Source organism: Elephas maximus, chromosome 10 (assembly GCF_024166365.1).
Source record: "Elephas maximus indicus isolate mEleMax1 chromosome 10, mEleMax1 primary haplotype, whole genome shotgun sequence".
Classification (NCBI taxonomy): domain Eukaryota; kingdom Metazoa; phylum Chordata; class Mammalia; order Proboscidea; family Elephantidae; genus Elephas; species Elephas maximus.
This window is the reverse complement of record NC_064828.1, coordinates 106,368,191-106,440,279: the sequence shown is the minus strand read 5'-3', so window position 1 is coordinate 106,440,279 and position 72,089 is coordinate 106,368,191. Positions and strand designations below refer to the sequence as shown.

At 41.6% G+C, this 72,089-nt stretch overlaps 1 protein-coding gene across 2 annotated transcripts; it reads right to left on the bottom strand.

Moving 5' to 3' along the window:
* Window positions 1–26,683: 26,683 nt before the first annotated feature.
* Window positions 26,684–64,789, bottom strand: GOLGA5 (golgin A5). 2 transcript variants are annotated; one of them, XM_049898137.1, is made up of 13 exons: window positions 64,571–64,789; window positions 61,294–61,870; window positions 53,839–54,066; window positions 52,257–52,476; window positions 51,227–51,350; window positions 49,255–49,458; window positions 43,872–44,042; window positions 42,850–42,978; window positions 38,299–38,397; window positions 35,015–35,237; window positions 30,759–30,864; window positions 28,848–28,911; window positions 26,684–27,198 (listed from the first exon to the last, which is right to left on the bottom strand). In XM_049898137.1, exons 2-13 carry the CDS (start codon window positions 61,838–61,840, stop codon window positions 27,118–27,120), a joined length of 2,196 nt encoding a protein of 731 aa, XP_049754094.1. In that variant the 5' UTR covers window positions 61,841–61,870; window positions 64,571–64,789; the 3' UTR covers window positions 26,684–27,117. The 2 variants fall into 2 exon arrangements, with proteins under 2 accessions (XP_049754094.1, XP_049754095.1); XM_049898138.1 differs by lacking the exon at window positions 64,571–64,789 and adding an exon at window positions 62,857–63,911.
* Between the last annotated feature and the right edge of the window lie 7,300 nt (window positions 64,790–72,089).

Below are 72,089 nucleotides of genomic sequence, written 5' to 3'. Positions count from 1 at the left end.
TTTTCTCCCCTTTAAGCCCTGGTAGCTTCATTCTGCACAGATGAGGAAAGCGGGGCGGAAAGCGGGGTTCAGCGCTGTCAAGGGTCGGGTCCGGGACCTCAGAGCTGGCCAGTGCAGAGCAGAGCCCAGGTCTGTGTGATCAGACTTTCCCGGCCTGTGCCACCTCAGCGTGGGCCTCAGTGGGCCTCAGGGGCAGGCAGCGTGCCTGGGGGAACAGGGCCAGCAGGAGAAGGAGGCACAGCAGCAGAGACCCCCAGCTGTTTCTCAGGAATGGAAGGTGGTCTCAAGTGAGCTGAGGTGGGTGTATAGTGTTAAAAATAATCAAAAGTCACCGAAATTTGAGCAGTTATTCTATATGCATATAGGGAGGCCATTTTGATTCCAGAAAAAGCAGATGGCTCCAAGAAGCTAGGTACAATGAGGCTAATAAAGAGGAGAGGAGAGAGAAATACAGGAGATCAACCATTGACCAATCTTAATGTGAATGATTGAGCCCTGCTCTCCCCTTTTACTGAGATCCACTGTTATCAGGTAACTTCTGGTCTGGCTGCTAACAATTCATCCCTCCTCCCACCTGCAGCCATGAGACTTTGAAAATTAGGAGGTAGTGGTTTGGCATCTATCCTTTCAGGCAGGATAAGACAAACTTACATTGCTGTGGGGCAGTTTCTGGCAGGCTTTTGCAGTTTGGGTCAGGCTTTTTACGGTTAATATTTGGTTTTGTGGATAAGAAAAGCCTTAAAATCACAGTAAGATAAAAAAAGAAAAAGCAGTGCTGTCAAGTAAGTAAGTAAGATGTCTGCTATTAATTTCCCTCATCAACAGTAGTGAGGTAGTGGGAGGAGCGCCTGCAGATGAGCCGGAGCACAGAAGGCCTTTAATCCCAGGGTGAGGCAATGGGGAGCCACTGACGGCTCTGGGCAGGGAGGGACATGGCTAGGGTGCTCTTTGGGAAAGAGGGGCAGGTGGCGGATGCAGGGTGTAGGCTTTGTGTGAGGGGAGTCAGAAAGGGGTCTGAAGCTCATACCCAGCCCCCAGGCTGCAGAACACCGTGACCCCTCAGGACCGGAGCGAGTGTCTCCAGTTCCCTTCAGGGACTTTCAGCCCTCGTTGGGTTCCCTGACCCCAGCCTTTGAAGAACTCTGGCCTTGGTGTGTTTTTTAAGCAAAATGCCTCCCACATGTTGTCTCTAGTTTCCCTAGGAAACAAGCAAAGGGAGAAGGACCATGTAGTTGCTTTGTGTTTGACAGCTGTTACCCATAAGGCTTCAAGCAAGTTTCCCCATCCCCTCTCAAATTAAAAACCCTCCCCTTAGGTGTCCTTTTGAAACTTGAGGGAGCTGGTTCCCTACAGTCACCTTCAGGTCAAACAATAGCTTAGTAAGCAGCTTAGTGGAGAGCATTTTGCCTTAGGTATTGTGTTCTTTTGGAAAGTTATCTATGTGCTGCCAGCTTCGAGAAGCAGGAACTCCAGGGTCTGACTAGAGGCTGTTTTAGGATGTCCTTGGTGACTATTTCTGTAACCTGCCCTGTGCTTTGATGCCACTGTTAGAGATACTAATGTACAAGGACCTGTGTAATCCGCTTTCACTGTCCGGTCTTCGGAGCGCCTTTCTGACATGTTCCGGTGATGATGCCCCATTCGTATCGCATCTACTCACAGTAAATATATTCTGTTACACTAATTTTTGGTGTTTCTTGCTTGCTGAAAGAGAAGAGGACTTAAGGCACTTACTGATGAAGATCAAAGACTGCAGCCTTCAGTATGGATTACAGCTCAACATAGAGAAAACAAAAATCCTCACAATTGGACAAATAAGCAACATCATGATAAACGGAGAAATTATTGAAATCAAGGATTTCATTTTACTTGGATCCACAATCAACACCCATGGAAGCAGCAGTCAAGAAATCAAATGATGTATTGCATTAGGGTAAATCTGCTGCAAAAGGCCTCTTTAAGGTGTTGAAACGCGAAGATGTCATCTTGAGGACTAAGTGAGCCTGGTCCAAGCCATATTTTCAGTCACCGCGTATGCATACGAAAGCTGGACAATGAATAAGGAAGACCAAAGAAGAATCGATGCCTTTGAATTATGGTGTTGGCGAAGAATATTGAATATACCATGGACTGCCAGAAGAATGAACAAATCTGTCTTGGAAGATGTATAGCCAGAGTACACCTTGGAAGCAAGGACAGTGAGACTTCATCTCATGTACTTTGGACACGTTATCCAGAAGGACCAGTGCCTAGAGAAGGACATCATACCTGGTAAGTTAAGTGTAATGGATTGAATTCTGTCCTCCCCATAATATGTGTCGACTTGGTTAGGCCATGATTCCCAATACTGTGTCCTTGTCCTCCGTTTTGTGATTGCAATTTTATGTTAAAGAACATTAGGGTGGGATTGTAACACCCTTACTAAGGTCACATCCATGATCCAATGTAAAGGGAATTTCCTTGGGGTGTGGCCTGCACCACCTTTTATCTTACAATGGATAAAAGGAAAGGGAAGCAAGCAGAGAGAGGGGGACCTCATACCACCAAGAAAGAAACACCGGGAGCAGAGTGCGCCCTTAGGGCCTGGGGTTCCTGCGGAAATTAGCTTCTAGTCCAGGGGAAGATTGATGACAAGGACCTTCCTCCAGAGCCGTCAGAGAGAGAGAGTCTTCCCCTGGAGCTGACGCCCTGAATTTGGACTTCTAGCCTACTAGACTGTGAGAAAATAAATGTCTCTTTGTTAAAGTCATCCATTTGTGGTATTTCTGTTATAGCAGCATTAGATGACTAAGTAAGAAAAAGAAGAAGACCCTTAATGAGATGGATTGACACAGTGGCTGTAACAGTGGGCTCAAACATAGCAATGATTGTGAGGATGGTGCAGGACCGGACGGTGTTTCATCCTGTTATACACAGGGTCGCTATGAGTCGGAACCGTCTCGACAGCACCCAAAAACAACGGCTAAGCAGTTTAGGTTTTTCAGAGCTTGTAAGCCAGATTTAGCTGCAGAAGCCCAGGTTCTTCACTTGTTTCAGCTGAAAAACATGCTCCCCAAATGCCAGAGCTGCATGTGGAGACCCTGGTTGGCATCCAGTCTGGCCCATGTCCGGGAGCCAGGAGCCCCAGACCAGGAGTGGCAGACATGGGCCCTGAGCTGAGAGGCGTGACACCCCAGCCAGACTCACATCTCATGGTGTCGAGGAGTGGGCAGGTTCTGAGTCCTGTCCACCAGCACCCAGCCAGCTGCAGGATGCCACGCAGGGGCTTCAGATCTACGAAACTCCATTTCTTCATCTGTAAGACAAGGAATTTGTGCAAGACCAAGGATTGCTGGGCACCCTTCCTGCTCTGAAATTCCACCACCTGTGGAGTTCTAATAGGTGCCTATGTGGGGCGGTGAGTCCTCTTTGAAACGCTCATCAGCTGCAGCAAGGTCCTAGAAGAGGCAGTCTTTACCTAAAAAGGCCCCGGGTTCCGCCCTCCTGGGGAAGATCAAGCCCAGATGTCCATCAGAGCAGGCTTCTGAGCCCAGAAGGTGACCTCTGTCGGGCCACGGGACCTCCGGCCTCTACAGGAACTGCATCACAGGGGCGAAAGGTGGATGTCACTAGAATTTTTCTTTATGTCCCAGAATTCAGAAAGATGCTCCCCGAGTCCTATCTTCTCTTATGGCACACAGCAGGGCAGAGGGAGGAAGGAGGCTGTTGTATTGGGTGCCTACTATGTCCTGGGCTTCTTATGACCTTCATTTGACCTTCCCAGCAACCTCTTGCTGTCTGAGGCACTTGGTGTTGAGGTGACTTGTCCCCCGGCACATGGCGGGTAAGGGGTGGACAGCGTTTATCCATCACCATCCCTGCCAGCCTGCGTTACAATACAGTTCATTTGACAAAGGGACAACCATAAGCCAGGACCCCAGCAAGGTGCTGAGGACACAAAGATCACATCCAGCCGATTACTGCCCTCAAAGAGTGTCCAGTGGAGCAGGAACTACAGACAGGAGCCACTCCAGTGGGTGCTGAATGGGCAGGTGGGGACATCTACCTGGGTTACCTGAACCCACTACAGCTTCTCATGCAGCCCTTACTTTTCCCTCACAGCAAATATTCATGGTATTTGTAATATTTGAAATTATATATGATTATCGTTTATACCTGTTGCTGTCAAGTCTATTCCGACTCATGGCGACTCTATAAGACAGAGTAGAGCTGCCCCATAGGGTCTCCAAGGCTGTGATCTTTACAGAAGCAGACTGCCACATCTTTCTTCCACAGAGCAGCTGGTGGGTTTGAACCCCTGACATTTTGGTTAGCAGCCGAGGGCTTTAACCACTGCACCTTCATTATTAAAAAAAAAAAAAAAAAAATCATTATAGTTTATACTAATTTATATACACTGTATGGAAACCCTGGTGGCATAGTGGTTAAGTGCTATGGCTGCTAACCAAGAGGTCGGCAGTTCGAATCCACCAGGCGCTCCTTGGAAGTTCTATGGGGCAGTTCTACTCTGTCCTATAGGGCCGCTATGAGTCGGAATCGACTCGACGGCAGTGGGTTTGGTTTTGGTTTTATAGTTACGGAGCCCTGGTGGCACAGTGGTTAAAGAGCTCGAGCTCAGCTGCTAAACAAAAGTTTGGCAGTTTAAATCCATCCAACTGCTAACCAAAAATGTTAGTAGTTTCCACTCCTTGGAAACACTAAGGGACAGTTCCTCTCTGTCCTATGGGGCCACTATGAGTAGAAATTGACTCGATGGCAACAGGTTTGGTTTTTGGTTTGGTTTGGTATGTAATTATATAGTTATAGATTATCTGTACTATTACTTAAGGCCCCTTAGCTCTAAGTCCCAGGGGCAGAGACAGAGTCTGTTTTGTTCATAGATATGCCTGGAACATGGTAGGCACCGAGGACATTTTTGGATAATGAATGAATGAATGAACAAACGAATGATCAAATGGACAAACGGAAGGGTGACACCTAAGTCAGCCTGGTGAAGGGTGGGCTGGGTGTGGAATGGGCCTTTGTGTCATCAGGAATGGCTTGGAGGTGGTGACAGTGAAGACTGGACTAGGACCCAGGACAAAGAAAAGTGAGGAGGAGGCTCAGTGGGTGCTACTTGTGGGGCGGTTGACAGGAGAACACTGGGGTGTTACTTTCTCTTCACAGAATGCTCTCTTTGCATCTCAATCTGTTGAAATCTTTCCCTCTTTCAATGCCCAGGTCAGGTGCAGCTTCCTCCAGACAGCCACCGACAATCTCCACATGAAACAATTGAGGTGGGGTGGGGTAGGGGTGCTGCCGCCTGTGGATTCCGAGGTCCCACTCTCATTTGTGGCTGTCTTCCCCCACCTGGGACTACACTGTTGACTTGCAGCCCCTGAGCCCTGAGGAGACAGACCACAGCAGGTGCTGACTGGAGGTTTGTGAGCCTCCTTGGCTGTGGAGACCCCTGAAGCGTCTGTCTGCTGCAGAAGGGACCCACGGCTGGGAGTGGTGACATGGTCTTGGTTTGGACCTCCACTCCTCAGTCAGACTACATGCTGTAGGATCAAATTTATATTAAAAATAGACCCTTCACTTTCATTTCAAGAGACCTTTTTTATCCATGAACTTAAAATTCCTGACCCCAAATTCCACCAGCAGCTTTGTGCTCTCTCACCTAAAGTGGCTGAGACTTTTCTTTCTTGTTCCAAAGAGCAGACCATAGCGAAACCATTAATCTTTGATTAAGTTATCCAAATATGAAAGAGATCCATAAAGAAAGACATAAAGAGGGAGTGTGTAGCAAGGAGTATATGGGTTTTTGTGTGAGAGACCGACTTGATTTGTAAACTTTCACTTAAAGCACGATAAAAATTATTAAAAAAAAAAAAAAAAAGACATAAAACAAAAATCCTCACAACCGGGCCGATAAGCAACATCATGATAAACAGAGAAATGTCATCAAGGATTTCCTTTTCTTGGATCCACAATCAACAAGCATAGAAGCAGCAGTCAAGAAATCAAATGACATATTGCATTGGGCAAATCTGCTGCGAAAGACTTCTTTAAAGTGCTAAAAATCAAAGATGTCACTTTGAAGATTAGAGGTGCGCCTGACCCAAGCCATAGTATCTTCAATCCCCGCATATGTGCTCGAATGCTGGACAGCGAATGAGGAAGACTGAAGAGGAATTGATGCTTTTGAATTGTGGTGTCGACGAAGAATATGGACTATATCGTGGTCTGCCAGAACAACAGATCCGTCTGTGAGTGTGACCCCAATACCCCCACCATGTTTTCTCCTTTTTCAAAACGGGCAACTGAGAGCTCAACGTAACTAAGGCCATGATAAACCTGTAAGTTGTGCTTCCTCTGCCTGCCTCCTTCACAGACCTCTGTTAATGACTTTGTTTTGACCAAATGTTAATGACTTTATTCTTTGTTTTAAAACTGATGCAAATAACCTTTTGTTCTGTCCGGACTACCTGTGGCATACGACCCCCACAGGAAAGTTGGAGTCCAGGTATCAGATATGTATATCTTTAGCCTAATAAAGAAATGTCTGGCAGGGGACAACAAAGACACTTGTAACCCTTGTAAGAGTCTACATAAGCTCTAATGTAAAATTGCTCTTTGGGACTCCATAGAGACAGGCTGTGTTGCTGCTGGGTCCCCGGTGATGTACACATCTCCTTAATAAACTTTCTCACTCTTTCTGACTTGGAGTATGTTTCATTGGCTCGACTGCTCCAGGGCACAGACCCTAATCAGGTAACAGTGAGGAATTACGACCAGGGTGCTCTTTGGAAGTGAGACTTCGTCTCACATACTTTGGGCATGTTATCAGGAGGGACCAGTCCCTGGAGAAGGACATCATGCTTGGTAAAGTACAGGGTCAGCAAAAAAGAGGAAGACCCTCAATGAGGTGGATTGACACAGTGGCTGCAACAGTGGGCTCAAACACAGCAACAATTGTGAGGATGACGGAGAGCTGGGCAGTATTTCATTCTGTTGCACACAGTCGAAAGGGACTAGATGTCACCTAACAATGACAACAATGAGAAAGACTCCGACTACTTTAAATTTCTAAAGGGCTCAGTACTGCAGGTGGATGGAGAGGCGATTACTCTGTGAAGTTTCCTTTTTAATGTCAAACTCAGTAGCCATTAAGTACTTCACCACCTGTATTCTTTAAGCAAAAGTTATTTAAGTCTCCGTGAATTCTTCACTCTCTGGAAGAAGTTTCTTCTTGCATGAGGTCATATTGCCCCAACTTTCAAATTATTTATTAAATCATAGAGCAATCAAATATTGTGCTATTCTTTTGAATTAATACATGATATTTTTAACAATGCATTATCTATAAATTAGAACATTCAAAAAGTATTCATTTAGTTCCTCATTGCTGGGTTTTCCTTTTACAATGACCCAATTTTATAAAAACATATTCAAATAATAAACATGAAAAATTCTCTACTTGACTATATTCAACCTGACCAGTAATCAAAGAAATGAATATTAAGCCATTGAGATGCCACGCTTTCTACTGAATTTATAAATATATATATATATTTTTAAATGATGCCAGGGAGAGTGTGCAAAGACTCTGATTCTTTCCTGTTTGAGGTTAATTGGCACCATCTTTCTGGATAGCAAATAGGTGATTTGCAACAAGAGTCTCAAAAAATGTCTCTACCCTTTAATCCTTGATTCTGAGATAGGGAAGAAACAGGGACTGAGCCCCTGGGCAAGGAGTCCTGCAACACCTGGAACTTCAATACTTGGCTAATAACAAAAAACCCCTATCCTGGAATGTGTGATAAGGAAAGAAAAAACAACGTATTCCCTTGTAAGCTGTTTTTCAGAAGGACCGATGGGTGACTTCCGCCTAAAGCAAGTAGCCGCGACGGGAATTGACCTTGCACTGCAGGGGGACTGCATAGGCACAACACCCGGTAATAAGTCCTGCCACCCAGTCCCAGGAGCCTTTGCTACAGGTTCCATCTTGGATCCCAGATGTGCATGCAGCCTAATTTAGTATGCACTGCCATTCTGAGAAGCACCTGCCCCTTGAAAGAAACCAACTAAATATTCATTACTTTATTACCCTGGCCAAACCCATATAAGCCCCAGAAAAGCCTTTGTTTGGGGGAACAAAGACTGGCATTGCTTGGTCCCTCTCTGTTCCCCCCTCGTGGGCCTTTACTCTCTTTCTGTCACTAATGAACCTTTGTGTAGAACCTCTAAGCCTCTCATGGACATTCTTGGTCAGTGGAGGGCAAGGACCTAGGCAGGGCTTAGTCCCAAGCTGGAAAGCCCTGCCCTGCAACAATTCCACTTTAGGATGTATCCTTAGAAATGTATTCTCAATTTGAAAACAAGAGTTTTGAGCACAGTTTTTCAGTACAGTGTTTATTTTGAATGGTGAAAGATTCTTTCTCTCTAAAATATCCAATATTAATGGAATAGTTAAGTTGTAATCCAACCACTTAATTGAAATATTATGGAGCAATTTAAAATTGATGTTAGCAACTTTAAAAATGGTGTGAAAGGTCCTAATGTTGAGCTCTTGGTTTCTAAATAACACTCTCCTCTAAAGGAACTGATTCCAGGTCTAGGTCAGGGGAAGAACAAAGCGAGCTTGGAACATCTTAGTATGCCAGAAAGCAAAGACGTGCTCCAAGACTGCTGGGGACAGGTCAACGGGACACAGGAGCTGGCTTGAAGGAGTTCTCACTGGCCAAATCTGGGACAATTCAAATATCAACAATGGATTTTAACACAGTGAATTAAAAAAAAGACTCCATGAGCACATAGTCTAAAAAAAAGGAGGGGAGAAAAAAGAAAAAGGCCTGTTAACAACTGTAAAAGAAATGATGACAGAAAATCACCATTTTGCCACTACCAGAATAATAATTCAGGCAAGGATCACCAAAGAATTTCAAAACCATTGAGTTTGTTGGAGAATAGAATACTTGCAAGGTTTTAAGGTAGCACCCCATGTTTATTACTAACAAAAGAGAAAAGGCACCTTTATAGTGGAGAGATCTGGCTGATTCCACTTTAACTAGTGATCAAACTTAGCATCATTGACTTGTGTCTCCTGGACTGATGCAGCAATACAACACCACATACATAGTATTCTTCCCCAAAATGCTGAACCCGCATCTAATCTCTAGTCATGAGTACTAAAATCCTGTATGTATTTACCCCCTTTCTGTCAAAGAAGAAAATCTTGTACTTTGTTAGGAGTAAAAGAAAGGAGTTTTATTGAGGAATAATACAGCTCAAAACTGGGCAACGCTAAGTAAAAATACAAAGCACTCCACCATTCAAGCAAAGAGAGGGGTCTATATACATAGAGAACAAAGGAAAGGTAGGGGGATTATACATAAGATCAGCTTCAACTTGAAGTCCTTTAAAATGCAAAGGTCAGCCACTTGGCTAGGAAGGAGTGAGTTACTACCTAGGTTACGCCAGCCGGTTCAGTTATACATGATTGCAGTCAGGAACAAATTGTTTACATCTTGACACATTATTCCCATGAGCAGATGGTTTACATCCTGACCTTTTACTTCCTGGGAATGCACATTGGCCCCATCATTCTTACATCTGACACTAGAGTCTCCAGTTTGAAACTTTTCTGTTTATATTTCCCCCTTTTGATTAAGCCTCCACTAGGGGATGCTGATCACCCACAATGGAGTAGGTTTTCTTCTGCAAGGACTTTGTCAGTTTTCTTGAGGAAAATTAATTTCTTCACCTTACCAAGCTAAAAGACCTCATCTTCAGGGTGAGTAGGTTTTATGGGGAACATCTTAACGGACAAGGTCAGATTCTAGGACCATTTTTAAGTCAGAACAGGATAATAGAGCTCAAGATGAAACATACCCAGGGAGACAAAAGGAAGGTGATTAAACAACATGATCATCGGTGAAAGCCTGTGAAACAAGCATGATTTTATGTGAAGGGCCAAATGGTTTTGAAGTACAGCATTTCATGGATAAAATGTGTTGAACCAAAGCAAAACAGCATTTTATAATTACAATAATAGAAATGATGAAGAATAGAAAGATTCCAAAATAAAGTAGCAATTCTTCCACCATCTACCCCAAGAGGAAAATGAATTATTTATAATATCAGTTAAGGAAGGAAAAGGATTGTTAAGGTGAGATACTACGTGTTGCATATGATTAACATAGAATGTAATATTAGCACTATTGTCAGAAACATAGACACGGCAATCAGATTTTATTATCAGGTACCTCCTTAGGCTGCAGTGAGAATGTCAAAGGCCATTGTATTTTGAAATACTACTTTTCTCATCATTGCTATTTCAGTATTGATCTCTTGAAGCCTGTGGGCTCTGTCATTTAGGGCAATTTGTAAATATTTGGTTAATATCTCTACATGTGCTATAACATCTTCAAGTCCTATCTGAGTTGTGAATACTGCCGCTAAATGATCAAGCCAATGAAACACTGATCAAGACTACCAAGGTCTTAATATGGGTACATTAGATGGTAAAGGGAGTTCAGCTAAAATATGTCCTTGAGTACAGCTCAGATCTGAAGAGCATCTTCCATTCTAGCCTGGTGGGAGCCAGGGCCAAAGGTTGGTTCCACATAGCCATAAGGTGCTGTTAGGGGCTACCCAATAGATATCTGAGTGTCATAACCAGTTGGTGGCAAACCAGTCAGTAGCTCATGAAAGTTATAACTGATGCACATTCAGAAATTGAAGCCATCCCATAAGTCTGGTAATGGCTGGGTTATTCATATGGGTGTGTTTTGATTATTCCCAGTAAAAGGGGAGCAACCTGACTTAGCCTCCCCACTTGGTGAGTTAACCAGATGAATCCATCCCACCATTGTTGATATGGACCTAAAATATGAAGAGTACTGTTTGTGGGTTCAGAAGATTCTTTAGCTAGCTCTTCTTGGGTGACATTATTTAGTATAGGGAAAATGTAGCCTTTGATAAATGGGAAAAACTCAACACAGTTCTTGGATGATTTGACCAGTGAAATGAGTTCCTCAATCACTACAAAGACTTTTTGGTGCTCCGCAAGTGGCTATGATGTTTTCAAGAAATTTCTTTGCTACAAAGGCTGCAGTAGCACAATGGCAGGGGGAGGCTTCTACCCAATGTGAAAATCTACAAATCATTACTAATACATATTTATAACCATTGGAGGGGGGAAGCTAAATAAAATCTAGTTGCCATTCAAGCATAGTCCCAGAAAGTAAAGAATATTGTCCAGGTAGGAGTTCAAGGTGTTTTCCAGGATCATAGAAATAGCAAATAGGCCAATGGGTGGCAACATGTTCCACTGCCTCAAAAAATTTTCCCCACCAAATTTTTTTTAAGGTCTCAATCATTTTATCTTGTCCCAATGGGAACCTTCATGTAAGGCTTGCATCATAGGAACATGCAGGAAATTAGGTTAGACAGTTTTCTTATTAGACCCAGTCCACAATTTAGTGGCATGACCTTAGTAAGAGCCTGCCTTTTTCCATGCCTTAATTTCATCTGTTTGGGCTAATTATTGGTTTTTTAAAGGTTTTTCTAAAGTTAATTCATGAAGGTTGGAGTTATCAACAGACGAATTTGGGCAGCCCTTTTCCTTATTTATCATAAAAAATGACAAGAGGCAACTTGTTTGGCTGCCATTTCAGCAAGATTATTTCCTCTAATTTCTTTAGTTTGGGGTGCTCCTTTTGGTTGGTGAGCTTGTATTTTTATCAGATCAGTTTCATAGGGCAGTAATATAGTGTCTATAAGGTCTGCTACAAAACTCTATTTTTTATGGCATTTCTGGAAGAGGTTAAAAATTCTCTTTGTTTCTATAACATGTCAAAATCATGTACAACTCCAAAATAATATCTACTATCTGTAAAAACATTAACAGATTTTCCTGAAGCAATTCTACAAGCTCTAGTGAGGGCAATTAATTTGGCTTGTTGGGCTGAAGTGTCTTCAGGGGAAGCCTAACTTTCCAGGACTTCAGTAGAAGCTGTAATAACGTATCCAGCTTGATAATGAGGACTAGTAGGATTAGGTTTTAAATACGAACCATCCATAAACAAAACTAAATCAGGATTAGTTGAAGGATCTCTCTTAAGTCTTTCCAACGGGTTAAAAGTTGCTCAGTCAAGTCTAGACAATCATGTGTAGGATAGTTGTTCTCATTAGTTATGGAAAGAGTATCTGGATTTAAACAGGTCACGGAGGGCAGTCTAATGTTAGATGAAGGCAGAAGGAGAACTTCATAGAAGGTACACCTGCTGGCAGAAAGGTGTTGTGTCAAGGCAGAATTAAGTAAGGCTGACACAACATGGGGCACATGGTTTTGTTGTTAGGAGCCGTGGAGTCGGTTGCCACTCAGAGTGACACTATGTACCACAGAATGAAACACTGCCTAGTCCTGCACCATTCTCACAATCATTGCTATGTTTGAGCCCATTGTTGCAGACGCTGTGTCAATCCATCTGGTTGAGAGTCTTCCTCTTTTTCACGGATGCTCACTTTACCAATCATGATGTTCTTCTCCAGTGACTGGTCCCTCCTGGTAACATGTCCAAAGTGCGTGAGACAAAGTCTTGCCACACTCACTTCTAAGGAGCATTCTGGCTGTACTTCTTCAAAGGCAGATTTGTTCTTTCTTCTGGCAGTCCACGGTGTATTCAATATTCTTACCCAACACCATAATTCAAAGGCTTCAGTTCTTCTTTGGTCTTCCTTATTAACTACCCAGCTTTCACATGCATATGAGGTGATTGAAAATATCATGGCTTGGGTCAAATACATCTCAGTCCTCAAGGTGACATCTTTGTTTTTCAACACTTTAAAGAGGTCTTTTGCAGCAGATTTGCCCATTGTAATATGTCATTTGATTTCTTGACTGCTGCTTCCATGGGTGTTGATTGTGGATGCAAGTAAAATGAAATCCTTGATAACTTCAATCTTTTCTCCATTTATCATGATGTTGCTTATTGGTCCAGTTGTGAGGGTTTTTGTTTGCTTTATGTTGAGGTGTAACCCATACTGAAGGCTGCACTCTCCCTAATTCATCAGCAGTTATTGCTGGGAAGTGGGTACATGAAGAGATGTCAAAAGGGCACGAGAACATTTTGCTCTGTATAGTGAATTGCTTTTAAGTTTTATAATGAGCATGTATTTATGTATTGTGTAATTTCAACATACAACTAAAATGAAAAATTGTATATATGGTATGACTTCAACTATATGTTGCTCTCTCTCCGCCTCCAGACCTTCCTGCATATACACATACACAGGGAAAAAAGACTAGAGGGAAACAGGTCAAAACATGAAGAGGTATTACTTTTGGGTGGTGAGTTTATGGATGAGGGACATTTTCCTCTTTATACTTCTCTGTGTTTTCCACAATTAAGAAATAGTTCATTCATTTTTACTCTTAATAATCAGAAAACACAAGTGATTTGAAGTATATCTTTAGGTCCAATTTTAGGGCTGGAAAGAAGGCAAGCCCTGTGTTCTCCCGTCTGCAAAGGGAACTTTCTGGAGCGGGAGGAGATAAATCAGACAGTGGGAGACAAACACCTGCTTCTGCTCATGCTGAGAGAGAGCAATTGTCTCTCCTCAGAAGGCACCTGGCTTTGCTGCAGGACTTGGGGTTATTTGAGAAGATACAGCAGGTTTTCTCCAGAGACTAAGAGCTAATGGGAGGTGCTATCCAAGCTGGGAAACTGAAGACTCTGTGGCAGACAGATGTGGTAAACTGACTTGTCCCATAAGCAGAAACTTCAAACCCAGAGATTTATGAAGACAAACAAAAGGTATGTATGATCCAATTTGTATACTGATTAGAGGGCCTGGATGGGTCTCTGAAACTGTGTACTTGTCTATAGAATTATAGGATTGAACGTGAGGAGCTTCTGTCAGAGCTGACTGACCAAAGACCACACCTGTAGTCAAAACACACAAAACACAAACTCTGAAAGCTAGATTATCGAGCTGCCGCAGCAAGAGAGAATGTGTCCTCAGACACCCCAGCTGCAGCTCAGCGCGGAGGATGAGCGGGGCTTTTTACTGGGTTTGGCCTTGTGCTGGATGATAACGAAGGGCATTGAGGAATCAGGGCCAGCATTGGGTTGATGCTGTCCAGAAGCAGGGGCAATTTGGTGATTGAGCGTCTCAGTCATTGTTATCTAGAGGAGAGGGTTAAACGGGGCTGAAGTTATTATTGGTAAAGAAGCTACAATTGCTCAGAAAAGGGCAACGCATGTAGAAGACCAGTTGCCGTCGAGTTGACTCAGACTCATGGCGACCCCATGTGTATAAGAGTAGAACTGTACTCACTGACTGACTTTTCAATGACTGATTTTTCAGAAGTAGATCTCCAGGCCTTTCTTCTGAAGCACCTCCAGGTGGCCTTGAACCTCCAACCTTTCAGTTAGCAGCTTATGGTGTTAACCATTTGCACCACCGAGGGACTCTACTTGTAGAAGAGGGGGATGCCTAATCACTTTTGTGTGCTCACAAGAGTTGTCTTGTCAACGCCTTGATCTGAGCACTGTAGGCTGTGTTGGGAACATGGCTGACTAGTAGTCAACGGAGCTGTTTTTCATTTTCTCTGTCCCATCAAACTTTAATAAACACACCACCAGCTGTTGAGTTGATCCCAAATCATGGTGACCCCACGTGTTGCAGAGCAGAACTGCATTCCACTGGGTTTTCAAGGCTGACTTTTTTTTTTTTTTTTTTTGCCCGACATTTGACATGAGTTTTTATTTGCTTAGGAAACTCTAAAGAATTGCATCGGCTGTGAAATTTTCAGGTTCCAGCCAGCCAAGGACAGAATTATTCCACAGAAGCATTTTGTACCTCTGAGGCTGAGGAAAGGCTTCCAGGGGTTAGTCAGGTCTCTTACTCTCTCTTTATTGTGCTTTAGGTGAAAGTTTATAGCTCAAGTTAATTTCTCGTTCAAAAATTTATACACATATTGTTTTCGGACATTGGTCTCAATCCCTGCAAAGTGACAGCGTGCTCCCTTTTTTCACCCCGGGTTCCCTGTGTCCATTTGTCCAGTTCCTGTCCCTTCAAGGCTGTGACCTTTTGGAAATAGATCACCAGGCCTTTCTTCTGAGGTGCCTCTGGGTGGATCCAAACTGTCAACCTTTCAGTTAGTAGCCAAGTGCTTAACCGTTTGCACCACTCAGGGACTCAAACATAAAAAAAATAAAACTGACATTTAAAAACACTTTTCACCTTAGAAAGCACTCTCTTTACTTACGGGGAAAACCTTTGTGATAAATGGTATTTTCTCCATTCTTAAAGACAAGAGTCAAGATGTTAAGTGACTTGCTGAGCAACACACCCACTTAATTAACTAAGCCAGGAAGTAGTGGCATCCAGCTTTAAATGTGTACTTTTTTTTTTTGTCACACATCACTGTTTTCCTCATTAGTCCTGTTCTTCTTTTATTGTGGTGAAACATGCTTGACAAAACGTATGCCATCTCAACAATTTCTACATGTGGGATTCAGTAACATTGGCGGCATTCTTCAAGTAGCGCAGCCATTCTCCCTATTCTTGTCCAAATTATTCTACCACCATTAACATAACCCCAGTGCCCCCTAAGCAAAAACTCCCCCTTTTCCTCTTCCTTACACCCCTAAAAACTCATCGCCTTCGAGTCCATTCCGACTCATAGTGACCCTATAGGACAGAGTAGAACTGCCCCACGGGGTTTCCAAGGAGCAGCTAGTAGATTTGAACTGCTGACCTTTTGGTTAGCAGCCTTAGTTCTTAACCACTGTGCCACCACAGCCCCCTCATACCTCTGGCAACAACTAGTAATCTTTGGTTTCTATATATGTACTTATTTCATATAAGTGAGATCATACAATATTTGCTGTTTTGTGACTGACTGACTCTGCTCAGCATGATGTTTTTAAGGTTCATCCATGTTGTGGTGTGCGTCAGGACTTCATCGCTCTTTATGGCTGAGTAGTATTCCATTGTGTATATATACCACATTCTGTTTATCCATTCCTCTGTTGATGGACATTTTGGTTGTTTCCACCTTTTGGCTACTGTGAAAAGTGAACATTGGTGTATAGGCTTCTGTTTGCGTTCCTGCCCTCACTTCTTCTGGGTGTAGACCTAGGACTGGGATTGCTGGGTCATATGGTAGTTCTGTGTTCAGCTTTTTGAGGACTGGTCAAACTGTTTTCCACAGCGGCTGTGCTATTTCCCATGCCCACCAGTAATGGATGAGAGTTCCAGTGTCTCCACAGCCTTGCCAACACCTCTTGTTCCGTTTTTTTGACCACTGCCATTCTAATAGGGGTGTCTTAGTCATCTAGTGCTGCTATAGCAGAAATACCACAAGTGGATGGCTTTAAGAAAGAGAAATTTATTCTCTCACAATCTAGGAGGCTAAAAGTCCAAGTTCAGGGTGCTGGCTCCAGGGGAAGACTTTCTGTCTCTGTCAGCTCTGCTGGAAGGTCTTTGTTATCAATCTTCCCCTGGTCTAGGAGCTTCTCAGTGCAGGGACCATGGGTCTAAAGGATGCGCTCTGCTCCTGGTTCTTCGTTCTTGGTGATAGGAGGTCCCTATCTTCTCTGCTTAATTCTGTTTTTTGTATCTTGTAAGAGAATGACTCAAGATACAACCTAATCCTGTATATTCAGTCCTGCCTCATTAACATAACTGTCTCTAATCTTGCCCTCATTAACATCATAGAAGTTAGGATTTACAACACATAGGATAATCATATCAGATCACAAAATAGTGGAGGACCACACAATATTGAGGATCATGGCCTAGCCAAGTAAACACACATTTTGGGGGGATGCACTTTAGTCTATGAAAAGGGGCGAGGTGGTACCTCTTTGTAGTTTTGATTTACATCTCCCTAATGGTAGTTCTCATAGAGACCGTATATGTAATGGTGGCGCAGTGGTTAAGAGCTATGATAAGCTATGGCTGCTAACCAAAAGTTGGCAGTTTGAATCCACCAGCGGTCCTTGGGACCTCTATAGGGCAGCTCTACTCTGTCCTGTAGGGTCGTTATGAGTTGGAATTGACTCGAGAGCAATGGCTTTTTTTTGGAATGTCTAACTAAGGAGTCCTGGTGGTGCAGTGGAGCCCTGGTGACACAACGGTTAAGAGATGGACTGCTAGCCAAAAGGTTGGCAGTCTGAATCCACAAGTCACTCCCTGGAAACACTATGGGGCAGTTCTACTCTGTCTTATAGGGTCACTATGAGTCAGAATTGACTAGACGGCAAAAGGTTTTTTTTTTTTTTTTTGTAGCACAGTGGTTAAGTGCTCAACTGCTAATGGAAAGGTCAGTGGTTTGAACCCACCAGCTGGTCCTTGGGAGAAAGGTGTGGCAGTCTGCTTCCATAAAGATTTACAGCCCTGGAAACCCTATGCAGTAGTTCTACTCTGTCCTGTGGGGTTGCTATGAGTCAGAATTGACTTGATGGCAATGGGTTTGGGTTTTTGGAATGGCTAATTATGTTGAGCATCTTTTCATGTGCTTGTTGGCCATTTGAATATCCTCTTTGGTGAAATGTCTGTTCAAGTCCTCTGCCCTTTCTTTGGTGAAATGTCTGTTCAAGTCCTCTGCCCATTTTTTGATTAGCTTTGTCTTTTTGTTGTTTAGTCATGGCTTTGAAAATTGTTCATTCCACAAATCCGCACTGAGTGTTTAATATCAGTGCCTTGCACTAGTGTAGGCTCTGAAAATACAATTGTGCTCTGGTACCTGTATCAAGCCTAGAGTCTAGCTGGAGTGATGGAAAGCGAAGGGGCAGTTCCTCACACTGGTGTGATCAGGGGACCACTGCGCGCTCTGGAAGCTCAAAACCAGGAGGAGACGGTGTGTTATTGGTCTATTGCTTCTGCAACAAATGACCATAAACAGTGGCTTAAAACAACACAGATCTGTTATCTTACGGTTCTGGAGGTCAGAAATCCAAAATCGGTCTCACTGGGTTAAAATCAAGGTCAGCAGGACTGAAATCCTTTGTGGAGGCTCTCGGAAAGAATCTGTTTCCCTGCCTTTTCCAGCTTCTAGAGGCCGCCTGCATTCCTTGGTTCATGGCCCCTTCCTCCATCTTCAAAGCCAGCAGTTGCATCCCTCTGGTCTCTGCTTCTATGGTCACATCTGCTTCTCTGACTCTTCACCTTCCATCTTTTAAGGGCCTTTGTCATTAGCACAGCTGGGTAATTCAAGATGCTCTCCGCAACTCAAGATCCTTCATCATATCTGCAAAGTCCCTTTTACCATGTAAGGTGACATATTCAGAGGTTCTGAGGATTAAGACATAGATGGATATCTTTTGTGGGAGCATTATTTTGCCTACTGCAGATACCTCACCTAGTTTTTTCTTTCCTTTTTTTATTTTTTGGGGGGGATGGTTTGAGGGATTCTGACTTCACAGAGAAAGTGGCACTTAAGCTGACACCAGGAGGGAACAGGAGCCAAGAAGGGAAGTGTGCTGAGCACAGGGCGGGGTCTGGAGGTGGTGAGAGCAAGGCGCACTGGTGGGCACATTACTCAGCTGGTACTAGGTTATGCTGCAGTAACAAAGCACCTCCCAAATCTCAGAGGCCACAAAAGCCAAGGTTTACTCTTCATTCAAGCTCTGTGTCCTTTCTGGACATGTTCCATGTTTTGGCTCTGCTCCATGTCCTCTCATTCCAGCACCTGGGCTGAAGGAGCAGCCCCTGCCTGGGACGTGCTGGTCTCAGGCAGAGGAACAAGTTTGGTGGAACCATAAGATGACCCTTAAAGCACCTGCTTGGACATGGCACACGTCTCTACCATGCGTGGTTCACTGGTCAGAGCAACAGTTCATGCAGCAAGGCTGACATTGGTGGGGCAGGAAGTAAACTCCTCCCAGAGGAAGAGGCAGGGAGTAATTGGAACAATAAAACAAACGAGTACAGTGGGCACAAGACTAGGGTGTAGAATCAGAGGTGGGAGGGGCTTGAACCTGATCACAAACGACTTCAAAACCAGTTTCCTCTCTTAGAATGTAGAAGGGCAGGAACGAGGTCTCTTATTGTTCTGGCCCAGTGCTTGTCAACCTTTTCATTATCACTGTCCCCCACCAAATGTCAGTACCACAGTATACTGTGTGTCTGTGTATGTACACCATGTATGTCCATGCTTTATATACAAAAAGAGCAACATATTTTTGCCCTAAACGCTGAATTTTACCCCCCTTGGGAGGTGATATCGCCCCTGTTGAGAGTGCATGTTCTAGCCCCTACTACATTTAGGGTTTTTATTAATTCTTGAATTCAGCTGGTTTAGTAATTGCTAGCAACTGATTAAGTCTACATGTATAAACCTCACTACTTTACATAAACCGAGTTTAACTACGATTGCAAGACAAGCAGAAGCTAAAGAAGAGTACGATGGATAGAAAGAAAGCTTAATTTGGTATCGGAAAGAACCTGATTATATCTAGGTGCTGCTTCGCAGAATGTTCGAAAATCACATCTCAATATTGTGTCTCTTTCGGAAGCTTCCTACACTTAAGTACACCCCGTCTTTTTGAGAGAGCCCATCAAGCATAATTGAAACTTCCCTGATGACTCAAGGTTTTCACCGTGACCATCTACAGCCAGCAATATCGTCAGGTCAACTTTTGCATTTGTACTTTAAATCTTCAAGGCTTTCCCTTCTTTGGGGAAACCTAGCCAGACCATTCAATCTAGCCCCTCATTACCGCCCATGTACCTGGTCAGTCGCAGTTTCTCTTTCTTTTTGGTGTGGTTTTAGAAACCAGATGAGCAGTATGGGTGAGGGAGATGATGGTGAAAATCTAGGGAGCTCGAGACAAAGAGCACGCATGACCTTTAGTGCTATGACTAATTCATTCGTTAAAGTTCAGTGAATATCATCTGAAGGCCAGGTATGTGCCAGGCACCGGGATACGACAGTGAATAAACAAGTAGTGTCTTTGCCCACAAGGGATCAGGATGTCCGAAGACATTTGAGTATATAAGTCTGATGGTTAGACAACAGCAATGCCAGTCAGTGAGCCACACTAGGTTAGTCCGTCAAAAGAAGGGAGATATCTGCCTTTAGACCTGAAGGGTTCTACTCTTAGATTTCATTTTACTGTTTGTCTTTGACTTGAACAAGATCAGGAGTTAACTGTGAAATGTGGAGATGAACAAATAGCGGGAAACGTACATGCTTGTTGATAAGGTATTCTTACTTTGTTGTTAAACCCATAAAATAGGGGGAAGAATTCTTACTTTGTTGTTAGGTGCTGTAAAGTCAGTTCCAACTCATAGCGACCCTCTGCACAACAGAACGAAACACTGCCCAATCCTGTGCCATCCCAACCTTTGTTATCCTTGAGCCCATTGTCGAAGCTACTGTGTCAACCCATCTTGTTGAGAGTCTTCCTTTTTCGCTGACTCTACCAAGCATGATATCCTTCTCCAGGGACTGATCCCCCCTATTCTTAGTTACTACATAGGAAAATAACTTCCTCAGATACAGCCTGTCCACAGGCCAGCAAAATGATTCATATACTAGTTTGTATTTGCATATACAACAACCATAGTCTACCCATTTCCAAAACCTAGATTTTCAAAGGCTTTTCCTGTTTTTTAAAAAGTGATGGTTCAGCGGTGAGGGGGTGACAATGGAGGAACAAAAATGGATTTTTAATCCAAAATCCTTACCTTGACCTAGAGGTCCTACAAGACTGGCCCCACACTACTTCCTCCCCTTACTCATCTGTCCCAGCCACACTGGCTTCCTTGCTGTTCTTTTCCTGGACCACACCAAGCATGCTCTTCTCAGTTCTACTGCCTAGAAAGGCCAGCCCTTGTTCTGCATGTCCAAGCACTTTGTCCAGGTCCCATGCAAGTGTCAATTCTGCAAGACAGGACTTCCCTGGCCATCCTCCCACCCCACCTTATGCCCTCATCCCATTTTATTTTTCTTCATAGCACCTAACATTAAGTGATGCACTGTGTATGTGTTTATAGTCTGCCTTTCCCACTGAAATGTAAGCTCTGCAAGAGCAGGGGCTTGTTTTGTTCACCACTGTGTTCCTAGTTCCTAGAAGTGGCCAGCAAGTAAGGTACTCATAATTTGAATTATTTTGTAGTCTTATTATGATTTAAAACAAAACTATCACCCACTTTCTTCTCCTAGAGACATCTTCTATAAATAAGCTTCTCATGTGGGACACATCTGACATTCAAGTGTTCTTACAAAGAAAGAAGTTTTACTTATTTGGAGGGTGTCTGTGTCTGGAAAGCAGATCACCCATTGCTCTTGTTATTAGTCGCCACAGAGTCAGCTCCAATTCATGGCAACCTTAGGAATAACAGAACGAAATGTTGCCTGGTCCCGCGCCCTCTCTATGGTCGTTGGAATGGTTGAATCTATGGTTGTGCTATTCTGTCAATGCATCTCATGGAGGGTTTCCCTCATTTTCACTGGCTCTCTACTTTACCTAGCATGACGTCCTTTTCCAGTGGTGTGTCTTTCTTGATGACGGTCCAAAGTACACGAGATCACCTGTTAGAAGTGTGGAGGTCAGAATCGTTTAATTCGTATCCTTGTCACTCAGAAGAAGGTTAATAGGAACCTTCATTCTCCATGTATGCAGAACAGCCACCACAAAGACGTCTTTCTCAGTCGCTTCTTTCTTCTGGCCTAGCATAGCCTGACGTCCCTTAGGCCACTAGTGCTTAATTATCTTCTTTGGCTTTACCAACTCTTTCCTTCTACTTCCTGCTCAGACCACGATGCCCAAATGAGTCTTTCCAACACTCAGTTGGCCTCTTGCAATAGGGAGCTGGAGCCCAATGAGGCAGATCTGAGTAGATTCTTTTCCTAAAGTGAGTTGGATGCAAGTCTTCTTGAATGAAGGCTGGACCACCCAGCCCCATACACCTGCCAATCCCTCATCTATAGAACAAAGTGCCAGGATAAGTCTATTTACATCACATTTTCAAAAGTGAATTCACACTTTTCCTTTGAACTTTTTGTTCTGAAGCAATAGAGTTTTTGGTAAGCACAAAGACTAGAGAAAACCAAGTTTAAAAATAACAAAGTGGGTGGTAGTTTTATTTTAAATCATGAGAAGACTACAAAGTAATTCAAATTATGAGTACCTTACTTGCTGGCCACTTCCAGCAACTAGGAACACAGTGGTGAACAAAACAAGCCCCTGCTCTTGCAGAGTTTACGTTTCAGTAAGGAAGACAGACTATAAACACATACATAGTGTATCACTCGATGCTGGAGACTTGACAGCTACAAAGCAGTACAAGAACTCCAATAATATTTGTATGTGTATGACTTATACACATAGTTATATATGAATGTCTTTAAATACATTGGATTGAGAGGGGAAAATCTTTGGCTCTCACACAACCCCTTTAATTTGGTCAAGAAGGTTTCATGTTATTTGAGGATAGGGGAATGGTGGTGTTAAGTGCCATCAAGTTGGTTCTGACTCAAAGCGACCCAACATACAACAGAAGGGCACATTGCATGGTCTTGCACCATCCTCACAACTGTTGCTATATTTAAGCCCATTGTTGCAGCCACAGTGTCAATCCATCTCATTGAGGATCTTCCTCTTTTTCACTGAAGCTCCACTTTACCAAGCATGATGTCCTTCTCCAGGGACTGATCCCTCCTGATAACATGTGCAAAGTTGAAGTGAGACAAAGTCTAACCATCCTCACTCCTAAGGAACATTCTCGCCCTACTTCTTCCATGACAGATGTGTTAGTTCTTCTGGAAGTCCATGATATAGTCAGTATTATTCACCAATACCACAATTCAAATGCATCGATTCTTCTTCGGTCTTCTTTATTCACCGTCCAGCTTTTGCAAGCACATGAAAACAACATTGAGGTGACTGAAAATACCATGGCTTGGGTCAAGTGCACCTTAGTCCTCAAAGTGACACCTTTGCTTTTTAACACTTTAAAGTAAACACTTTAAACAGAAAATACTGAAGTTGTCAAGGATTTCATTTTACTTGGATCCACAATCAATGCCTATAGAAGCAACAGTCAAGAAATCAAATGACGTACTGCACTGGTGAAACCTGCTGCAAAAGACCTCTCTACAGTGTTAAGAAGCAAAGATGTCACTGTCACTTTGAGGGCTGAAGGGAATGGTTAACACTTAAAAAAAAAATGCCCCAGTTAGTCGAGAATACTGAAACTGAAAACCAATTGAAGATTTAAGTGCAGAAAAATAATCCCGGAAACACTTTGTCAAACTATTTCCAAAGCCAAGAATATGCAAAGACTGAACAAAAGATTTAGAGACGTCCCCACGAAAGCCAGGAGGACATACGCAAGGCAGGAAATATGGCAATAAATACTTGGCGAGTAAGCCTGTGCTGGTTTCCATTTTAAATGTGTCAGCTGTCTTTAATCATTTTCCAGAAACATTTCCAAATTAGAAAAGGGGAAAGAAAAAAATCTTTAAAATATATGACTAAACTCTCTTTGTTCAGCTCAAGGTCAGATCTGACTTCCCAGCAGGACTCTAAGGGTTATCATACCTAAATAAGATCCTGTGACCAGAATCCTGTTTACATGTAGTAATGTGTCCCCACCACAGCCCTCCAATCTCTCTCAGACCCACTTTTTTTTTTTAGTAATTTTTATTGAGCTTTAAGTGAACGTTTACAAATCAAGTCAGTCCGTCACATATAAGCTTATATACACCTTACTCCATACTCCCACTTACTCTCCCCCTAATGAGTCAACCCTTCCAGTCTCTCCTTTCATGACAATTTTGCCAGTTTCTAACCCTCTCTACCCTCCTATCTCCCCTCCAGACAGGAGATGCCAACACAGTCTCAAGTGTCCACCTAATACAAGTAGCTCACTCTTCATCAGTATCTCTCTCCAAACCATTGTCCAGTCCCTTCCATGTCTGATGAGTTGTCTTCGGGAATGCTTCCTGTCCTGGGCCAATAGAAGGTTTGGGGACCGTGACTGCCGGGATTCCTCTAGTCTCAGTCAGACCACTAAGTCTGGACTTTTTATGAGAATTTGGGGTCTGCATCCTACTGCTCTCCTGCTCCCTCAGGGGTTCTCTGTTGTGCTCCCTGTCAGGGAAGTCATCAGTTGTGGCCGGGTACCATCTAGTTCTTCTGGTCTCAGGATGATGTAAGTCTCCGGTTCATGTGGCCTTTTCTGTCTCTTGGGCTCATAGTTATCGTGTGACCTTGGTGTTCTTCATTCTCCTTTGATCCAGATGGGTTGAGACCAATTGATGCATCTTAGATGGCCGCTTGTTAGCATTTAAGACCCCAGACACCACATTTCAAAGTGGGATGCAGAATGTTTTCATAATAGAATTATTTTGCCAATTGACTTAGAAGTTCCCTTAAGCCATAGTCCCCAAACCCCCGCCCTTGCTCTGCTGACCTTTGAAACATTCAGTTTATCCTGGAAACTTCTTTGCTTTTGGTCCAGTCCAGTTGAGCTGACCTTCTGTGTATGGAGTATTGTCCTTCCCTTCACCTAAAGTAGTTCTTATCTACTAACTAATCAGTAAATAACCCTCTCCCACCCTCCCTCCCTCCCCGCCTTGTAACCACAAAAGTATGTGTTCTTCTCAGTTTATACTATTTCTCAAGATCTTATAATAGTGGTCTTATACAATATTTGTCCTTTTGCCTCTAATTTCACTCAGCATAATGCCTCCCAGGTTCCTCCATGTTATGAAATGTTTCACAGATTCGTCACTGTTATCGATGCGTAGTATTCCATTGTGTGAATATACCACAATTTATCCATTCATCCGTTGATGGACACCTTGGTTGCTTCCAGCTTTTTGCTATTGTAAACAGAGCTGCAATAAACATGGGTGTACATATATCTGTTCGTGTAAAGGCTCTTATTTCTCTCAGGTATATTCCGAGGAGTGGGATTTCTGGGTTGCATGGTAGTTCTATTTCTAACTTTTTAAGAAAATGCCAGATAGATTTCCAAAGTGGTTGTACCATTTTACATTCCCACCAGCAGTGTATGAGAGTTCCAATCTCTCCGCAGCCTCTCTGACATTTACTATTTTGTGTTTTTTGGATTAATGCCAGCCTCGTTGGAGGGAGATGGAATCTCATCGTAGTTTTAATTTGCATTTCTCTAATGGCTAATGATTGAGAGCATTTTCTCAGGTATCTGTTAGCTGCCTGAATATCTTCTTTAGTGAAGTGCACGTTCATATCCTTTGCCCACTTCTTGATTGGGTTGTTTGTCTTTTTGTGGTTGAGTTTTAACAGAATCATATAGATTTTAGAGAGCAGGCGCTTCAGACCCACTTTTTTATGAAGTGAAACGTTCTGCCTTTTCACTTATGCAAGCTGAGGAAAAGCCCAAGCATAGATGACCTTAAACCTTAATTTCCTGATGAAGAATAAGAAACATATACTTCTAATAGTGCGACAAAACTTTTGAAGGGTTTATAGTGCTTACAGGTCAATTGAAGTTCATAGTAAAGGCATCATTAGAATAGAAACTTCAGTTAAGTTTCCAGTTAGGCACCAAGCTGAGTACTTCAAAGACACACTCCCGATAGGAAGGACTAAACCCTTGCACAGCCCAAGATTCACATAATTATATATGGAAGAGAGAGTACCTAGGTGACAAAAGGACTTAAGATTTCAGACATGCAGATGAAAAGAAAATCAAAACAGACATTATACCAGACCTAAAGCAAAGAAAATGTCGCTTTTCAAAGAACTCTGTAAATGCTCTGCACTGGAGTGTTTCAAGGCGCAAAGGCTGCTAAAACAGACTTGACTCCCAAATGCCACAAGCAAGAGCTAACCTAAGGTGTAGGCTGGAGGAAAGGAAAAAAGGAAGACAGTGAGTAAGGATAAAAGGAAGACTGGAGCACAGCGGGAAGGAGAGGGAAAAAGGAAATGTACACACTGGGGAGCAGTGGCAAACCACTGCGACTCATGCACAAGGGACTTCTGCTGCTGAAAGGAGCTCTGGTGGCACAGTGGTTAAGTGCTCAGCTGCTGAGAGGTTTGCTGTTGGAACCCAACAGCTGCTCCGTGGGAAAAAGATGTGACAGTCTGCTCCTGTAAAGATTTACAGCCTTGGAAACCCTATGGGGCAGTTCTACTGTGTCCTATAGGGTCGCTATAAAGAATGAACAAATCTGTCTTGGAAGAAGTACACCAGAATGCTCCTTAGAAAGGAGGATGGCGAGACTACGTGTCACATACTTTGGACGTGTTATCAGGAGGAATCAGTCCCTGGAAAAGGACACCATGCTTGGTAAAGTAGAGTGTCAGCGAAAAAGAGGAAGACCCTCAACAAGATGGACTGACACGATGGCTGCAACAATGGGCTCAAGCATAACAAGGATTCTGAGGATGGTGCAGGACTGGGCCGTGTTTCATTCTGTCGTATGAAGGGTCGCTATGAGCTGGAACTGATTGGATGGCTCTTAACAACAAAAATATAGGGTCGTTATGAGTTGGAATCGATGGCAATGAGTTTTCAGCTGTTGGTTTCTGGCTGTACTCACTAAAGCCCATCTAGGAAGGTCTTGTATAATGCAGATGAAAAAACATTTTAAAAAGAAGAATGCACGGTAAATTTTATTTATGCATTTATAAAAAGATTTTGCACCAATCAGGCCTTTAACATGTAAAAAGTAAATCTATATTTGCACAGTTAAAAGTATGAAATACAAAAGCACACTGAATTATCAAAAAGAAAACTTTTTATTTATATCTCTAAATACAATTAGTTTCCCTGATTATAGCCCATAATCAGTGACCTAAAATACAAGACTGTCTGCACAGAGGTGAACAACTCCAGCAGCTCTGTGTGTGTGTGTATATATATATCTCTTAGGATCACTGAACTCAGAAAAAGCGAAGCTGAACTTGTTAAATTATCATCTGTTTTAGAAACCCTTACCATTTGAAGGAAATAAGAGAGAGATTTAGGTAGCAGAGTACTCGAATAATAACTTAAAAAGTTAAAAGCTGGTAGTGATAAAATAATCTTGTGCACCCTTTTCAGGAACTTCAGGCAACTGGCCCTTCTGCTGATTCCAAGTCTGGAAAAAGACAACCAATCATTCAAACAGCTAGATTCAGTTCATTTGCCATGTGGTTGATCATGGTGCATTTCTGGTGTATAAGTCAACAGAACAATCATGACCCAGAGGTGAAGCAAAGCCTAAGGAAAAAAAAAAAAAGAATTTATGGATTAGCCAATGAATCAACCTTTACCAAAGGCTCACTGTGTGTGGCACCGAGGGCAGGTGGCAGGCCTTATTTTGTTTCCCATGTATGGCTAGCACCGGGTCTGAAACACTGTAGGGGCTCGGAACATGTTTACGGGGTAAATAACAAAGGAACAAACGAATCAACAATTAAATGAGCTAAGTGCAGTGGAAGGTAATAGACCTGTTATTCTATAGAACACTCAGGTGAGAGGAGAAAAGTCCTGAACTTAGGCACAGTCACAATACGCCCGTGTTCGCATAAACAACCAATTCGGTGACTGTCATGCAGAGTAGATGGCATGAATAACGCTGCCAGAGATGCAGCAAGCTGCTGGAAAGGCTTTAAGGAACAGAGTCACAGTCAGTGCTTTGAAAGGGGGGCCAGCCATGATTGGCGGAGAGGAGATGGGAGAACATTCTTGACGGAAATACCGTTTCAGCTTTCAGAGGTTGATTTAGGGTCCAGTATATGACCTTCGAGCCCTGAAGGCACAGTGGTTAAGTGCTTGGCCGCTAATCGAAAGGCTGGCAGTTTGAACCCACCAGCTGTTCCACGGGGGAAAGACGGGGCAGTTCCACTCTGTCTTATAGGGTTGCTATGAGTTGGAATGGAAACTCTGGCGGCCTAGTGGTTAAGTGCTACTGCTGCTAACCAAAGGGTCAGCGGTTCGAATCCACCAGGAGCTCCTTGGAAACTCTATGGGGCAGTTCTACTCTGTCCTATAGGGTCGCTATGAGTTGGAATCGACTCGATGGCACTGGGTTTTTTTAAGAGTCGGAATGGACTGGATAGCAGTGAGTAAGTGGGTAACCTGATCTACACTAATTATCCCCATGGCGGTGCTAAAGTGACGTGAGATGCCCTCATTGAGCCTAACCACTCTGCAGTGGGCAACAAAGCCTGTCTTGTATGGACGCACGGAGATGTGCGGCTCGCCAGCTCCAGCACCCCGGAGGTCAATCTCACCCACTGTGGGTATATTCTGACTCCTTTCTGATACCTTCAGTTTTTTTTCTTTTGATCCCCCATCCCTTCCTTTAAAAAAATTTTTCTCTTTAAAAGAGTAAGTCTTCCCTCTAGTGGATCAGAGAGAAACTTCTTTTTAAGTATGTTTTTATTTCTTCTCAAAAAAATTTCCAATCTTTACTACTTTTAGACATACCCACTCAGAATATTAGTGGCCTTTTTAGGCATGCAGGGCACGTGAAATGGCATCCCAAATTACTGTAGCCATCTTATTAGAGCTAAAAAGTCTAAAAGAAAATATACTAACTCTCTTAGAAAATACAGCAATATACATGAGAATAATTAAAGCACCTTTACAACATCAAGATAAAAATTAACTCAATTGTTTTGTATCATGTTTTTACCATTAGAGGGGCTTACAAATGAAGGTAATTATTAAACTGCACTAAAGTTTATTTTAGACACAACTGTCACCTTACAATCCATTTAAAAATTTTTTAATTACCAAAAATGTGTTCTAGTCTTTCAAAATTGATTGTTAAACTATCAATAAGATTAGAGGCTAAAAAGAAAGAAAGAAAAAACCTGGTTAAAAGCCAAGGGCAGCTCTGTCTCTCACAGATGTTTACTTACCATGTATATAATTACAAACACCCGAGCTATGGGGTATCTTCGGAGAAAAATTCCCAGGCGGATGCTGTGCAAAGGAAGGGGGCGAGGGAGGGAGACAAGAAGAGAGTTACACTCTGAACAAATCTTCCTCTGGTAATACCTACTGAGGCTTTTTAAAATTTCACTCACTGGAACTATCTGGGTGGCAACCACAGAAGTATGGTTTTTATAGCAGATTCTTGCACGACTGCTTGAAATAACCATATAGACATGGCATAAAACCTGCTGCCGTAGAGTCGATCCCACCTCAGAGCGGAGGCTGTAAGACAGAGTAGAACTGCCCAAGGGTTCCCAAGGAGCAGCTGGTGGTTGAACTGCCCACCTTCTGGTTAGGAGCCAACCTCTTAACCACTGCACCACCGGGGCTCCAGACGTGTCACGGTAGTAGGCCAATACCTTTACCATTACTTGGGGGCTTGGCTGTTAAAACGTAAGCGCAAGTGATTTTTCTTAATTTTATGGGTATAGCTGCAGGATGCAAGGTTGGTCCTTCTCAAAACCACTTTTCTTTTAGGAACTGGAGAAGGTGCAAAAAATAAAGTCAGCTGTGAAACACCTGAACAGGAACAGAGTCAGGCCAGAAGTTACTTGCAAAGGGCCAATCTGAAAGCTTTCGCATAGACAAATGCTTTTGAAAGGCAAGACTACAGACACTCAAGTGAACGCTTACACAAGTACAGCAGGAACAGGCTGTGCAGACCCTCCCCTCAGGCCTCTCTGCGACATGCCCCCCCTACGAGGCGGATATGTCTGCCGGCCAACACACCTTTCTTCTATGCCTCTCTGCTTCTCTCACAGCTACGAGCACGATGCCTTGCAATAAGTTCTCTGAAATATTACCTATGTCGAATAAATGACTAGTTGAAATAGATGTGCTTAGTAATTTGGAAACAATGACTATGGCACCCTAGTCCCGGGGCTTCAGGAAACCTTTGTAAATCATCCTGCTTATCTTTAACATCATAACCCTATCTATGATACACCCCAGCCAGCCCCAGTGCCGTCGAGTCGGTTCCGACTCATAGCGACCCTGTGATACGAGAAGGTAAGAAAAGATTATTATGCAACAATTTATGAAAAGTACACATAATTACAAACACTAAAAGGAAAAAGTTTAGTAGGTTATTAAGATATGCATTTTATCAAGGCTATATGTAAACTGTTAAAATATTTTCTTTATAAGGTGGACATGTCTGCTAGTACACAAAGTTTATATGTACATATACATAAATATATAAAAATTACATACATTACTTATACAATTGTTGTTGCTGTTGGTTCCTGTCAAGTCAATTCCGAATCACGGTGACCCCATGTACACAGAGTAGAACTGCTCCATGGGGTTTTCAAGGCTGTGACCTTTTGGAAGATCACCAGGACCAGTCTTCTGGGGCACTTCTGGGTGGGTTTGAACTGCCAACTTTTTGGCCAGTGGTTGAATGCTTAACTGTTTGCACCCCCCAAGGACTTTATTTATACAGTATCACATACACTTTATATATTAAAATGACTATTTATATATATATATATATATATACATACATACATAATAGTAGCATCTTTCATTCTAACCACATGATAAAGTATTGAGATAAAACACCTAAATGGATCATTACGTGAGAGAGAAGCTTTCTCGATGAAATTTGATTAGTTTATTACAGATAGAAGAGAAATGGTCAGGGGTAAATTGTCAATACAACGGAGGCACCGGCAGAACTCTTGAAACTATTTCACGTCACTGAGGTATCTTGAAAGAAGGTAAATGCCACTTTAAAATATCGGCTTTGCCTGACGGGACGCACTGTAACTGAAACAACTGGAAACGTCGCAGACAGTGGAGAGTCATCACTCATTGCCACTGGCATCTCTCACCTGAACTGGTCAATTGAACTAGCAGCTTTGCGGACTTTTCCATACATCCCTGCCAGATTGGTTTCCGTGTCATTAAAAAGAACAGGAACGTTTCGCAGACGTGTGCCTGTTTCAACAATAAAATAGCAACAAATTAACGTGCCGACACCAAAATCAACTTTCTAACAAAATTATAGCTGGATATACATTATATCATATACGGAAGAGATTCTCAAAGCCAACTTTCTAAGCATTACACTCAAAGTAGAAGAAACCCTAAAGGAAAGACTGATAAATTTGATTATACACTGAAATCTGTGACAGCCAGAACTCGACAGGATTGCTTTTTTTTCCTGGGTCTTGCAAGTTTTCCACCTTTGACAGGGTGCAGTCTTGCCACTTTTCTATTCCTTTCTATTAGCAGAAAATGTTTCAGTTTTCCTTCTCTGACAGGTTTCCACCTTATGCAGGTTCCGGCTTTCACAGATTTTGCTGTATAAAATGTTTAAACATCTATATCCACAAAAACCAAGATCAAAATTTAAATATTAAGAAAAATATTTTCCCCATGAAAATAGCTAAGATTTGGGAGTACCCAGTGTTAAGAAAGAGTCAATATAAACAGACACTTTCTTCCTGGGCTAGCAAGAGTGAAGCCATAAACCTTCCTACATGGCAAAGCTGATGACTCCCAAGTTTATGCCTCCAGCCCACACCTCCCCATAAGCTCCAGACTCATCCAGTTGCATACTTCATCTCCAAATGGAATCTAATAGGCATCTCAAACTCAGCATGGCCAAAGCTATGATCCCGATTCCTGCCTTCAGTGGCAACCCACTTCTCTATGAGCTGCAGGCATGCTGTTACAAGTCAGATCAGCCACCGCTCTAAGACCCTTCTATGGCTTCCTACCTCACTGAGACTAAAAGCCCTTATGCCGGCCTCACCGGGCTCCTCTGAGCACTCTGAATTCACCTCACACTACTCTCCCTCTCACTCCATCTACACCAACTGCACTAACCACCTTGCTGTTCCAGCAACACACCCGCCTCAGGGCCTTTGCACCTGCTTTTCTCTCTGCCTGGGGCACTCTTCTTCTAGACTTCCACACAGTTACACTATCTTACCTCCTTTAGTTCTTTAATCAAGAGCTACCTCTTCCGTGAGGCCTTCCTTGGCCACACTATTTAAATTACAATCCCAACCCAACATCTGGTGCCCTCTATCTTCCTTCCCTACTTAATTTTTCTTGGCAGCACTAACAACCCTCTGACATAAATTATTGCCTGTCTCCTCTGCCTGTATTCCCCTCCCCTCCCAGCACCAGAACATAAGATCCACAGGACAGAGATTTGGGTCTCTTTTATTCACCACCATTCTCCAACACCCAGGACAGTATCTGGCACAGAGTAGGTGCTCAGTAATTATCTGCTGATTTTGGCAACAAATATCAAAAGCAATCCCACTTCTAACACCTAGGTCAATTGGCATAATAAAAACTATTAAGAAAACATCCTGCATCCCATTTTGAAGAGTGGCGTCTGGGGTCTTAAACACTAGCAAGCTGCCATCTCAGAGGCATCAATTGGTTTCAACCTACCTGGAGCAAAGGAGAATGAAGAACACCAAAGACACAAGGTAAGTATGAGCCCAAGAGACAGAAAGGGCCACATAAACCAGAGACTATATCAGCCTGAGACCAGAAGAACTAGATGGTGCCCAGCTACAACAGATGGCCGCCATGACAGGGAACACAGCAGAGAATCCCTGAAGGAGCAGGAGAGCAGTGGGATGCAGACTTCAAATTCTCGTAAAAAGACCAGAGTTAATGGTCTGACTGAGACCAGAAGGACCCCAGAGGTCATGGTCCCCAGACCTTCTGTTAGCCCAGGACAGGAACCATTCTTGAGGCCAACTCTTCAGACAGGGATTGGACTGGACTACAAGACAGAAAATGATACTGGTAAGCAGTGGGCTTCCTGGATCAAGTAGACACATGAGACCATCTGGGCAGCTCCTCTCTGGAGGGGAGATGTGAAGGCCAAGGGTAACAGAAGCTGGCTGAATGGACACGGAAAGACAGGGTGGAGAGAAGGAATCTGCTGTCTCATTAGGGGGAGAGCAACTACGGGTATATAGCAAGGTGTATATAAGGTTTTGTATGAGAGACTGACTTGATTTGTAAACTTTCACTTAAAGCACAATTGAAGAAAAAAAAAAGCAATCCCACCTCTAATAATTTACCCTAAGAAAACAAAAGATGTGCATAAAGGATATTTTCTAAAGCACTGCTCATACAGTAAGATCTGTGAAAGTTGGAACCTGTGTTAGGCGGAAACTTGTCAAAAAGGAAAACCCAAATATTTTCCGCTAATTCAGAGCGCTACAAAAGTGGTCGGACTGCACCCTGTCAAAGGTGGAAAACTTCAAGCCCCAGAGAAACAGAGCAATCCCAGCGAGTTCCGGCTCTCACAGATCTCACTGTATTGGCAACCAAAGTTGGCAACAATCTAAATCCCCAACCAGAGGGAACCGATTAAACAAATCACGGTCTTGCCACACAACAGGATTCTAGGAGGCAATATACAAATTACTGTACCAAATACATCATGAAAAGATATTGATATAAAAAAATGGAAAACCAGTTAAACAGACACCACAAATATACATAGGAAAGTCTGAAAAAAGATGGTCAAAAATGTCCTCTCAGGGCGGTAGATTAACAGGTGGTTTTAGTTTCCCTTTTTTTTTTGTATTTTGTATTTCTTTCTACAGTGATCATGTATTCTTATGCTATTAAAGAAAGAGGGGAAAAATTTTAAGGACAAAGAACTGCAAGATTTGCTGCATGAGTATTTTGTGGACTATGAAGTTCTAAGATCAAAAACCTGATCTGCTGAAAAATATACCGTAACATTCTTTTTAATGACATATGTTGGGAATCTATAGGTTTTGCTATTAAAATTATAGAGCATGGATATAATTTATGAATTATCGTTATGGACTGAATTGTGTCCCCAAAAGATAAGCTGAAGTTCTAACCCCTGGTACCTGTGACCTTGGTTGGGAATAGGGTCTTTGTAGATGTTATTGGTTAACATGAGGCTACACTGGAGCAGGGTGGGTCCTAATCCCATCTGAGTAGTGTTTCATAAGAGAACAGACATGGAGACAGGGGTAGAGAGGCAATGGTCATGTGAAGATCTACAAGCCAAGAAGAGCCACTAGAAGCTAGCAGAGAAGAATGGAATAGTTTCCCTCACAGCCCTCGGAAGGAATCAGCACAGCCGACACCCTGATTTTAGGCTTCTAGCCTCTAGAACTGTGAGACGATAAATTTGTATCCCGATACGCCACCCAGTTTGGGGTACTTTGTTATGGTGGCCCCAACACCCTGAGATCACTATGTATTGGCTTTAATATTCACAACTATCCATTGGAACGTTATTAAAGCAAATCTTGTTTCCTGAAAGCTCGTTATGGATTGAATTGTGTCCCCCAAAAATGTGTATCAACTTGGCCAGGCCATGATTCCCAGTACTGTTCAGTTATCTACCATTTTGTGATCTGATGTGATTTTCCTATGTGTTCTAAGTTCTAACCCCTATGATGTTAATAAAGCAGGATTAGAGGCAGTTATGTTAATGAGGCAGGACGAAAATCTACAGGATTAGGTTATGTCTTGAGTCAATCTCTTCTGTGATAAAAAGACGGATGTGAGCAGAGACGAGAGGGGCCTTCTACCACCAAGAAAGGAGAACCAGGAGCGCATGCATCCTTTGGACCTGGGGTCCCTGTGATAAGACTGATGACAAGGACCTTCCACCAGAGTTGTCAGAGAAAGAAAGCCTTCCCCTGGAACTGACACCCTGAATTCGGACTTCCAGCCTCCTAGACCGTGAGAGAGTAAATTTTTCTTTGTTAAAGCCATCCGCTGGCGGTGTTTCTGTTGTAGCAGCACTAGATAGCTAAGACAGCCCTTCTCTACTGAATTATTTGCCTACTCAGCACCATTAAGTGTCCTATATATTTCTGTACAATTATCAGTAATATTAATATCAATTAATCCATTACCCAGCTCACTAGTAAAAATATTAAATAGCGAATGGTCCCAGTCTCACGTCAGGAGAAAATTAGGTCCTTCAATGGATAAGGTTTCTTTTCAAATAAAAATGGTCTTTCTGTAATTTTTCAAAATCATGCCTGAATTAGCAAGGCTGGAAATAAAGGCAGGGAAATGAAGAAAACGTCCCTCTGGGATTCCTTTTCTGGGTTACCTTCGCCATTGTCAACTCCAGGCATGTTAATGGACGGTCCGTTACTACTGCCCGAGGCAGAGCTCATCTGCTGCTCCAGGCGCTCCAGCTGAAAGACCAGGGAGTTCTTTTCTGTGCTGAGACTCTCCAGCATGGTCTGCTTCTGGATGAGGGCCTCCGTTAGCTGGTGGAGGCGATTTTCTAACTCGGACTGACTGCTGTTGCTCAAAGTTTTATTGGTAAGCTGGAAGGCAGGGTGTTCATGAAATTATTACATAAAATGAGGGTCACACAACATAGAAACCCCACCACTACGTTCTCACCGGTAAATTAATTGATTTCATAAAATTCTACAATGATTCTTTCACTGTCTACAGAACTGGTTTTTTTTTTATAGATTATTTTCATACATAATCATCCATGTAAAAAAACTCAGGGAACTAGACTGAGTCCAGTACAACTAGATGGTGCCCAGCTACCACCACTGACTGCTCTGACAGGGATCACAATAGAGGGTCCCAGACAGATCTGGAGAAAAATGTAGAACAAAATTCCAACTAAAAAAGAAAGACCAGACTTGCTCGCCTGACAAAAACTGGAGGAACCCTGAGAGTATGGCTCCTGGACACCCTTTCAGCTCGGTAATGAGGTCACTCCTGAGGTTCACCCTTCAGCCAAAGCCTGGACAGTCCCATGAAACAAAACAAGACTAAAGGGGTGCACCAGCCCTGAGGCAGGGACTGGAAGGTAGGAGGAAGAGGACAGCTGATAATAGGGAACCCAGGGTTGAGAAGGGAGAGTGTTGACATGTCGTGGGATTGTTAACCAATGTCATACAACAACGTGTGTACTGTTTAATAAGAAACTAGTTTGTTCTACAAAACTTCACCTAAAGTTCGATAAAACACACAAAAAAATCATGGAATATACAAAAAATTGCTAGATAAGCGAGTTTAGCAAAGTTGCAGGATACAATATCAATATACAAAAGTAGCCTATATTCTGTATACTAGCAATGAACAACTGGAAAGCGAAACTTAAAAAAAATACCATAGCATCAAAAATCTGCAGTCCTGAGGGAATAATTTAACAAAAGATTTGTAATATCTTTATAATGAAACTATCAAACATTGCTCAAAGAAATTAGAGGCGTAAATAATTTAAGAGATATACTCATGAATCAGAAGGTTCAATATTGTTAAGACGTCAATTTTACAGAAGTGTTTTTCAAACTGTAGGCTGAAACCTATTAACAAGTCATGAAATCAATTTGGTGGGTTGAAACCAGCATATGAAAGCATGTAACAGAATAGAACGGGACATGGAGTGCACAGCACACGGTATGAGAGAGTACCACTTTGCAAAACCTGTGTTCTGGCTTTGTACGTGTGAGTGTTGAGACACAATGCCAACTGTATTTCTTACTATGGCATCGTGGTCAAAAATGTTTGAAAGCATGGGTCTACTGGACACAGTTCAAATTTCTCAGCCTGGATTCAAACCCACCACCATTCAATAGCTTCGGAGCAGCGCCAAGAACATGTGCCTGGGCTTGCATCTCTGTTTTGCAGTTTACCAGCTGCTTCCGGACAAACTGCTGTACCTTCCTGAATTTTCTTCCTTGTCTGTAAATGAGGACGACAATACACTGCATGCCGGGGGTATTAAATGAGCGTTCTCTTAGCAGGGTCTGGTTGACAGTCGCTATTTAAAAGCTTCTTTTGTTCTCTTCTATTTGATCTTGTCTTACACCAGTTCTCTCTCTTCCCATTCAGCCTCTGCTGTTCTAATCTTCCAGTTTGGAAAACTCTTTCCCCTTGTCTCAGTTGCACCTGGCCTCCAGAGCCTCTTCCTTGAGGCCCTCTCCAGTCGCTCCCGTCTGTGCTGATCCCAGCCTTCTTTAGACCCCCCAGGACTGTCCTGGCATCTATCGATCACCCTGATAACACTGTTTTACGGGTATCAATTGTGCCTCCTCAATGAAACTGTAAGACAAAGGTTTTTCTCTGTTCCAATTAGATAAAAAATCTCTAAGAGACATTCTCTGATGGTTAATTATTGATTAACAAAAACAGCACAACACCTTAGACTGACAGATACTAAATGAACGCTTGGTAAAAATGAGAATGTTTATCTAAGGGCTAAACCAATTGGTGGTTTTGGTTTCTGCTCCTTCTTTCTTGGACTTCCTGCTACCAAGCCATGTTATCATTTGTTAGCATTTCACAACGCAGGCATAAGAAGGAGACCAAAAAAACCAAACCCACTGCGTCGAGTAGATTCCGACTCACAGTGACCCTATAGGACAGGGTAGAACTGCCCCATTGGGTTTCCAAGGGGCGCCTGGTGAATTCGAACTGCCAACCTTTTGGTTAGCAGCCGTAGCTCTTAACCACTACACCACCGTGGCTTCAAGAAGGTAACAGAAACATTCAAAGCGGTTAGCTATGGCCTGTTCCCAACTCTTAGGAAGAATTAACAAATCTTTCTGTGAAATATGTAAGTGGCTAATGAGTCAAGCTTTAATTGACTAGATCATCTGAGTGTAAGAGAGGCAAGGACAACACAGAATAATAGGGTAAGTGAACGTATGAGTCTACCAGTTAATGAGAAAAGCTTTAGTAATCTAAGGAGCCCTGGTGACGCAGTGTTTAAGCACTCAGCGGCTAACAAAAACGTCAGTGTTTCAAATTTACCAGCTACTACTGAGAGAGAAAGATGTGGCAGTCTATTTCCATAAAGATTATAGCCTTGGAAACCCTATGGTGCAGTCCTACTCTGTCCTATAGAGTCATTATGAGTCAGAACTGACTTGATGGCAACAGGTTTGGTGTGTTTTTTTTTTTTTTAGTAAATCTGTGTGGTAGGCCAATTGGTGTCATTTACTGTATGTTTTACATTTTCATAGTTAAAAAAAGGTCTTGGTGACCCTATGAAAGCTCTGTCAGTCATTACCAGGAAGACTTATCATTGCATTTTTCCTAGGAAAAAGAAACCACATTACAAAACTGGCAATCAGCAGCACCAGTATTGACGTCCTAAGGTAAGAAATTTTGGGAGAACTCATACCTCCTTAGGTAACTGGCTATAAGATCCTCTATGAGAAGCAAGCCAGAGAATACAGCAAATGCAGACTTACATGGCATTAGATGAACACTCTACAGCAGGCTGAAAATAAGCTGTCCAGCTACTGCCACAAAAGGGCTCAGGTGAAATTCAGGCCGTGGGTAAGTCTTACTATATCCTTAAAAAAAAATGCAGCTTTACCACGACATCTTTCCCAGGTTGTAGATGCTGACTCATACCTGATTCCTGAGCTTCTGAATTTCTTCTTCTCGATCTTTAATTCTGCTTTGCAATGTGTTCTTTGTCCGATACAGGTCTTCCTCTATATAACGGAATTCCTATACAATGAAGCACAAATAAACAAAACCTAAATCAGCATTCCCTATTTTATCCCCAGTACCTAAAACAGCACACAGTAGGCATTCAATATTTGCTGAGCACATACTGAATGAATAAACAAACAGACTTGAATGGGTCTAATAGAAAGTTTACACTTCAGCACAGGGGAAACACAGGCTGATAAATAACTGTTAACAGGATAAATCACCAGAAAACAAAGAAAAACGTTATTTTGATCTTGCAGCAATGAAGGAGGATGAGTCATCCCTTTAAGAATCTCCTATACATCATAACATTAATAAAAATGACAACTGGAAAACATTCATAACATATACAGTGATATTCTTTAGTAATATAAAGTTTATAAATATGGATTAAAAAAAAAAATTACAAGCCCCATTAGAAAAATGGCAAAGTATATGAGAAAATGAAATAAAATAGTAAAAATTCAGTAAGATGGTAGGGTACAAAATAATATATGAAAATCAATAGGTTGATCTAAAAATAATAACCAGTTAGAACCAATTAGAAGGTATAATGGAAAAAAGACTCCAATGTGTAATAGTAACAAAAAGGGAGTAAGTTTAACAATAAGTATGCAAGACCTACTAAAAGAATATTTTAAAACGTTTCTAAAGAACACAGAGAAATACTTCAACAAGTAAAAAGTCATACCATGCTCCTGGACAGGAGGTCAGCATCGGAAAGATGTAAATTCTCCTCAAGTTAATTTATAAATTTGGTGTGGTCCCAATAAAAACAAAACTCGTTTTTTTTTTAACTATATAATGTGATTCTAGATATGGGAAACCACACCTAAGAATAGCCATCAAAACTCTCAAAAGGGAAACTGCCATACAAGATATTAAAACATAAAATCTTGGTAATTAAAAACAATGAGGTAAAAAAAAGAAAGAAATTTCTTTTTTTTTTTTTTTAGTGTATAAACAGGTAAATTGACCCAATGGAAGAAAATAAAGGTCCAGAAACAGATCTAGATACCTTGAGAATTTTAGACCGTGATAAAGGTGGCACCTGAAACCAATAAAGAAAAGGTAATCTTTCCCCAAAATGGCACTGGGATAACTAGGTAGTCATCTGGAGGGAAATAAAGTTGGTTCCTACAGATTAAACACTTACATGCAAAAAATGAAATCATAAAAGTTATTAGAAAAAACTACCTAAGTGAATTCCTTTATAATACCAGAAGTCTTAACAGAAAAGAATGATAAATTTGACTACAGAAAAAGCAAACTTCTGCATGCCAAGAAAACAAAGCCCTCACCTAAGCAAACTAAAAGACAAATGTCAAATTAGGAAAAATTATTTGCAATTTATATCATACACAAAAGGCTAATTAATCTCCCTAATATATAAAGAGATCCTACAAACTGATTAAAAAAAGAGAGAAGAACCAATAACAATGAAAAAAATGGGCAAATGTTATAAACAATTATCAGGAAAGGAAATACAAATGGCTCTTACGTCAAACAGATGCTCAGGTCCCTGGATTCTCTGTTCACCCAGAACTCAAACCATTCCTGAAGTCAAGTCTGCAGACAAAGGTTGGGCTGGACTATGCAACATAAACTAACACTCGTGAAGGGTGTGCTGCTTAGTTCAGGTAGACACATGAGGCTAAATGGGCAGCTCCTGTCTGGAGGTGGAATGAGAAGGCAGAAAGGGACAGGAGCTGGTTGAACGGACATGGGAAACCTGGGGTGGAAAGGGGGAGTGTGCTGTCATATTAGAAGGGTTGCAACTAGGGTCACATAACGATGTATGTACAGATTTTTGTATGAGAAATTAACTTGAGCTGTAAACTTTCACCTAAAGCACAATTAAAAAAAAAAAAAAGGATCCTTGGCCGCCTTTATAGTCACAGAAACGTAAATTTAAATTGCCCTGAGGTACCATTTTTCATGCGGCAGATTGGAAAAATGCAACACTTCGGTAACAGGTCTTCCACATCTTCTCCAAATACTTGGTACTGTTAGTCTAACTGTAGCTATTCTAATGGGCATTTTAACGATTAATGATGCTGAGCAGCTTTCTATCTATATGCCTTTTGTATCAAGCCATATCTTATACCTGTTTTGCTCCATCACGATGAGAGAGAAACACCGCTAGATTTACTAACAACTGCACTAATGCACGGTATGTACAATGGATACTGTGAATTAAAAAGTCAGGTCTGAATCTGAAAGCAAAACACATGCCCATAACAAAATATGCCCAAGTCACTGAAATACAATGTGGCACAGGGAAGACCGAGTAACTGAAGTTAATGAAGCACTTTCAAAAGCACTGTGCTCAACTGTGCCAACAAAGGAAGCAAAGGGAACCGTGTGAAGAAGTAAAGGTGATACAGAATCAAGTTACCAAAGACAACTTCAGACATTTACCAAACTGGTCATTTCAGATGAAGAAACTGGGATAAAAAAACGAAAACCAAACCCAGTGCCGAAAGAGAAAATAGAAAGGTAATCGGGGTAGGAGAATCACAATTTAAGGGAAGGTTTAATAGCCATTTGCCTGATTTATTTTAAGGTCTCTGCAAGCACACAGTTTAAGGTTAACATTACATAAATTAGTAAGGAACACTAAAGGACTATTTAATCCCAAGATTAAGTACTTCACACCTAGAGTACGTGATTACTAAATAAACAGCCTATAGCTACAATCCACCTCTGTTTTCCCCTACTTAATTGCCTCACTTTAAAAAAGGCCACTGGCAAGAGGATATGGTAAAACCATCTGCCACAATAAAATGAAAATTATCTCATTAACCATCAAGAACATCAAGTTTTTGCCTTTTAATACGTGAGAAATGCTTGAATAAATTAAAGGCCAGTTTCTGGAAGGACAGCCAATCTTATAATTACATCATCTAAAACCGTCTATGACATACGTACTCTGCTGCTTGCTACTCTGAGTTTCTCCTTTACAAACCAGGACACGGATTTAAGTACTTTAATAATAAAGGGACCCTGGTGGTGCAGCAGTTAAGAGTTAAAGGGCAAGCTATGGCTGTTCGAATCTGTCAGCCGCTCCTTGGAAACCCTATGGGGCAGTTCTACTCTGTCCTGTAGGGTCGCTGTGAGTTGGAATCGGCTCGACGGCAACAGGTTTGGGGTTTTTTTGGTTTAATAATAAAAACAAACACCTCTCTGAGAATACAGTCAGTTTCAAAAATGATAAATCCTAAGAAATATTTAAAGCATATAAATACAGAAAGTGAGAATGTTAGGAATGCACTAAGAATTGTAAGTTTTCTGAAAAATGAAGAGAACAATGCTGATCTTACTGTGATGATGGAATAAGATAGTGTACACTAAGTGCCTAAACAATGTAGTTACTTAGTAAATCAGTTGTTATTAATATTAGAGATAGAATCTTATGCTGAAAATATGGTTGTAAACATGTTTATAACTGTGTTAATACTGACACTATTATTTAAATACATTAAAAAAAATAATTTGGCTTGGGGAGCAGAAACTGCTAATTGAACACTGAAATACGATTTTAAACATGATTTTGAAGAACAGTCTGTAGAAGCATTTTATCTCAAACAGAAAGAGCAGTCTAATATGGCACTAATATTGCATTTGTATTCATATTAAATAACATTCACTGTTGTTCCTAGAAAGGACAAATATAGTAAACACGGAAATCAACCGACAGTATAGTGTTTTTAAGTTTCTATACATACATATTCTGACAAGGAGATACGATAAAATGCAGACATGGGCTAGTAGAAAGAATCCTGGGCTTTGAGACAGGAATCTTGGGTTCTGGTCTACTCTTTAATTAGCTGTGCGATAACAGGTAAATCATGTTGTCATTTTGTGTGTCTATTTTCCAAAATGACCCTGGTGGCGTAGTGGTTAAGTACTATGGTGGCTAACCAAAAGGTCAGTAGTTTGGATCCCCCAGGTGCTCCTTGGAAACTCCATGGGGCAGTTCTACTCTGTCCTATAGGGTCGCTATGAGTCGGTATCAACTCGATGGCAACGGGTTTGGTTTGGTTTTGGTATTTTCCATCCGTTAAAAAAACAAAGGAGAGTGCGATAGGTAAGGTGGTGCTAGACAAAATATCCTGTAGGGTCCTGTCTACCATTAACATGCTGAGCCCAGGGTCTAAGAATCAATAAGCTGCTTTTTGGGAGGTCTCCTCATACGACCTCATAGGAGCCCTGGTGGCACAGTGGTTAAGAGCTCAGCTGCTAACAGAAAGGTCGGAGGTCGCAACTCACGAGCCGCCTAGCAGGAGGAAGATGTGGCAGTGTGTTTCTATAAAGATTATAGCCGTGGAAACCTTATGGGACAGTTCTACTCTGTCCTATAGGCGGCTATGAGTTGGAATTGACTCGAAGGTAACAGGTTTTGTTTTCCTCACATGACCACTAGATGACAGTCTTCCTTGTTGATCATCAACCTAAAATCCTTACCTGCTTCTGTCGATCCAGTTCTGCTTCTAGTTCTTGTTTAGATGCTTTTTGCTGAGCTATTTGGTCTTGTAGGTCTTGTAACTGCTCCCTTGCTGACTCTGCTTCATTAACCTGTTGAGCCTCCACATCCTAAAAAGACAAGGCTGATATGTGAAAGCAGTAACTACCTGTTTGGTTTAACATTTACCGAGCAACTAAGATGTGCCATCAACTGGGCTTAGTAAGAACTGGAAGGATAAAGACAAGCGAGGCATAGTCTCAGCCTATGAGTAGCATATAAACGGACACCTTCCTTATATGGCATAGCGAGGGCAATGAACAGAGTGCTGCAGCTGTGCCAACCTGTCATCCATTTCGTTTAACGATGGATAGGTTTGTGTCTATTCAAAAGCTAACGATTTCTAAGACAGCAGAAATATAACAAAAACTGAATGACAAAAGTCACTGAATTAGTCCCTGAAATTACAGGTTTTAATTAGGACTTGGTGTTTGCCCCAGTAATGAATACGAACTTTTCTCTCACATTGTCTGAGGTTAGCGTATCGTTACCGTCTCCTAAGCTTTCTAACTACTATCTGTTTTTACATCTTCCCAGAGTTCTTACTCTTTCACTTTGGTGTCACTACTCTCACTTCTTCAAACTCAAAAAAACACCTTCAGGATTTCCTGCAAAATCTGAATTCAGTGGCAAAGAACCTGACTCGAGGTTTCTGTTTTCTCCACGTTTTAGCATGTTCTACCCACAGGCCTAAAGGATGCCTGGCACATGGCACATGGCACATGGCAGGCCCTCTGTAATATCTGCTGAAGGTTTCTTATTCCCATAACCTCACAGTCAACCAAGAGACAAGAACTCTGTTGCTCTGGATTCACTTCTATACGGTGACTAACAACCTACCAGAAGTTTCGCCCGTGCTGTTTCACTAAAGCCCTTCCCCCAAGCACAGAATCCGCCACCTTGCTAACTGTTCTTAGCTGGGGCTCAAGGGCTGCCTGTGAAGCTGAACCGCAAGGAACCATACCTGTAGTTCAGTTCTCAGCTGGTGTATGTGGCCCATCAGTTTCTGTATCTCCTCCCTTTGCATCTCCTTCTCGTGCCGAAGTTCCTCTAGCTCCATGCTATTGGCAGTACTGCTATCTAGGCCTTCAAAACCAGATCCTTCCTTTAAGCTGTTAATTAATTTTTCTTTAGACTATTATAAAAAAGAGAAATGCATTTAAGGAAAGCAGAGGTCAGCTTGCATACTAAATAACATCTATTATGCAGAAACTAAAGCACTATGGAAATTATATCCAATTATATCCTTTATCAAAGGGAGTTCACAGACTGGTAAATTCATAGCGACAAAAATACATCAGGATCTTGCTGTACATCGTCCTTGGAAGTTAGGCCCCAGGATCATTTTATAGTTTAAAACTTGTCATAGAAAGCATGTTCTCATGTTTTCTTAAAATTTTTTTTTTTTAGATCACATTCCACTCAACAAATATTTATGGAGCACCTACAATGGGTTTGGCATTGTGCTAAAAGTTCTGTGGGATAAAGATTATGTCTCCAACCTCCAGACAGCACGCTCTGCCTTATGAACTGAAGGGGAATTTACAAGTATCCAGTAGAAGGCAATAAGCACAAGCCGAACGAGGGACACGGCCAGGTTATTCACACAGTTCCGAGGAGAGACCATTTCTGGCGAAGAGACCGCTACACTTAAGAGGCGACAACATGAAAAATGGCTAGGAATTTAAAGGTGTAGAGAAAGCAAAGGGCAAAGTATAAAGGCGCAAAAGCACAGAGGGCCTATAAGAAAGAACTGTGAGACACAGCTCAGAAAGTGTGCTAGGACCAATCTGTGGAGCTTCGGTTGCCAGGCTAAAATGTCTTCATTTTCATCTGGTAGGCTAAACCAAATCACCACAAAGTAGACAGTGGAGCAACGTGAGCAGAAGGTCAATCTACGTGGTGTAGAGCTGGGTCGGCAAACCATAGGCCATGGACCAAATCTCGCTTGTATGGCCTGCAAGCTAAGAGTGGCTTTCACATTTTTGAAAGGGTTGTAAAAAACAAAGAAGAATATATGACAGAGACTATATGTGGCCCACAAAACCTAAAATATTTACTATCTGGTCTTTTACAGAAAAAGTCCGCCAATGCCTGGTATAAAGGTTGAGTTGGGAGAAGTGGTTTGATGTGGGAAGACCAGTTTAAACATTGCTGTAATTCTAGACCAGTAACAGTAGGGACCATCAGCTTCTACCTTAGAAAATAAATATTTTATAATTACACTCCTCCATCAAAAACAATTTTTCATTTTCCAAATGGTAGTATTAATGGGTGATTTCTACTTTCTTCTAACTTTTCTATATTTTTCAAATTTTCTATAATAAACATCATTTATATAATTTTGAGTTATTTAAGGAGCTCTGGTGACACAATGGAAACCCTGGTGGCGTAGTGGTTAAGTGCTATGGCTGCTAACCAAAAGGTCGGCAGTTCGAATCCGCCAGGCACTCCTTGGAAACTCTATGGGGCAGTTCTACTCTGTCCTATAGGGTCGCTATGAGTCAGAATTGACTCGACGGCAGTGGGTTTTGGTTTTGGTGACATAATGGTGAAGCACTCAGCTGCTAACCAAAATGTTGGTGGTTCGAACCCACCAGCTGCTCTATGACAGAAAGATATGGCAGTCTGCTCCCATAAAGATTACAGCCTTGGAAACCTTATGGGGCAGTTCTACTCTGTTCTGTAGGCTTGCTATGGGTCGAAATTGACTCAACGGCAGTGAGTTTGGTTTGATTTAAGGAGCCCTAGTGACTCAACGGTTAAGCACTCAGCTGCTAACTAAAAGGTCAGCAGTTCGCACCCACCAGCAGCTCCACGAGAGAAAAGACCTCATGATCTGCTCCTGTAAGAATTACAGCCTAGGAAACCCTATGGGACAGTTTTACTCTGTCCTGAAGGGTTGCCATGAGTTGATATTGACTTGACAGCACACAACAAGTTATTTTTAAAAGCAAAAAACAAACCCCCCCCCTCAACACCACATCCCTACCTAGCTACTGTCCCTTCCTCATGTCTACAGCCAAGCTGTCACTGTCTTCATAGCTTCACTTCCCAATTCACACTGGGAACTGCCCTTTGTGAGGTACCCAGGGACCTTCTAATTGACAAACCCTAGACCCCTGATCACATTCAAGCTCTCTGTCATATCTGACAATCATTTCCACTTGAAACTCTTCCCTTGCCTGGCTTCCCTGGATGATACCAGTCTCTCCTGGTTCTCCTCCAGCCTCTGACCACTTCCCTTCTCACTTTCTTTCTTGTGCACGCTCTTTTCCTTTGCCCAGGTTGCTCAAATGTTGATGCTTAAGACTGCTCTTAGACCTCAGGCTGACATGATTCTTGGGCAATCTCATCTACACCCCGATTTACATGGTCGTTGCCACATGGCCCGTGCCCAAACTGCTCTGCTGAGCGTCAGGCCTGTATTTCTGGTCTGCCTGCCACTTTCGCCTCAATGTCACACCAATTTTGCACACTGTATAATTTTTCTTCATCTCCCTCAGCCCTAATCTGTCTTCCCTCTTACAGTACAGGGGGACATCATCCATATAGTCCTTCCAGCCAGAAATATGGAAATCATCCTAGATTCCACTGGCCTTTTCTCCCTCCCTCCAATTAAATCCCCGGGTCTCTTATGTTCTACCTTCTACTTATCTGTCCTGTGTTTGTCATCCTCTCTGCCACAACCTCAGATTAGGCTCTCATTATTATTTTTGTAACTGTACTTTAGATGGAGGTTTACAGAACAAACTAGTTTCTCATCAAACAGTTAGTATACACATTGTTCTATGAAATTAGTTAACAACCCCACGACATGTCAACACTCTGCCTTCTCAACCCTGGGTTCCCTAATACCAGCTTTCAAGTTCCCTCCTGTCTTGTAGTCCCTGCCCCAGGGCTGGTGTGCCCCTTTAGTCTTATCTTGTTCTTGTTCCATAGGCTATCATTATTTCCAACCATGACTTCGTACAATCACCTCTTCACCATCCACATGCCTCTAATCTTCCAATCCACTCTTCACTCTTGTTCAATTTCTTCAGCAACAATCTATTGAGTACCTACTGTAGGCCAGGAACTCTACTGGGGATACGATGACACACAAAATAGAGGCTCAGCTCTCCTCTAAGTGCCTCATCGCTGCCATAGTTCTCACATTCAAATCTGAGCATGCCACTCAAATTCTTTATCCCCCACTGCCATCACCTATGGGGTCAAATCAAAACTCCTTTACATGGTATACAAGGCCCTTCATGATCTGGCTTCTGCCTGCCGCTAAGTTTTACTGCCCATCTCTTACCCTCTAATAGTTCATGTTCCAGCAATATGGAACTAGCTGCAGCCCTCCATGCAGGCCATGTTCTCTCCCGCCTCCTTGGTCTGGGACACACTATCCTACCAGGCTGTTCCATCTGCAATCTCTTCCCTACTCACCTTTCCAGTTTCTTTTCATATAGCACTCTCTCAGTGCAGTGATCCCTGACATCCCCAGGCAGATTTTAAAAGAGTCTTCCCTCAGGCTCCCACTGTGCTGTACCCACCAATAATTTCATTAATTACTTCAATGTTTTTCCACTAAGATGAATGGCCTCTTAGGAAAGATGACATGATTTTGAGCTCTGTATCCTCGGTACCTATCATAAATTAAAATACAAACAAAAAACCCAAATCCATTGCCACTGAGTCGATTCTGACTCATAGCTACCCTATAGGATGAGTAGAACTTCCCCCCAACAGGGTTTCCAAGGCTGTAATCTTTATGGAAGCAGATTGCCACATCTTTCCCCCATAGAGTGGCTGGTGGGTTTAAACTGCCAACCTTTCAGTTAGCAGTCAAATGCTTAACTATTGTGATACCAAGGTTACATGCACCTATCATAAAAAATTAGCTGCTTAATAAATTTCTCGTTAAGTGAATTAAATTCTAGTGACATTAAAAAAAAAGGTTTGGAGGAGATGGATACGATACTTCATGGCAGTGGAATCAAAAGGTGTTCATAAATAGGAAATATGGGCTCAGAGAAAAGGTTAAATGGAGAATGACACTGAAGTTTCCAGCTCTATTGCCTGGGAGATGTCAATAATATCTACTGAAATGAGAGAATGAAGGAGAAGCTGGTGGGGATTAGGACAGTCCATGCAAAAAGGCAGAGCAGGCTGTTAGAAACTGGGGTCAGGAGGTCAGGGCTGAACTATTCACATGGAGGTGACAAGCAGAGGCAGGGTGAATATATGAGAATACCTTGTAAGACAGAAGAGCAAAGAGGGCTTAAGAAAGCACTTGAGAGGACTCATCCTTTGGAGACCAGGAAGAGGGCCCAGCAGAGATGGAAACGGTAGGAAGAGCCATGGACAAGCAAGTGGCGTAGAAGACAAGGGAGGAAAGGGCATCAAGAAGGTTGGAGGGTGAACATTGTCAAATGTTCTACCCAAATCAAGGAAGATGGGAACTAGAAAAAGGACAAGAATATGTATTTAGGCCATGAAAGACTTTTGAAAAGACCAATTTGGAAGTGTTTTGAGGACAGAAATTATATCGAGAAGTTAATGAGTTTTAAAGAAGTGAAGACAATATACTACAGTTCCGATAAATCTGACATTAAAAGAAGAGAGGACAGGGCAATGGTTCAAAGTGGTCAAAAAGGCCAAACCGGTTGTTTTTTCCTTCAGTAGTAGTTCCAAGATCTAGGTCTTCCCCTAAGTAACCATGTGCTCTTGAGTAAGCAGGCAAGATGATGGCTAGAAGGCAGCAGCAGAGAGGGAAAGATGGGGAATACAGGCAGAGAAGGGGACAGGTTTATGGAGAAAGGGCTTAAAGAAAGTGGGAGAAGATGGAATTAACATTCAAGCAGAAAAATTATCCTAGAAAAAAATGAAGGAACACGTTTTCCCTCTGATCTGAGATGAAGGAAAGAGAAGTTATGACAGCAGTCTGTTTAAGTAGAGTGGGAGGTAAAGTCACCTCAGCTCTGACTGAGAGGGGAAAAAGCTGGGTAAGGAGCTCTGAGGGCTGGATGAGGCCTAGACCAGCTGCTCCAAAAAGTTCAACTGAAGATCAATAAGGATGAACACAACGCTTAACGGCAAATGTTAATATTCTCACAGTGATTATGGCAACAGGTTGAGGGTCTGAACTAGGGAATGGCAGAATAAATTGACAAAAAAGTGGCAGGAAGAAAAAGAAATTTTATCCTTTTTATAAAATTTCTAAGTAGAGTAAGGCACCTGAAGTAAGTCAATCCAGCCAAACTTGAACAAATCATTTCACAGGATCTACACAGAGTCTCAAAGCGTCTCTCAGTTAACTTGCGCATCTTAACGTCCGAAAGTATACATCTCAAGCTTACCTGGAGTATTCTGGTAGCTTTCTGCTTGTAGTCAATTAGTTCCTGCTTAGAGGCCTCCAGGCTGGACTTATGCATCTTCACCTGCTGCTGTAACTCGTCAACTCTCTTCTTCTCGTCTGAGTGTTTTCTTTCTGCCACAGTAACCGCCTCTGCCAAACTCTGACGCTCCGCTTCCATTTTATTGAGGCGCGCGGCAAACTCACTCTGAGATAAATTTTCATATCACACTTATTGTATCATTTTGCTTTGGAATATATTTTACAATCATCCATTCAGATCTTCTATGGGATTTTTTAGCTCAGCCCAATGACATAACAGGGAGGGAAAAAAGTCTTCATTTGTTAGGAACTGAAGAACAGGAAATAGAACGTTGTGGCTCGCACACCTGGCAATGCATCAAAATCAACTAGGAAGTCTGTTAAAAAGACAGCCGTCTAAAAACACTGAATCACAAGTTCAAAAGGCTGGCGTGGGAATCTGTTTTTTTTAAAAGAAATTTCCCAGGAGATCCTGGTCACTTGAATTCTAGGTCTGGTCGGATAGTAGTAGCTGGTCAATGAGTAATAGGTCTATAGAAAACTAGAAGTCTACTAGGAAAAAAATTGGAGAATTAGGTAAACATCTTTTCTAATATGATGGCTAATGTTTTCCTCCTTATTTCCAGTTATCTAAGAAATGAAAACATATGCTCCAGTTCTGAGGATTATTTTTTCCCTTTATTCTTGAAAGCTCTCATCACCAGAAGACTCAGAAGGTGAAGCAAAAGTCAGGAAGTGTACAGTTACATGCCAGTAACTGAAGCCCACAAACTTCTGATTATCAACTCATTTTAGAGAAAAGGCACAAGAGAATTATCCATACATGTGCTGTTATATTATTTGTTGAGATGGTTGGGTGGCTATTTTAAAGCTAAATGATAAGTACTTGTGGCCACGTACATAAGAATAACTTCCTCCAGACTACACTTTTTGAGGAACTATTATTGGAAAACTTTTAAGACCGTGCGACGTTTCATTCTGTTGTACAGAGGGTCGCTATGAGTCAGAGCTGACTCAATGGCACCTAACGACAACAATAACAAAGAACAATATGAATATGTAAAAATACAGACCAAGTATTTCTGAAAAAAATCTAGTGACTGGATTTAGATTGCTGTAAGTGTAAAATACATACCACATTTCAAAGGATTAGTATACAAAAAAGAATGTAAACTATCTCATTAATAGTTTAAGTATTAACTACATGTTAAAATGCTAGTACTCTGGCTATACTGGGTTAAATAAAACATATTATTAAAAAAAAACAAAATGACCTGATCTTTACCTTCATGATTGAACTATTATTTTTACCTTTTGAAAGATGGACCTAGATCAGTAGTTCTCAACCCTGACTGTCCATTAGAATCACCTGTGAATACTGTAAAAACGAAACAAAACAATAGAAACAAACCAACAAAGCAAAGCAAAATAAAGCAAAACACCAATGCCCAGGCCCTAACCCACACCAATGGGATCTGACTCCCCGGGAGGGGAGGCTGGGTGTCTGGAAGTATTAAAAGCTCCACAGGTGGTTCTAACGTGCAAACGGGGTTGAAAATCACTGAACAGGAAGCAAAAACTCATCTACAGGTAGAACTTGAAATAATAGTATGTACAACTTCCTCTTGAAATAAATGCATCAGATTAAAACTGAACTTAGAAAAAGCTTAAACAAGATGCCCCAAATCAGCATTTAATTAGATAAAGTGAAAAAATGTATGTCTCTAATGAATATTAACTATTTTAACTGCATCTCAACACATAAATTTACCAAGGATTAAGCTAAAATTTCAAATATCTGGTTTATGTCATAGAAACAGACTATTCTGAAATGCACTGCAAAATTTTCCTCAGGGCTAAATGTGTTATGAAGCAGCATAAAGTCACTCCTCCTCGTCTAAATGACAAAGAGCTGTGCTGTCTCCCGTTCTCACCTGCATCTGCTTATAGCTCTCCTGCTCTCTCTTCAGCGTGGCGTCCGCTTCATGCAGTCTCTCCTGAAGAGTCTGCAGAGCTTGATGCTGCAGGCTACTACCTTCAGTGTGATCCTGCATTATTCTAAAAGGAAATACATCTCTTGAAATAACTCATTTCCACAGCACACAGGTACAATCGATAAGGTGGACTCATTTTTAGAACATTGCCATGTTAGCACGAAAAAGACGGTTTGACTAGAACAGTCTTAGGGCAATCTTTTTCTTTTTTAAAGTGATGTAATCTATATTTTAAGAAGTGCTTGCAGTGCAGTGGTTAAGCACTCAGCTGCTAACCAAAAGGTCAATGGTTCAAAACCACCAGCTGCTCTGTGGGAGAAAGATGCAGAAATCTGCTTTTGTAAAGATTACAGCCTTGGGAACCCTATGGGGCAGTTGTACTCCATCTTATAGGGTCACCATGAGTTGGAATTGGCATGACAGCAGAGGTTTTAATCTATATTTCTGAAGCATCAAAATATTAGCACACAGCACACTTTGTTATACGTTGAAAGATTAATGACATTATGTTATTTAAATATTATTTTTAAATTCAGAATTTGCTAACAAGGTTCCAACAATAATTTGAACAAATTTTAATTGCTGAAAATACACACAGCAAAGTACACACTAATTCAACCATTTCTACATGTACAATTCAGTGACACTGATTATATTCTTCAAGTTGTGCCACCATGCTCACCCTCCTTTACTGAATTGTTCCTCTGCCATTAACATAAACTCACTGCCACCAAGCTTCCTATCTACCCTTTCAGGTTGCTGTTGTCAATTTGATCCCATATAGATAGAAATTTCAGCTATTTTTAATTATACAAACTTCCAACACTACCAAAACATAAAACTTCCTTCTTGTAAATTACCAAAAGCTAAATTTTCATAGAGTAGAATATACCACAATGTTTACCATTACTTGTCTTGGAAAGAGAAAAACATTCTAGCTCATTCTTTCATTATTAATAGGATCGGTTACCGCGATTTTTCACTCTGTAAGGCTTCTAAGGCCTCCGTGCGGGCATTCAGTAGCTGATCAGCTTCTTGTAACCGCACTTTCAGTACTGCTAGCTGGGAGTCCTTTGCAGCCACCACTTCAGTCAGATCATCTACTTGGGCTCGAAGTTCTCTAGTTATTCGATCACTCTTTGAATGGTCAACGTTCCACTTTTCAACTCTTGCTCTTGCTTTGTTTAATTCTATCAAAAAAATGAAATTTCACTACACAAGCAACAAACACAACTTTCTTGGGGCACACACAGATTCTCCTTTCAGTCCCTTTAGTACTTATTGCCAAAACTAGGCGCTTACAAATATCTTCAAATTTCCAGGCCAATATTCGCACCTCCATTACAGTTAACATGTTGGAAGGGGACATGAACCTAGTTGCTCATGTACAAATACTGCTTTTTCTAGAGATTTTTCTAGAGATATATAAAAAAGCACTTGGAAGCTCACACTCGTAGGTGGCACGGAGCTAACAACACTAAAACGGTGGATGGATTTGTGCAGCTCTGCCAGCCACAAGGGAAGAACACAAACTAAATCAAAGGCAGGTCATGTATACTTCCCACCACCCAAGTAAGAGCAAAACAAACAAACACAAAACCCAAAGATAAACACAGGGAAGAATCTGTTTCTTCTAGTTTATGTTGCCAAAAATGTTGGTCCATTATCCCAGGTCATCAGCGTAGAAAGGGCCGTGTACAGCTTCATTCAAAATGCACCGACATTTCCACACCCTCCTGTACCAAATGCAACTGCAGGTTGCCGTCAACTTTTTTTTTTTTTTAACTTGAAGCCCAGTTTACAGGGTCTCAGGAAAAGCTGCATTTCTATATCCAAATTAGTCTGGGAAAGTGAAGTTTTTCCAGCAGTTAAGCCAGTCCTAGCAGTCTTAAAGCTTTTCCTATTCCACCCTTCTGGGCCCCAACCATGCCTCAGCAAAACTTTTCCCAATGTCCCCCATTCCTCCTGATCACCCTTAGGAATCAAGGCAGAGATTTCTTCTGTCTTCTCCTCAGTCACACTTATACAGTCACACATTTCCCCAACACCATGTTAGTCGTAGTATTATTTTCTTTTTAATTACCCATTTCTGAGGAACCCTGGGGTTCTTCTACCCCAGGGCCACCTCACTGCACAATTCCAGACGGCACTATTCAAACTGTATTCCATGTACTTCCTGTCCCCTGAGCAGTGTAATACTGTGACCCCGTCTATAGTGTCCACTACTTTCTGTCTAGTCCCACCTTTGGTTCATGGAACGGTTTTCCTCAAAAGGTCCATGACAAATAAATCAAATGAACCCGATGATTACTAACGTTCTGTTCCTCTCAGTTCTTAGATTTTGTGGTTCCTAAAGAATGACCAAACGAGCCAATGTTCCATGTTTCGGTTTGATGGGAGGATGGGTGCCACTTCCAATCTTGGCCCTATTCCTATGGAAGCACCATTTGACAAGTCTCATCAAAACATTTCTAATAGTTTAGATGCAAGGTTTTTAGTTTATTTTTGAAATGTTAAATTCCTAATGCTGAAGAATTTAAGTAAGACTCTACCTTCTTGAGTTTCCTTGGATCTTTGAAGTAAGGAGGCCATTTCTTGATTTAAAGACTGAACTTCATTCCTCAGGAGCTGATTCTCCAGTCGAAGGTTAGAAAGTTCGTGTGATTTGCCGCCATCATTAGATGTTGGAGTGGGATCAGTGCAGGTACCATTTGATGATGCATTTTCCTTTGAAGAATCCTCTTGGCCTTCAGGGCCAGCATCTGTATTATTAGACGTTTCTGGGGAAAAAATACATTTTTGTTACCCGCGCATGCTCACCACATACACATTAGTAGCTTACTTTGGTGGAATGCCTTTTGGCTCAAGTTGCCCGCTCTAGCCAAAATACTGTAAAAAGTAAAGTTCAATTCTCAATAGACTTCCCTCTGATGAAATTTCATTCTCATAAATGGAGCCCTTTGACTTCTAAGGACCCTCCAAGTCAGGATGCACAAGATGAATGGCGGTAAAGAACAGATACAAGAATACAGCTCTGGGAAGGAGAAAACCAAAGACAGTTTCAAGAGTTGGGTTCAGGTAAAAAAGGGCAAGTCTTCAAGCTGTTTTTGAAAAAAAAGGGGAAGTCTCAACATCGAAAGTATTGAGAAGACAAAAAAGAGTAACTGTGGGTTTCAAAGCAAGGACAGTAATAACAGGTCAGAGCAATTTGTTATATGCCAAACTGGAATCTAAAATGCCTTAACCAAAGAAAAAGATCCATTAATTCAGACTCATCTTGTTTTTAATTTGTTACTAAATGTGATACAAATACAGACTTTTTCCTTTAAAAAATTAAATATATGCTATTTCTAAGTAATAAAAATAACTAAAATAATAACTGTATGGGTAAAAAACTTTACAAGGGAAGATAAACAAATGATCAATAAGCATATGAAAAAGTTTTCAACATCTTTACTGATCAGGGAAATGCAAATTAAAACCACAATGAGAACTAATACACACCTGCTAAAATAGCTAAAATTAAAAAAGACAATACCAAATGTTAGCAAGTACTTGGAGCAACTGGAACGCCCATACACTGTTGGTGGGACTATAAAATGGTATGAATATGTTTAACTTCACAATTCCTTATGAAGTTAAATATGCACCTAGTAATTCCACTACGATTTATCCAAGAGAAACAAAAACATCTGTTCATAAAAACAGTAGTCCAAGAATGTTAATAACAGCTTTATTCACAATAGCCCCAAACTAGTAACAACCCAATGTTCATAAAAGAGAATTGTAGTATAGCCATCCAACGGAACATTACACAACAATAAAAAAGAACTGCTGATATACACAATAATATGGGTGAATCTCACTACCATTATGCAGAACAAATGAAGCCAGGCACAGAAGGGTACATACTGTATGATTTCACTTATATGAAGTTTCAGAAAAGTGAAAAATTAATCTAAGGTAAAAAAAAAAATGAATACAGCGGCTACTTGCAGGAATGGGGTTGGGAGATTAACTGGGAAAGGACAAGAGGAATTATCTGGAGTGATGGAGATGTCTTAGATCATAACAGAGGTGTCGGTTACATTACATAGGCTATGTGTAGAGTCATGTCTGTATAACGAAGATTTTGCATTTCAACATATACATAAACTTTACCCAAAAGAAAAAAATAAGTATAAAAAAAAAATCTAGTAGAATGAGGAATGGAAGTGTTGATTAATATTGAAGCTAAATGATGAATACAGAGCGTTCATCTTACTATTCTATTTACTTGATATAGGCTTTAAATATTCCTTATAAAGCTTTTTTCTCTTTTAATTGATTGCAAAAAGCTTTAGATCATGCAAGCAAAAAGTAAGAAAAAAGAAGATTCAAAAGCATAATTAACAAACAAATCACAAATAAATCACAAAGTATTCAGGACTTAACCATAACTTTAAAAAACACGTATCTGCTTATTCAACAAGTAAATGTACAAGAAAAACAGAGAAGCTGGCCTACCCTATAGATTAAAATAATCTTAAGTGCTATCTCAACTGAATGCAATGTGTGAACCTTGTTTGAAATAGGGAAATCTTAACACTGACTTGATATCAGAGAAATGTATTTTTTAGGTGATGATGATACTATGTTTGCTTTTAAAGATTTTATCTTTTAGAGTAACAAAGTGAAGTACTTATGGATGAAATGACAGGATATCTGTGATCTACTTGAAAATAACTCTGTGGAGGGTGAAGGTAAAGAAAGGGATAGGAAACAGGAAGGCACAGGGGAAACAAGAATGGCCATGAGCTGTTGACTCGTACAGCTGAGTAAGAGGTAACACTGGAGCTCATCAGGCTGTATTTTTTTGGTATATTTAAAATTTCTATAATAAAGGTTTTAAAAGAAAGTACATATCCAAACTTGTGGGATATACTAAGGCTGTATTTAGAAGGAAATTTATAGTCTTATAAATTCAAACTTCAGAAGACGAAAGAAAATTAATGAGTTATGAATCCACCTTAAAAAGTTATAAAAACAAGGAAATAAATCCAAAGAAAGCAAAAGAACAGAAATTAACAACAAAGACCAGAAATTAACAAAGTAGAAAAGGCACACACTAGAGATGCTGAAACCCATCAAATTGTATACTTTAAATATGTGTAGTTTACGGTACATCGGTTATGCTTCATTAAAGTTGTTTTTAAAAACAGGCATTTCGCACAGTGCCAGGGCCAACATATGCCAGATGCTGACATTCTCGAGGCAGTGTGGGTGATCAAGCTTTGGTTTCTACAGGGCTGGTATCAATGAATAATGTCTGATTGTGTTAAAAGTTACAGAGCTGTGACACCTTCACTTTTTTTTACGACACTAAAAGAAATATAATTCCCCCAAATGTATGTAAGATAAATTCCTAGAAAAAAATACTGTTATAACTCACCCAAAATGGATTCAAGAAGAAATGGAAAACCAATTGAATCAATAGTTAAAATCCTCGACTAAGAATATCCCAGGGCCCTTACCAGCAAATTCTAGCAAACATTCAGGAAACGAATAATCTCAATCTTAAAGCAACTAATTAAAAGAATAAAAAAATAGGGGACAAGTCCCAACAATATTATAAAGGTGACATGACAGTAATACTAAAATTTAACAATATTACATATCAGTCTCACTTATGGAATAAATGCAAAAAGCCTAAACAGAATATTAATAAACTGAAAGTTTGGTTTTACATGAAAAAAATCAATTGATTTGATACACCACATTCATATATCAAAGAAGAAAAATCACCTCAACAGTCACCAAAAAAAAAAAAGCACAGTTAAAAATTCAACATGATAAAACTAAAACTAGATATACGTGGTAACTTCCTCAACCCAAAAAAACCTAACCCATTGCGTCGAGTCGATTCTGACTCATAGTGACCCTACAGGACAGAGCAGAACTGCCCCATAGAGTTTCCAAAGAACGCTGAGAGGATTTGAACTGCCAGCCTTTTGGTTAGCAGCTGCAGCACTTAACCACTACGCCACCAAGTACCTATGAAAAACCTAATGCAAACGTCATAGTTTAAGGTCAAAGAAGTCCCTTTAAGACAAGGAACAAGACACAAAATTACTTTCGGGTCCTAAGCAATGCAGTTAGGACAAGAAAAGGATCTGAAAAAACAATAAAAGGATTCAGAAGAAACCGAACTGTCACTATCCACAGATGATATGATTGTGTTCTTGACAATCTAAATAAATACACAGAAAAATAGACTAAGAAGTGTTATCTAAATTGTCATACACATACACACAAGACAAAATACCAGCAATAAACAGCAAAAATTTAAAAGGATATCACTTCTAATAGCTTCAAAAAATGCAAATTACCTAAGAATAAATTTAACAAAAAAGACGGCAAGATTTTAATGTAGCAAACAACAGAATCTTAATGAAAGACAACTAAAAATTAAGTTGAAACTATACCACTTCACAGATTAGAAAAACCAATCCTGTAAAGCTGCTGATTCTCACCAAACTGATCTATATAGAACCAATGGACTCCCAACAAAAAGACCAACAGAATTTTGGTGAAACCTGACAAATTCTAAAATGCATACGAAAGTGCAAAGTCCAAGAACAGCCAACACATTCTTGAAGAAAGACAACGAAGTGGGAGATGTTGCCCTATCAGATAGCAAGACAGAGTGGCACTGGCCCAAAACCCCAAAAACCCAGTGCCGTCGATTCCTGCTCATAGTGACCCTATAGGACAGAGTAGAACTGCCCTGTAGAGTTTCCAAGGAGCACCTGGCGGATTCGAACTGCGGACCCTTTGGTTAGCAGCCATAGCACTTAACCACTATGCCACCAGGGTTTCCACACTGGCCCAAGGATAGGCAAATAAGGCCATGAAACAGCATCAATGCCCAGAAACAGACCTACATATAGACAAATACTTGACACATGACAGAGGCGGTGCTGAATTTCGTGGGGAAAGGACAGTATTTCCAATAAATGATGCTGAGGTTACTGATTTCTGTGTGAAAAAAATAGGACTGTCTACCTCACCCCACACATAAAATCTAATTTCAGGTAAACATCTTAATACGAAAGGCAAAACTATAAAACCTTCAGAAAATAATATAGGAAAATATCTATGATCTCAAAGTAGGGAAAGATTTTCTAAAACACAAACCATACAGGCAAAGACTGACAAATTCATCTACATGAACTCCTGTTCATTGATGTATCATAAGGACCAGAAAACAAAAACAGGGTACACACTAGAGAAGAAAGAATTAGCATCTAAATACATAATGAATTCCTATGAATCAATAAAGACAAATGATTCAATGGAAAATTAATAAAAAAGATGTGAGCAGGTTTCCCAGATGAAACCTAAACAGGCAAAGATATGAAAAGATGCTCAACCTCATTAGTAATGAGGAAAATGAAAATTTTTTTTTTAAAAATCACAATGACAAACCATTTCACCTACTTACTGAAAATATCAAATGTTGGTAAGAATGAGGGATCAAAAGGAATTCTTACCCACAGGTGGCTGAGACCATAAGCTCGTACAAGTTCTTCAGAAAACCATTTTGGTTTGTAGGTATATTCCCTACAGCAGTGATTATCAACCCAGGGCAATTTTATTGCCAAGGGACATTTGGCAATGTGTGTAGACATTTCTGGTTGTCACAACTGGGAGTGCTACTGGCATCTAATGGATTATAAGCCAAGAACGATGCTAAAGACCATATAATAATGCAAAGGAAAGCCTCCTATAACAAGGATTAAAAACCCAGTAAAAAATATCCAGCCCAAAACGTCAAAGGCACCAAGGATGAGAAACCCTCCCCTTGTTGCCGTCGGGTCAATTCTGACTCACAGCAACCGTATAAAAACCAAACCAAAACAAAACAAAAAAACCCTGTTGCCCTCGAGTTGATACTGACTCGTATCGACCCTATAGAACAGAATAAAACTACCCCATAAGGTCTCCAAGGAGCAGCTGGTGGATTCAAACTGCTGACCTTTTGGTTGGCAGCTGAGCTCTTAATCACTGTGCCACCAGACTCCACATAAAACTGCCCTAAAAACCAAAAAAAAAAAAAAAAACACAACAAACCCACTGCTGTAGAGAAACAAAATTTAATTTTTTTAACTCCCATGTATTTTAACTGGTTCTAGCTCATTTCCCTGCCACCAGGTTCCCTCTGGTCCATGCTTCCCAATGAAATGCAAGTTGTTTTCCTTAGAAAAATAATTCATGTCAACTCTTGCCTTAAAAGACCTCTATAAGCACCTCACTGCCTGTGGTAGTCACTTTCAGGTTTAATTAGCCTAACAAGAACCTGGGGAATGAAAAAACTCAGATGCCCTGGCTCTGTCCCCAGGAAATCTGATTCAGGAGCCTGGGGCTGTACCCAGTAATTCATTTTTTTCATTAATCACAAAAGTGGTTCCAATTTAGGCTGTTCCAGGACCACTCCTTAAGAAAAAACAATGGATTTAAACAAGTAAACAGCTGTATACAACCTTCATAAACAGGCCCCAGCTCTCCTTGCTGGCCTCATTTTCTTCATCACTATTCCTTTCATACTCACTCACAGCCTCAGAACTTTCTTACAACCGTTTTTCTACTCTACCTTTAGAGTCTGTTCTCTCATTCAGAGAGATGTTCTCTCCAGCCCTCCTTTTTCACCTGGCAAACACCTCTGTGAATCTTTTCCTGAACACCTTAGGCAATCAGTTCCTTCCTCCTCTACGCTTCCATGGCATCTGACCATACGTTAATGACTGCATTTAGGACCCTACGTAATTCATCTGTTTACATGTCTGTCTCACCACTAGACTCTCTCATTCACTTTTGTATCACAGTACCAAGTAGATTCTCAATAAATGTTTGTATAATTAATTAAAACATAACTGAGAAGAAATCTAGGACTGTGCGTACATATTAACCAACTGCTACCGCATGCTCCAATCTTGAAAGAGGAGCCTTGGTGGTGCAGTGGTTAAGCATTCAGTTCTAACCAAAAGGTCAGTAGTTGGAATCCACCAGCCGCACCGGCACTTTGGAAGGTGTGAGGTCCGCTTCTGTAAAGACTGACAGCCTTGGAAACCCTATGGGGCAGTTCTACTCTGTCCTATAGGATCACTGAGTTGGAATCGACTCAACAGCAACGTGTTTGGTTTGCATTTGGATCTTGAAAGACCGTTTTTTTTATCTTGAAGATACAAGACATATTTTATTTATTAACAAGCCAAGACAGTGAAAGAAGCTACAAAACTTAATCCATTAATTATCAACTTCATAAAGAATTCTTGCAAAAAATCTATTTTGGTACTACTTTAAAATGCTTTTTAGGTGCTTGGATCAGTCACATTATAGTGTTCACCTCATTTCTGCATGTGAGAAGACGCACTTGTAGGGGTGATTCACAGCGAAGAAAACCACAGCTCTAAGCTCTTACTTTGCTAGGTCAACGCCTTCAACTCAGATCAATTTTTAATTTTAATTTACAAAACTGGATCTGAAGTTGCTTAATCTCTCAGCTTTACCGCTGGGGGGACCAAAACGCACGCACACACACAAAACCCAGAATATATGTGAAATACAGCTTCCTGTCACTTTTACGTCCCAAAGGAAAAAGAAATGAATTAAGATAGTCCCAAATCCCAAATTATATGATCATGTTTCCTTCCAGATTTCAAAAGCTCCTTTTTTGGATCTTAAACAAAGTATCTTAGAGAATCAATTCTGATACCATTTTTTAGAAGCTGGGCTGGGTAAAGTTCCCGACAGACAACACCCTAAGGTCCCTATGTAACTATACATTGATTAGCGGTACTCAGTGCTGTCTCCCTCGTTCGCACCACACGTCTGCAGAGAGCCTGCCCTTACACCAGTGAGGACGGGTCCTGAAACAGTGGATGAGAAACACTACCAGAAAGCTTTTGGGCCATGATGATACATCCGATTTGCTTAACTCTAAATGAAACAGAGAACGGATTGACTACCATGGCTTTGGCTCCCAGAAGAATTTTCTTCAACGGTTTTGATGGTGGTTACGTTGGTGTTTGTAGAACTGACACTGGCTGTCCGAGAAGTCTGAAATGCAGGTGTCTTGGCCCTTTCTTTTTTGATTTCCACCTTCCCGGAAGGCTCCTTCTGTGAACTATTAAGAAAATCAAATAGCAGTTCATCATCAGGTTCTGACTTTTTTCTTCGAACAAACTGGGAGGAAGGCCTGGGAAGGGATGCATTTTCAACAGGATGAGAGGGCTCTGCTGGTGTCCTAGAGCCTGCTTTCACATTTGCGGTGCCAGCTAAGATGGTGGTCTTTGGATTTCTAATGTTATCAGCTGCGGAAGAAATGTAAGGAGCTCTAGATCCAGTCTGATAAGTCAACTCTGCATTCTGCTGACGAAGTTCAGGATAGTCGTTATTTTTGTTGTATGTGACGTTGCTAGCGTTTTCTTTTCTACTAAGAGCTGTTGCAGCTCCTTGATCAACCCGGTTTAAAAGATCTTCTGCTTTCCCAGCAAGATCAGCAAACCAAGACATGTTGGTGGCAGAATAATCCTATTGGTGAACCTGTAAAAAGGACGTAAAATAGTCAGTGTGGCCTAACAGCAGGGTACAGCAGTTAAGAACCAGCTGCAGAGTCAAAAGTCCCGGGTTCAAATCCTAACCCCATCTCTTACCAGCTATGTAACCCAGAGCAAACTACTTAAGTCAAGTTGAGAAACTTTATCTAGAAAATGCAAAAAATAAATGTACTAACCTGGCAGAGTTGTTTTTGAGATGAAATAACATACAAGAAGTACTTTGCAAAATGCTTGGCACACAGTGAGCACTCATTTTAGCAGCTGTTATTTTTGTTTTGGGATTATCATCATTAAAGGAGCTCTGCTGGTGTAGTGGTTAGAACACTTGGCTCCTAACTCAAAGGTCAACGGTTTGAACCCACCAGCCCACCCTCAGGAGAAGCAGACGTGGCAGTCTGCCGCCATAGAGACTGACAGCCTTGAAAACCCCATGGGGCAGTTCTACTCTGTCCTATAGGGTCGCTATGAGTCATGATCGACTAGATGGCAACAGGTTGAGGTCACTGTAATGACCACTATTTTTATTACTATTGCAACAAATGGCAAATCTTAATGAAGCAAAAGCATCCAAATACCAAATAATCAATACAGCAGAATTCCAGTACAACCAGATAAAAACAATTCTCTGAAGTCTGTTCTAAGGTGATAAAACTTGAAAAGACTTCTCCCTCTGGTTAATACAAAAATTATCTTAAACTGCAGCAATACTACGTGTAACTGAACTATGCACAAATGTAGCTTTTCTAAAGTGAATTTTCCGTAATTTAAATACTCAGCACCTATTACATGTACATTAAGCTAAGTCTGGAATTAAAAAAAAATTACTGCACAGACATTCACTCAATTATGTATCTCTGGGTACTTCTCCTGTGTTACAATAAATCGAAGTAATCCGTTTTCCAGAAATAGAAAAAAATGCACTGTAAAAAAAGTCAACAACCATTTGTCAAATGTACACATTGTTCCTTTTACCTGGGACGCTCTTCCATGGTTAACTCCTTGCTCTTCACTTGAATGTTATCTGCTCCAAGGGCCTTCATGATCTAAATTAAGTCCTACCATTCTCTATTCTCTCACAGCTTCTTCACGTTTTATGCAGTTGTTGTTAGGTGCCCTAGAGCCAATTTTTGACTCACAGCAACCTCACGTGACAGAGTAGAACTGCCCCACAGGACTTTCTAGGCTGTAATCTTTACGGGAGCAGATCACCAGGCCTTTCTCCCGTGGAGCTGCTGGGTGGGTTTGAACAACCAACCTTTAGATTAGCAGCTGAGTGTTGCGCCACCAAGACTATTATGTAGTATTTTATTATTTCTCGATACCGATCTCTCTCTCCCTATTGGGGACAGGGAGGAAGAGTGGTTAAAGGCCCTGTTTTGCTAATCAGTGAATTCCTGGCATGTAGTAGGCCCAGGAGGCATGTGTAAATATTCCAGACGCTAAACACTACCTTTATCACAAGTAGTTTTCACAAACACCTATATGGTAAGCAGCAATATCATTTTTTTACAAATAGGAAAAGGTTTAGGGGCCAAGAGTTTAGGGATTAGTGTTGATACTCAAATCTAAGTTAGCCAAGCTCCTCAAACCAAATTTTAACCCCTACCTCCCACAACTAGCCTCTGAGAAACTGAGTAACCTCAAGAAACTCATTCTCTAAATCTGTCATAGAAATTACACGGTGATGCAAATGGTTAATGTGTTTGGCTGCGAACCAAAAGGCTGGTGGTTCGAGTCCACCCAGAGGTGCCTTGGAAGAAGGGCCTGGCAATCGTACTTCCAAAAGCCACTGAAAACCCTATGGAGCACAGTTTTAGTCTGACACACATGGGGTCACCATGAGTTGGGTTAACAGCAACTGGTTTAGTTTGGTTTTGGGAAACCCGTTACAAAATGGGAATGTTGCCTGCTTGTGTATTTCAAACGAAAATGGAGGTGAAATGCTTTGTATCTGCAAAACTCCACAGAAATGTATTATTCCTAAGTAAGCAATGGTAGTAACTGGGAGCGAATTATCTTTCCTAATAAAGCAATCAAAATACACTTAATAATTCCTTATATCTTGCCTCCCATAAAGTTAATAGGGCTTTAAAACAAAAGCCTGCGCCTAAACGCTGATTACCGAACTAAACAACTACTAAGTAATTAAGGAATGCACTTGCCCCACTGACAAACACGAAGGACAACTCGAGCCGACTTGGGAGGTACAAAGCCCTCAAGGATTTCCTCTGACACTGCCTCCGGCAATGGCCCACACGGAGGTGGAGAAAGGCTAAGGAAGAGAGGGTGCACAGGGGGTACGCGCGGGATGGGGATGAGTGTGCAGACGGCGGTGGCAGGGCCGGCTTAGAAAGCCAGGTGTCAGCACAGAGAGAGGCTGCGGGTCGAGAGTCAGGCCCAATCAGGGGGTCCCAGGGAGCCAGTCAGCGGGCCAGGTGCCACACTCCGCCCCCCACCCTCCTCATTCGAGTCTCAGGAGGGGAAAAGCGGGGGGCGAGTAGGGAACGGCGTGCTGAAGCGCAGCGGGGCTGCCCGTCCCCTTCCCTAGCCCCCAGGTGGGTGAAGACGAAGGCGGTCCGGAAGCAGGCGGGGGGACTCCGACGGAGACGACGCCCCCCGGCACCTGAGGCCGTTAACGCCCACAAGCGGACCTGTCATGTCCGCTGGGCCCTTGCCACCGCCTCACCTGGGGACTCCGGAGCGGCTGTACAGAGGCCTCGACGCCCTCCTGAGCCGCCCCCGTCAGCATCCGGCCCGGAGCGGGCCCAGACTGAGCGAACCCCCTCTGGGACCAACCGCGGCCCTGCCACCTCTTCCGGGAGACGTGGAAGGGCGGCGAGGACCCCAAAACAGAATGGCTTCCGTGCTGCCTGAGCGGCGGGGAGGAGAGCAGTCACCTGCAGGCGGCTCAGGCGGCGGCGCCGGCAGCTGCGGGGGCCTCGCTCTTGGCCACGCCTCTTCCGCCTGCGGCTGGACAAGGCAGGGGGCAGGGCCTGGATGCGTGTGACGTGGCTCGCCTGCTGCAGATGACGGCCAGCACGCGGCCGGCACAACAGTGGAGGCTCCGCCCTCTGAGGGGCGTGGCCTCCACTGCGACCCACGTGAGCGACAGAGGCGGAGCGAGGCGTGGAAAACACCTCAGGCCCTGAGTGGGGCGGGGCGTGACGCCCAGCTGAGTCGGCTTGCCTTCAGTCCCCTTTTTACGTTTTACAGAGTAGCATGCTGGGGCTCATGGCAAAAAAACACAACCCAAACCCATGGCCGTGGAGTCGATTCTGACTCGTAGCGACCCTATAGGATGGAGTAGAACTGCCTCATAGGGTTTCTGAAGAGTAACTGGTGGATTGGAGCTGCCGATCTTTTGGTTAGCAGCCCAACGCTTAACCACTGCACTACCAGGGCTCTGAGGCCTACAGTGGGGGTGGGAATACAGGATACAAGGTCCCTGATTTCCTGGAGTTAAAAAGAGTCCTGGTGGCTCAGTGGTCAGTGCTTGGCAGATAACGGAAAGGTTGGCAGGGGAAGCCCACCAGCCACTCTGCTGGAGAAAGATCTGGCAATCTGCTTCCGCAAAGATTACAGCCTTGGAAACCTTATGGGACAGTTCTACTCTGTCCTAGTGGGTCGCTAGGAGTTGGAATCAACTAGACGGCAAGGGGCAACTTTCTGGTGGCAGAGACAGTAAACAAATAAACCAATATCCCTGGGTGGCACAAAAGGCTAAGCGCTGGACTACTAACCAAAACACTAACCAGTAGGTTGGAAGTTTGAACTCACCCAGAGGTGTCTCAAAAGGCCTGGCGATCTGCTTCCAAAATGTCACAGTCTTAAAAACCCTATGAAGAACCGTTCTATTCTGCACAACACATGGGGCCACAGTGAGACAGAATCAACTGCAACCAGACTATAAGAATGAGGGAAAAGTGAGTGGAGGTGGGTGAGGTATTTTAAATCCAGTGGTCAGGGAAGGTCTCAGAGGAGGTGACACTTGAGCTGAGACCCCAAGGCTGGAAAAGGCCAGTGTGCTATAGTCACATCTTGCAGACAGATCACCGAATATTTGTAATTAGTCTAAATTCCATATTCAATAACGCAATAAATACTTAGCGCTTACTATGTTGGAATAAGTTGGCCTTAGTGACAAGCCTACAACATAGACCCAATGATCTCCATTTTCAGGTGGACGACTCAAGAAGCTCGAAGAGGTTAAGTAACTTGTCTTTGATCATCTGCCCCATGAGGAGTCTGCATTATTCCAAAGCTTTGTCTTCAAATTAGGCTGGTTAAATATGGGGAGAAATCACAATCCCGTTTTTTTCTCTCAAGTGAGATTTAGCCCAGTCTAGTGAAGACAAAAACTCTCAGCAGTATCAAACCAAAAAAAAAAAAAAGAAGCCTGTTGCCACTGAGTTGATTCTGACTCATACTGACCCCATAGGACAGAGTAGAACTGTCCCATAGTGTTTCCAAGGAGTGGCTGGTGGGTTCAAACTGCTGACATTTTGGTTAGCATCCGTAGCTCTTAACCACTCAGCAGTACCAGGATGTAATAATAGCAACTAACATTTATTGAGCCCTTATTGAGTGTAGGATACTGTGTTAAGCATTAGTCACGCTTCACCTCATTTAATTCTCACAATAACCCTAAGGAAGATATTTTTATTATCCTGTGGTAGATGGTATTGTTATTCCTGACTATTAACTTCCTCTTTCTGTTGATTATACATCCCTACCTGTTGCCATGCAACCACAATACCTCCAGTAGGAGTATCCTTTCCACCCTCACCTATGTCAGGCTTGATCATGTGACTTGCTTTGGCCAATGGAATATGAGCAGAAGAGCCTTTTCCCATATCTGAGCAGAAGCATAAAGAGCCATCTTGTTTTTCCACCAGATCTTTGGTCTTTTTCGTCTGTCAAGAGAATGGCCTATCCCAGATGGGGCTGCTCCTTGAGCCTGGGTTTTGGAAGGAAGAAGAGATGTGGAACAGAGCCCTGGTTAGCCTGCATCAGCCCACATCTAACATGTCACATGAGCAAAAAAATAAACCTTGCTATTAGAACACACAGAGATTTGGGATTGTTTCTTTCGTAGCTTTACCTAATGAACTCTCACTAACACATACCCCCATTTTACAGATAAAGATACTGAGATGCAGGGAGGTTTAGTTATTAGCCCATGGTCACACGGGGATAAGTAGTACTTTTGGGATTCAACTATGGGTCAGTGTTACTCCAGAGAAAGTGCTCTTAACCACTGAAAGGGTGAGGGCTAAAAAAGTTGAGGCAGAGCCAAATTTCCCCTGTCAGAAAATTTGGCAGTAGGCAGTTGCTCCACCCCCAAAACGCCCCAAGAATTCTCATATATGCCCCCTAAGAGAGTTAGCCACCCAGAAGTAATAGAGGCCAAGCTGAATTAGCCAAAGAAACAGCATAACCAACTGAAAGAGGCTGCAACCTTGCCCTGAGTGAGACAATCTGTGCTTCCTCTCCCTCTGCTCCGGCCCTGATGCTATGACAGGAGCTAAGCCCTAGAAAATAAGGGCTGAAAAGGTGTGTGAGGACCAGTCTGGGATGCTTGCCTCTACTCCAAACCTGTAGCACAGCCAAAGTAGTCTGCTCCAGGGACCGGACTGCTGAACAAATCTGATGAATGACCTTGTGAGCCTCTTTGTGCATGCTTATCTTCCAGCAGCAGGGGGCATTCAGTACTTTCAAATATATATGTATATGGCGAGGCAAATAACGTGTATTGCTGTATTCTTTTAATTTACAGCGAACAGAACGTAATATTACCATGAACTGACACTGAAGACCCAAGGGGATTTCATATTCCCATACCTGTTTGGTGTTTTTCATGTCATCTGACTGTTAGCTGCTTTCAGAGATAAGTCCCTCAGGCCCTGAACCCTTGATGAAGCTACCCAGGCCCCCAAGCCCCCATCCATCCACACTCTTAACCTGTCTTTGTCCCTCCTGAGAGGCTTTGAACCTTCGTATGACCCCAGGCTGGCAGCAGGGCTGGGTAGAGGAGTGGCACCAACTTGTTCTGGAAAAAGCACAGGCACAAGAATCAACAAACAGCATGTAATCTCTTGTTGTGGCATCATGGACAACTCACTTTCATACTCAGCGCCTCAGTTTCTTCATCCATAAAACGGACAGTTTGTAGTTTTTTTTTAAGGTGTGTGTTATGCCATAGAATTCTTTTTCTAAAGAAAATCTTCTGTCAAAGCCCCAGATGGAGTCCCTGGGTGGTGTAAATGATTGTGCTCAATGAACCCCATATATAGGATACAGCCCAAAAGAAAAACACCAAGGCATATCATAATCACACTCGCTAAAACCAAAGACAAAAAATCCTGTGAGCAGCTTGAGAAAAACAAAAAGTCACATACAAAGGAGAAAAAATAAGACCAAGCTCTGATTATTCGGCAGAAACCACGCAGGAAAGAAGGCAACAGGATGACATATATAAAACCTTGAAAGAAAAAATTGCCAGCCAAGAATAATATATCCTGCAAAATTTTGTTCAAATTTGATGGTGAAATTAGGATATTTCCAGATAAACAGAAATTAAGGGAATATGTAAAAACCAAACCAAACTTACAGGAATTTTTAAAGGGAGTCCTTCAGTCTGAGAACAAACACCATCAGACCACAGTCTGAATCTAGGAGGCACGATTGTACCAGCCAGATACCAATGTAGGAAATGAACTCTTAAGGACTGTCCGAAACCAAAACAACTGCAACAGGGAGCCAGAGAGGTTAATCTGTAATTGACAACAACATCAGAGCAATAAAAGAGGGAATAAACAGCATGGGTATAGAACTTTCTAATGGAGAAGAAGGCAAAATGATACCAAGTAATAATAGGCTGGTTCAAACCTAGGAAGATAAGGGTAAATTTCAAGGTAACCACAAAGAAAGTTAACAAACCTACTCATCAAAATAAAGAAGAAAAACATAAAGTCTCAATAAAAACAAAATCTACAAAAACATAAGGAATGAGAAAGAAATTCACAAACAAAAGCAACTCAGCATAGGAGAGCAAGAGGAACAAAGAAAATGTTGGTACCACAAAAAATATCACTACCAAATGACAGCAATAAACTCACACCTATCAATAATTACAATGAATATAAATGGCCTAAATACACCCATAAAGAGATGCAGAGTGACAGAATGGATTAAAAAAAACAGGATCCATCAATATGCTGTCTACAAGAGACACACCTTAGAAACAAAGATGTAAATTTATTAAAAATCAAAGGATGGAAAAAATATATCAAGCAAATAACCACCAAAAAAAGAGCAGAAATGGCAATACTAATCTCAGATAAGATAGATTTTAAAACAAAATCCACCAGAAAAGACAAAGAAGGGCACTATATAACAATTAAAGGGACAATCCATCATGAAAACTTAACCATGATAAACATCTACACGCCCAATGACAAGGCTCCAAAATACATAAAACAAACTCTAAAAAAAAAACTCTAACAGCACTAAAAACAGAAGTTGACAGCCCCACGATAATAGTGGGAGACTTCAGCACACCACTCTCAGTAAAGGACAGAACATCTAGAAAGAAACTCAGCAAAGATACAGAACAGCTAAATAGCACAATCAGCCAACTTGACCTCATAGACGTATATAGAACACTCCACCCAACAGCTGCAAAGTACACATTCTTTTGCAATGAGCATGGAATGTTCTCCAGAATAGACCACATCTTAGGCCACAGAGCAACCGTCAACAAAATCCAAAACACTGAGATAATACAAAGTATCTTCTCTGACCACAGTGCCATCAAAGTAGAAATTAGCAACAGGAAGAGTAAGGGAAAAAAAATCAATTACGTGGAAACTGAATAACACCCTGCTTAAAAACAACTGGGTAATGGAAGAAATCAAAGATGGAATAAAAAAGTTCCTAGAATCAAATGAGAATGAAAACACATCATACCAAAACCTTTGGGACACACTGAAGGCAGTCCTCAGAGGTCAATTTACAGCAATAGATGCACACATCAAAAAAGAAGAAAGGGACAAAATCAAAACATTAGTTACACGACTTGAACAAATAGAAAGAGAACAGCAAAAGAAGCCCACAGCCACCAGAAGAAAGGAAATAATAAAGATCAGAGCAGAAATAAATGAAATAGAGACTAGAAAAACAATAGAAAGGATCAACAAAACCAAAAGTTGGTTCTTTGAAAGGATCAACAAAATTGACAAACCACTGGCCAAACAGACAAAAGAAAAACAGGAGAGTATGCAAATAACCCAAATAAGAAATGAAATGGGGGACATTAGTACAGACCCAACTGAAATAAAAAGGATCACAACAGAGTACTATGAAAAACTATACTCCAACATATTTGAAAACCTAGAGGGAATGGAAGAATGTCTAGAGACACACTACCTACCCAAACTAACACAAAATGAAAATCTAAACAGACCCGTAATAAGAGATTCAAAAGGTAATTTTAAAAAAAACTCCCAACCAAAAAAAGCCCTGGCCCAGATGGCTTCACTGGCGAATTCTACCAAACATTCAGTGAAGAGCTTACACCAGTACTACTCAAACTATTTCAGAACATAGAAAAGGAAGCAATACTTCCAAATTCATTCTATGAAGCCAGCATAACCCCAATAACCAAAACCAGGTAAAGACACCACAAAAAAGAACATTACAGGCTGATATGTCTCATGACTACAGATGCAAAAATTCTCAACAAAATTCTAGCCAATAGAATTCAGCATCGTAACAAAAAAATAATACACCATGACCAAGTAGGATTCATACCAGGTATGCAAGGATGGTTCAACATTAAAGAAAATCAATCAAAGTAATCCACCACAGAAATAAAAGGAAAGAAAAGAATCACATGACCATCTCAACTGATGCAGAAAAGGCATTTGACAAAGTCCAACACCCATTCCTGATAAAAACTTTCAACAAAATTGTTACAGAAGGGAAATTTCTCAACATAATAAAGGGCATCTATGCGAAACCAAAGGCCAACATCGTTCTCAATGGAGAGAGGCTGAAAACATTCCCCTTGAGAACAGGAACAAGACAAGGATGCCCTTTATCACCACTTCTATTTAACATTGTGTTGGAAGTCTTAGCTAGAGCGATAAGGCAAGAAACAGAAATAAAGGGCATCCAAACTGGTAATGAAAAGGTAAAACTGTCTCTATTTGTGGATGATATGATAGTATACTTAGAAAATTCAAAAGCCTCCACCAGAAAACTACTGGAACTAACAGAAAGATTCAGCAGAGTAGCAGGATACAAGATCAACATACAAAAATCAGTTGGATTCCTATACACCAATAATGAGAAAATGAAAAGGAAGTCAGGAAAACAATACCATTTATAATAGCCTTTTTAAATAAAATATTTGGAAATAGATCTAACCAGGGATGTAAAAGACCTACACAAAGAAAACTACAAAACAGTACTGAAAAACACCGAAAGAAATCTACATAAATGGAAAAACATACCATGCTCATGGATAGGTAGACTCAACATTGTGAAAATGACAATTCCACCCAAAGGAATTTACAAATACAATGCAATACCAATCCGAATACTAAGAACATTCTTTAAAGAGATGGAAAAATTTATCATTAACTTTATATATGGAAAGGGAAGAGGCCCTGGATAAGTAAAGCAGTACCGAAGAAGAATAAAATAGGAGGGCTTGCACTACCTGACCTCAGAACCTATTATACAGCTACAGTAGTCAAAACAGCCTGGTACTAGTACAATGACAGATACACTGACCAACAGAACAGAATTAAGAACCCAGATGTAAATCCATCCACCTATGGTCACCTGAGCTTTGACAAGGGCCCAAAGTCCGTCAAATGGGGAAAAGACAGTCTTTTTTTCAAAAAAAATGGTGCTGGCAAAACTGGATGTCCCTCTGCAAAAAAATGAAACAGGACCCATATCTCACACTATATACAAAAAGTAACTCAAAATGGATCAAAGACCTAAATATAAAGCCAAAAACTAAGAAGTTCATAGAAGAAAAAATAGGATCAACACTAGAGGTCCTAATACACAGCATTAACAGGATACAAATCACAACCAATAGCACACAAGCTCCAGAGGATAAGCTAGATAACTGGGATCTTCTGAAAATTAAACACTTACGCTCATCAAAAGTCTTCACCAAAGTCCTAACC

Excerpts from the sequence above, each read along its gene's own strand:
- GOLGA5 (XM_049898137.1), bottom strand. The coding sequence starts at position 61,840 with ATGTCTTGGTTTGCTGATCTTGCTGGGAAAGCAGAAGATCTTTTAAAC. Across the intron at positions 35,238-38,298 it reads TTCAGAAGCTCAGGAATCAG|CTTACCAATAAAACTTTGAG; the intron begins GTATGAGTCAGC and ends CCTGCCTTCCAG. Across the intron at positions 30,865-35,014 it reads TGGAGTTGACAATGGCGAAG|GCACACGTCTGCGAAACGTT; the intron begins GTAACCCAGAAA and ends TTGTTGAAACAG.